The sequence below is a fragment of the Manihot esculenta genome, chromosome 8 (genome assembly GCF_001659605.2).
Source record: "Manihot esculenta cultivar AM560-2 chromosome 8, M.esculenta_v8, whole genome shotgun sequence".
Classification (NCBI taxonomy): Eukaryota; Viridiplantae; Streptophyta; class Magnoliopsida; order Malpighiales; family Euphorbiaceae; genus Manihot; species Manihot esculenta.
Window position 1 is genome coordinate 2,750,065 of NC_035168.2, and position 71,679 is coordinate 2,821,743.

Below are 71,679 nucleotides of genomic sequence, written 5' to 3' on the forward strand. Positions count from 1 at the left end.
CCGTAATCTCATCAAAACCTGCTATACAGATCCACCCATTAGCCCGCAACCCTGACCTCATGCGAATAGGCTGGACCGAACAGGGCTCGGGCCCATCGTAGGGAGATCTAGCTCAACTGATTTAATGAATTGGCGGGACAATAAACCCCATATATCCGGAATTGTGTCCACAAGACGACAGAGGAAATTAAATGGCTATCTGGCGATGGGAGGACACAATACATTCATACATATGATTTCACATGATAATAACGAAATGTGCCAATGCGAGACGGCCATTATACACCATTAGAGGACAAAAAAGAAAAAAATAAAAAAAGAAAAGTATAAATCAACCGGACCAAGTTCACAAATACATCGTGAACTTATCCGCTATTAGTTATCAGGACATCACGTATGATTATATAATTCTATAATATATATATTTTTATATAATCCATAAGTAATTTAAATTAAAAAATAATTATTTTAAAGTAAATAAGTTTTTGAAATAATTTCTTTGAAGCGTAGCCACTCAAAAAGCAATGAATAAATAAAAATTACTATATCAATGAAGAGTTCACATAAGTGAGGAGATAGGATAGGTTTAAGCAAGAGAGATTAAAACGTTTAAATTATTATATAAACTTAAAATAATTTATTCATTCATAAATAAATATAACTAATATCGACAATTCTAACAAAAAACAACTATGCAATAGCACATAAAAAACAATTAAAACAAAGCAAATAATAGTATTAATAATTTGTATAATTAGATATCAAAACAAAATCACATAATTTTACAATTGTGAGATGATGAAAATTTTTTAAGTATTTTTATAGGATATTCATAAAAATGTTTTAGGATATTGCTAATATTAATGAACATATTTCTATATTTTTTAAAAGTTATATTAAAATATCCTAAATTTTAATTTTATTAAATACTTTACTTTTTCTTCCTATTTTCTAAGTATATTTAACACAGTTAAATTTCAATTAAATAAACCATTGACTCCTTGATTTACCATTTTAATACTTTCTTCCTTCTATTTCGGAAAAATAATTAATATTCTCATTTTTACAGACGTATTTCAATCTTTTATTTTAAATATTAATAGTTAGCTAGTTGAAAAAGGTATAATATTTAATGAAATTAAAATTTAAAAATATTTTAATAAATTTTCAAATGGGAGAATAAGTTTATTAACAATAGCATTATTTAGGACATTTTTGTAAATTAAATCATTGTTTTTCATATAAAAGCTATTAAAATTAAATCCATCTCTCCGTATATGTACTTTTAAATTTATCATATTTTTATTTTATTTAAAATATAATTTAAAAAAAATATTTATGAACCAGTGTTTGAATAAGTAATTCGACATTTTTTTGAGTTGCTATATTTTCTTAAATGCAGCAAATATATAATAAGTAAAATATATTATTCACTTTATTGATTCATGAATCACTATTATACATTCTCTTTTATTTTCACTTTCATTTATTTCAAATTATATGTTATTTTATTTTTATAAATATTAATTTATTTATTAATTTATTAATATGTTTATATATAATGTGTATTAACAATAAAATTTATTAACTTTAAAAATACTTTAATATTATTAATTTTTAATAAAATAAATGAGCACAGAATACTAAAATGAGTTATTTTGATAATTATATTTCTATGTGAAAAATAAAAATTGCAAAAACCATCAAAGTTCATAAGCATCACATTTATTATTATACTTATGTTCCATCACATTTTGATAATTAATTTTCTTAATTTTATATATTATTATATTTATGTTCCATCACTGCTAAAGTTTATTAATTAAAATCCGTATCAAAATTGTTGTAAAATTGCATAAATGAAAAATTAAAGTATAACTAAAATCAACATAAATAATATGCAGCACATGTTAAAAAATAATTATAATTTATTTATTTCATAAAGATAATTTTTTTTTCATTTATTTTAAATTATTTCTTTTCTAAAATAATTATTTATTATTAAGTTATTAATTGCCATAATATAAACTATTATAAATATATTTTCTATTTGATTTTAAACATACCATTAGTTACATAGTGAAAAATATTTTTCAAAAAAAAGAGGCAAAAAACTTATTTAAAATTATTTTAATCATAAATAAAATTAAAAAATTTAAATTTATATAAACTTTGTCCCGCTGACATTTTGAGCATTGTTGCAGCTGATTATTCTATGCTTTAATGAAAAGTTTTCTTATTTTTATAAATAAAAAATCTCTTTCCAATTTTTTATATATATGGTATAAATAAATTATTTAATATTTTCAAATAATGTATTTATTACCTTATTAATAAGCTCCTAAATAACGTCACTAAAAAAAAAAAATAAAACTCAATAGTTTTAAGAATATATTTTTTAATATCAATTATATATATTATGAAACAAATAAAATTTTGTAATATTTTATAAAAAAATAAAATTAGAAATCATGCATGATTTTAATTATTTATAAATTAATAATGTATTTTGTAAGAAAAATTACAATGATAATTATAAAACTATATATGATTTTAATTTCATGTAATGATATTTTAAATTAAAAAAATAAATTTTTACATTTTAAATCAAATAATTGATAAAAAATTAATTAAATTAAATTAAATTATTAATTTCAGGAGAAATCTTTTTCAGACTTCGCTTAGAAGCAGCTTGGTTCATACTCTTTACTCGATCTGATCCTTTGGCCTAAAAACCACTTTAAGCAATAAAGCAGCAAACCAGCTGAACGAGGAAGTAAATAACCACGCTGTAGAAGGCCATTTTCGTCTTTTCGTAAATAAGTTGCCTGCTCTACTCCACCCTCCTCACTACACCGGAACATTTTTCCTTCACGCTCATAAAAGTCACCTAGCTCCTCTCTAACAATTTTCCCGGGAAAAGCAGTTGGGAAAATTCTCAGTCAGGTAGGGCTTGGGGCTTCCGTTACGAATCATAAAAATGTCTCAGACGGGAAAATTGATGCCGAATCTGGATCAGCAGAGCACTAAGATGCTCAATCTGACAGTTCTTCAGAGAATCGATCCCTTCATTGAAGAGATTCTGATCACGGCCGCCCATGTCACTTTCTATGAGTTTAATATTGAGAGCAACCAGTGGGTAGGTTCTATGATTCTTTGCTTTCTCGCTCCGTTTTGCTAATGAACTCATTCTAGATTTCAGTTTACGTTTTATTATTCTGATTTGTCTCTTTCTTTTTTGAATAATTATTTTGCGGTTATCAGAGTAGGAAGGACGTTGAGGGATCTCTGTTTGTTGTTAAGAGGTACTCGCTGTTTGACTCTGATTCTTTGTGTGTGTGGGATATTTATGTATATATATGTATAAGCTTTTTAGAAATTAATGAATACGATTCGATGTTGCTTGAACTAGGCTGATCTTGTGTCGTATTCTTTTTTTAATTGTTGTTGAAGGAATACTCAACCCCGGTTTCAGTTCATTGTAATGAATCGGCGAAATACAGGTGTGGATAAATATTAATTTTGAAGACGATGCTTTTTAAATTTTGATATTAGAGCTCTTCAATGCGGACTTAGTTCATACTGCTTTATGCCCATTGTGAAGCATATGTGTAGCCATTTTATACAAGATATCATTTCAATGGTTTTCCTTTGTTTATTCTGTAAGAGTTGAATACTTCTCTATATGTGAACTAAAATTTTGGTGCATGGAATGTGTGCTTTCGTATGTGGTTACTTGTATGTATCATCAAATTGTTGAAATATTTTATCTCTCTTTTGTACGCACAGAAAACTTAGTAGAGAATCTATTGGGAGATTTTGAGTATGAAGTTCAAGTGCCATACTTATTGTATCGAAATGCAGCCCAAGAAGTTAATGGTATTTGGTTTTACAATTCTCGTGAATGTGAGGAAGTTGCGAATCTCTTTAGTAGGTATGTTACTTTGTTATTTAACATATTTAGATTTAACTTTTAATTTGAACATGCTAAACGTGTAATAGTATTGGGTGGGTGAGGAACTATGTGTATGAACCTGAAGACTTTGGTAACTAGTTAAGGTTATAAATTTTCCATGTTAGAATTTAGAGAATTTTGTAGGCAAGAGAGGAGTGTATGTAGATATTTTTCAATTATGTTAGCAGATGTGATTACTTTTGAAAAATTAATTTGTAGATATACATTCCTTACTAAAATAAAAGAAGACTGATCATTTCACTTTTCTTAATTAGAATATTGATGATGATGTGAATTCATTAGTGGAATACATTATTTGGTTTTCAGCCTCTCATGTTATACGATCAGTCAATAGTGGTGGCGTGTTGGAGTGTGATTTGTGTATTAAAAGGTTATTTTTTTGGCCTTATTTGTGTCCTATTTTTCTACTTTTTTTTTGAGAAAAAAATAGTGTTGTAACAGTAGAAGTTGTGGATGGTTCTTTTCCATTGAGACTGGAGATTCACTTTTTTTTTTAAAAATTTTTTTTTTTGTGTTTTCGTTCAGAAGTTGTTCGAGTTGGCTGTTTATGAATATATTATAGATGTTAAAACTAAGTGTCCTTTCAATTGCTTTTAATTGTTTGGTTGTGTTGGTTTTGCACTCTTTTGCCTAATGAAGTTATCTTATTCTTATCTATGATAGTTATGTGCTGTTTTGATTTCACAAGTGGTATGGCTGTTGAGATTTTTGGGTTTCCCACTCCTTGAATAAATGCAATTTTTGCATTCTTCTTTTATATCTCATTGTGTATTATAGTTTTTCACAATGCCTTGGGTTAATATTCTCTGTTAAAGTTGCATTACATGATAGTTTTTTTATTTTTATTGTTGATTGAGCAGTATTGATGATATGATGTTGTATTAGTTTTGAATTTATCTTATGTTAGATGTATTTCTACCTTATACTAGAACAAAAGATTAAAATTAGCTAGCATCTATTACTTTGTTAATTTTCACAATACATGCAATATCAAAGCTAATACAGCCTAAATGCTATTTAATCAAATAAAAAAGGGCAAAATATCAAAATAAAATGCTGTTACTATGTGGCTTGGTTGCAAGTTTACATTAATATTGGTGATTGGATTTAAATGTTACCATTTAATGCTTTCTTTTTACAGGATACTTAATGCCTATGCAAAGGTTCCTCCAAAGCCAAAGGTGTCTTCAAGCAATGGGTAATAATTTTTTAGAATATATTCAAAGCAAGATTATATACATCACGAAGGTTGATTATTATGGTATATGAAACACGCATGCTGATGCATATGCCTATATGCTTGTGCTCACTTGCTGTTTTACTTTTCTGCCTTTACAGTATGATTTTAAGGATACTTAATGGATGGTAAATGTAAAGTTATGGAATATAAATCAAACTCTACAGTTGAGAAGCACTGTAGGATTGTCAATTGGAAACTGTTTTTTTTTTTTTTTTTAATTTATTTTACCTTGCCAGCTCATATTTACTCTCTTTTTTCTGTTTTACTTTTAATTTTTTTTTGGAAAGTTAGTTTTAATGTTTATTTTTATTTTTACTGGATTCCAAACTTCCTTTCCCTTTTTTTTTTCAAGACTTTTTTTTTTTTCAATTATTACAGATTCACAAATCATCAAATGGAATGACTGTAATTGTCGATATCCTTCTTGTAATCTTTATTTTACCAATTGAGCAAACTTGCATAAATGGGGTTTGACCTTTTCTGCCTGTTACTCAAACCATATATTGTAGTGAATTTGAGGAGCTTGAAGCAGTTCCAAGCATGTCAGTAATTGAAGGTCCATTGGAGCCTTCATCAACTGTCTCTGCTGCCACTGATGGTCCAGAAGATTCTTCATTTGAGAATTTCTTTAGTGTATGTGCCTCTAGCCCACTATGTTTCCAAGATTCTTCATTGACAATCTAGTTTTTTCTCAATTCACTATTTTGGTTGTAAACTGATTGCATAATTTAATGTTTTCTACTGGAAACTTTCAATCTCATGCCTAATTATGTTGTTATTATTTAATTTTTAATATAACTATTACTATTATATATTGGCAATTTAGGAAGGATTGTAATTAATATTCAGAACCAAGAATCATGTTTTTACTTGGTAACACGTGAATGTAATCTTTAGTTATTCTGGTGATCCTTGGTGCTTGCTCTGAGTTGGAAAGTTCACCCTGGATTAGTGTCATATGACGTGGTATAAAATATGCCCTCTACTAGAATTGATATGATTGTAGTAGGTAAATATTAATCCTGACTTCATGAGATTGATAGACAGCTCCTTTTATCTAATAAAGGAAGAGGGTTACAAAAGCAGTAGCATGAACTTTAAATCATCAGCTATCAGCTTATATAATTAAAAAGTGGAGCTGCAGTGGAATTGCTTAAGTTGTCAAAAAGTACTTTATGATTTGCATTATGTTGTGTGGCATGTAATTGTTTAGGATTTGTATGCTTTCGGCATGAAAAGAGTTATATAAAACAGTTGAACACATACTTATGGTGCTGTTAGTCTTATTTTTGTATCTTTTCTCTACATGGCTGTTGCTGTGTCCATCATGTTTCTAGCTTAAGAAGTTTCATTGCTATTGTTGCAGGTGGCTATGAACATTGGAAGCAGTGCCCCTAATTTAGGAAATTCAAGACAGTCTTATCATTCTTCAGCCACTGTCCCATTGTCCTCCCAGACACCTAATATTGTGTCCCTTCCTTCACAAACTCCACAAGTACCATCTCTTCCTCTTTCATCTATGCCTACTTCAGTCACCATCCACAACACTCCTGATTCAGTCAGCAATAGCAATCGAGTTACTAATCTTGTAAAGCCTTCTTCATTTTTTACTCCGCCTTCTTCTGCATTGATGGTTCCGGCTCCACTTATCTCTTCACCTCTGCCTACTGCTCCTGCACTTCATTCTCCCCTAAATCTGCAACGCCCATATGGCATCCCAGTGCTTCAACCCTTTCCACCTCCCAATCCACCGCCATCTTTGACTCCTAGTTCTCCTACCACTGTACCTGTTATTCACAGAGACAAAGTCCGTGATGCACTTTTGATGCTTGTTCAGGTATTCCCCCCCTCTCTCTCTTGTTTCTCTATTCTGAGATTTCCTATCTTAATAGACCAACCCATTTTTCTTTTGCATCCATCTTTTCTTCAAGTGGTGAAAACAGAAAATCAGGGATCTTATTATGCTTTCTTGCTCAGATTATGCTATTGATGCTTGTCAACAGGAAATGCATTTAATTATCTTATGCATATATAATTGGCGGTTAGTTGAATAATTTTAAAGTCAATATTTTCTTTATCAGGATTCAGGAAGGTAGATGTCATGCAGGCTAAATAGAAGATTGTTTCTATCAGATCAAATTGTGTGAATATCTCTATTGATGGCTTGATGCACTCTTTTGCTTATCAGAAATTTGTGATGATGAGCTTGCTATTAGCCCAGTGGTTATCCACATCATAGATAAATGGGACAAGTCTGATATGGTAATTCTTTGACATACATGAAAAAGTTTCCTAGACTTGTTGAGTGGATCTGGACAGTGATGAATTGATCTTTGCTACTTTTTCATCCATGAAAAGGTCGCTGAGAATTGCTTCTAGGATGCAGTCATTGAATTTTATAAGCCTTTGACATCAACTAGTTCCAGTTCAGGCAATCAACTTAGATTTTATTCTTTCTCTGGAGCAATTAACTTGGGAAGGAAGTGTGAGACTTTGGACTTGGGAGCAGTCATGGTCCCTTCAATCCCAACCTTTGGTTGAAATTTGAGAAAGAGGAGAGAAATAGGATGCGTGAACTAATGAATTAAAACAGTACTTCTAGAGTGTTACCCTGAGTATTAAAATTGTTTGGATGCTTACTGTAAAGTGGTCTGATCCTCTTGATTGTGGATTTTTAATAGTTGAATATGCATTAACCTCGACTTTCTTTTGTAGGATGATCGATTCATTGACATGTTTTATCAAGCAATGCTGAAGGTGCATCATTCTTAAGGTACTGGAGGGATGCAGCAGCCATTCCGTCGGCAGATCTGACTGAGTACAAAATGCATGCTTGTAACTTGAGTTTGGTGTACAGCTCTACTTCATAGAAAAAAATGGTGGCATACCTCCCTGTAATGATCTTGTTCATATTTGCTGTAAAGTTGCAAAGGTGGATTTAGAGTCTGGGTTGGTTCAGTATTCTAGCGTCTCCCATGCAGTGGAATGTTGTAGCAGTAGAAATAGAAGTTTCAGAGTCTCAACTCAAGAAAGTCATTGGAAGTTTTCAGGTTCTGTAGGATTGTACCAGTTGGGTCCAAACCAGTTAAGGAATTAGGGACAATGTGTAAGAAATGTCAATCTCGGCTCTCTCTCTCTCTCCCTCCCCACACATCCCCCCCACCCCCCACCCCCTCCCCCCCCCACACACCCCACACCCTCCCCCCCCCCCCCCCCAAAAAAAAAAAAAAAAAAAACTTATTGTTATTTGTTTTTACATAATATATAAACTCCGGAAGGTCCCTTGATTTGGAAGGAGGTCTTTGAAAAAGAAGGATGGAATTTTATTTAGGTCACTGATGGTCATAGCATTGGAATTTGAATGATTTTCAAAGTTTGTGAAATCAATTTGTGACTTGATGCGATCTCAGCATTTTAAGCTTTAGCTTATTACTTAAAGATGGCTAATATTGTTAAATGTGATTTGGAAGGATACTGTTTTGTTGTGAGATTGCCTTTATTCTGGCAGTTCTTGAGTCTGGATAGTTTATTCTTTGTTGTTGCCCGCGAGTTCAACATAGAAATTACTTGTTTAGTTGATGGAAGGGAACATGTTATTGGACCAGCTGATCATATGGATCTTACAGGTGGTTTCAGGTTCTGACCAAGAGAGTTCTGGAATGCTCAATTAAATGGATTTCGAACTATTCATAATAATGCAATTACTTTTCCTCTCTCACAATACCATAGGAGAAACAAACAAGAAGTTACCAATACTGTGAGAATTGAGAGATTTTGATTTGAAAAAATAAGAGAGGATTGCTAACGTCCTTAGTACTGTTATTACTAGGACCGAGCAATATTCGGTTTAAATCGAAAAAACTGATCGAATTGAATTAATTTTAAAATTCAGTTCGGTTTTTTATTCATTTTAGTTCGATTTGATTTTTAATTTTAAAAATTTCGGTTATTTCGGTTCGGTTTGATTTTGATCAGAAAAAAATTAAAAAAATCGAATCGAACCGATTTAGTGATAATAATATGTTATTTTCAATAATATAGAAAAATTAAATCATATTAGCATTAAAATATTTTAATTAAATTTTAAAATATTACAAATCAAGTGTAAAAAATAAAAAAAGTATTAAAAATCGAAACCGATCAATCCGAATCGAATCGAACCGAATCAGATCGGTTCGGTTCGATTCGGTTTCTGACCAAAATCTATTCGGTTCGGTTTTTATAAATACTAACATTTCGATTTTTGATTTATTCAGTTCGATTTGATTTTAAATCGAACTGACCGAATGCTCACCCTAGTTATTACATCTTAAATCTGAGGAGAATCGATGAAATTTACTCCGCGGTTTTGGGTCAGAAAATCGACTATGGGCTTATTGACCGAGACAATAATCGCCCGACCCAGATAACATTTTACAGTTTTACATTTACACGGTGGAATGGAATGTCGTTTTGAGACGGGGTAGTCTAGTCTGGTGGCTACCACTCATCCGCCATCACCATTCACCAGTTTCCAATTCACCACGTCTGTTATGTGATTGCTTCTGTCTCCACGTAAACGGATAAACCCTCACCGCCACGTCACCTTCTGCTGCAACCCACAGATACCAAAAAAAAAAGGAAAACAAATGAGAGAGAGAAACAAACGCAGCAGTGTCTTCCTCCATTAGCTTCACTCTTATTTTTCTGCTATTTCACTTGATTTTCCTGCGGCCAATCGCTAGATTTTCCCTTTCAATTCCTCACCATTTTTACATGTTTACGGCAGTTAAGTTGCAGCATCACAACTTCATATCTTCAAGGTCCTCTATTCTATATCCTCTATTATATTTATGGTTGCAGGATTGTTAGGGTTCCTGGAGTCAATTGCTATTTCTTTTTTCTTCCTCTTCTTCTTTGGATGCTATGAAACGGGAGGGTATGAGAAGGAAAATTAATACTTCAAGGATTTTTTTTTCTATCGCCGATATTTTGCTTTCGGTTCTCGGTGCATGTCAACTGCTAAACAAAATAACATTTCATGAATACGTTTACTAGTTGTAGCTATCTTGCTTGGAATATATTAACCAACGAGAATCAACACTAAGTTGCTGGAATTGTTAATTTCTTCTGCGATTGTCGCGATGATTTTTCTTGTGTGTGTGTTGTTTTGTACCATTTGGAAATTCTGAAATTTGGTTTCGTTATCTTCATGTGGAATTTTGAAATTCTAAAATCATACATTTTTTTCCCTTTTTTAAGTTTCTGTTTTATCTAATATGTTTTGTTTGGAGGGTAATTTGTTAATTTCTATGAGAGCATGTCTAAATTTGAGCACTTGGGATCAGGCAACTGCCCATCTTTCACGATTAGTGATTACAAATATACTATTCCATCCTCATTGCTTTTGCATTGAGGTTTTAGTGTGTTTGCTGCTGGTTCTTCTTTACATATGAGGATTTGCTTGTTAGCTTCTGGGGTAAAAATTGGAAGTAAGAAAATCAATTAGGAAATGTAAAAGGAACAAATGAATGGTGCTGCAATTTATCATCTGGAAATTGGGGTTTGTTACCCTTGTTAGACTTTGCTGCAGCATTGTGTGACAGCTCTTTGGCTCACAACTTCTGTGGAATGTCATGATTTTTCCAATTCAGTTTTTAGAGTTTATATTTGATTTTGTATTTGCAAATTGCAGATCTTTGAATCCATGCCTTTCTCAAAATTCAATTGGACCACACGTTTCCTGCAAAAGAATGGGACACTTGGATTACATATTGAGCACTTGGGGTAATTCACAGAAAAGATGCCTTATGAGGCTTGCTTTTCTGGGGAATGACTACCACAGATTTGATCATCGATTTTCTGTATATAGGAATACAAATGTGACCTATTGTAAATCTAGAAGGGCAGGGCACCTTTTTCGCTTCGCAACCGCAGATGATGGTGTAACTGTTAATGGAAGTCCCTCAGCAAGTACCAGTTCTAATGTAGAGGAACTGAGAGTCAAACTCAATCAGTCACTGCAAAGTGAAGATTATGGTGATAGACTTGTTCAATCTTTACATGATGCAGCTAGGGTTTTTGAGCTGGCGATTAAAGGACAGGGTTTACTTTCAAAATTATCCTGGTTTTCAACAGGTTGGCTTGGTGTAGACAGGAATGCATGGGTGAAAACACTGTCTTACCAGGTTGATTATCATTCTTAAAAGGAAAACAATAAATTGTTGGATATTTTTTAGCAGACATGCTATTTTATCTTTCCTAGTCCCTGTATTGAAAAGCAACGCATACACAAAGTCAGCATAATGAAGTATTATGTTATCATGTTTTTAATGTACATGGATTCAAAATCATCTTCAATTGTCATGAACACAAAAATCTAATTTATTTGTGTGATGCTAATCCTGTAATGTTATTTGGCTTTGTATGGAATTTTACAGTCAAAGCATATAGGTGACCCTTATTTCATTATTTTAACAAACAGAACAGTGGTGATAAACATTTATTTTTAACATAATGTGATGTTCTCACAAGCAGAATTGCTAGCTTTACCAATTGCACATTACTACTGGTACTGTTACTGTTGCTGGTCTTGGCTGTACCATTGCCTTATTTGTCCTGCTGCATTTTCCCAGTGCAATTATGTGCGAGGCCATAGTCAGTATTATCAGCCATATCCTCACAATGAATGTGACTGTAGTTACAATGAGAACAACTCTTGTAAATCTTCTTCTACTGTGGTTTTTACCACTTCGACCTTTATGATTGTAATAATTTAGTTAGTCATCATTAATGGATCTTAACATAATTAATCTAATATTTAAAGTTCTTGCCATTTTCATCTAACCTTAATGGTTTCTTTTTGTGTATTTTATTCTATTCAGTTCCTTAAAAATTTATTTGAAGCCTTTTTTGAGGCTTGCCTTGTGGCGATGACTCTGTAGATGATAAGGGTTCATTTTTCATTTTCACTGCTAATTACTGCACCGTTTACCAAAATTTCTTCAATGTGTGTGCATTTTTGTATATGTGCTTGTATTTATATAGCAAGTGAACTTTTGGAGAAAAATATTTTGATTCTGAGTTAAGTATTTTAGCACAAATGTCATTTCGGCCATCTCATATTTCATGAATTTCTCAGGCTTCTGTGTATTCTCTACTGCAAGCGGCGTGTGAGATTTCAACCCGGGGTGAAGGAAGAGATAGGGACGTAAACATGTTTGTCAAAAAGAGGTATTAGATAACATACATTTTCATTCAAAATCACTTCTGTTGCTTATTTGTATTGAAGCTTCTAAAATCTTGTCAACTCCACTGCTCTGTTTTCTATTCAAGATATTATCTTATATAGTCGATAACATTAATTTATGTGTATGTACACCAAGTAACTTTTGTGAGTTTGAAGAATCACCCACCCCCTCTTGGTTTCTCTATAATATTTTCTTGCAAAATCATTTTGTAACTAATATGAATTTCGAGATAAGTTTCGTGATTCATGGTGGATGGAGACTGTTTGATTGAACTCAAATTTTCATATATGTAGTTCTGCGCTGTTTAAATGTAGGTTCTATATGTCATTTTACATATATGCTTCCAAAAAATCTTTGGTGGCATAGTTGTCTCTTCCGAATGATGGTTTTTAATTTATACTGATATATCGGTGTCACTTTTCTGCCTGTTTAACAATTTTTAATGCAGTTTATTGCGACAATCTGCTCCCTTGGAGAGCTTGATGAGGGAAAAGCTTTCTTTGAAGCATCCTGAGGCTTATGAATGGTTTTGGTCTGAGCAAGTCCCATCAGTGGTGGCATCATTTGTTAATTATTTTGAAGGAGACCCACGCTTTACTTCTGCTACTGCTGTGTATGCTTCTATTCTCTGTTATTGCACCTTGACACTGTCCCTTAAATGTTTCGTAACAAATTTCAGAACCGCATGGAAGTAAATTTACTCTGATTTTCTTTCAGGTTGAGTAAAGGCATGTCCTTGGATTCGGGCAGTGGAAGTGATGTTGCACTCCTCTTGCTTGCACTGAGTTGTATTGCTGCAATCACAAAACTTGGTGCCACAAAGGTTTCTTGCCCACAATTCTTTTCAATGATCTCAGATATAACTGGCAAATTGATGGACATGCTTGTTGATCTCGTTCCCATACGCCAAGCTTATCATTATATAAGGGATATTGGCCTACACAGAGAATTTCTTGTCCATTTTGGTCCCCGAGCTGCTGCATGCAGAGTGAAGAATGATTGTAGTTCAGAAGAGGTCATTTTCTGGGTTAATCTTATAGAGAAGCAGCTGCAACAAGCTATAGATAGGGAGAGAATATGGTCAAGACTAACAACATCTGAAAGCATTGAGGTTAGTGCTAAAGCAACTGATGGCCATTGCCTGAACATGGTCCTACTGAAATGAGGTCCTGGGAACGATATTTTTCAAACTTTATCAGTTTTGCATGAAGTTGCTGCCTCTATTGGTCAGATTTGCATTACTATGTTTACGTTCACCTTATTTCTGTTTTCAGCAAATACTCTTTAATAAGGGTTTCTGGATATGTGCATTTAAAGATGAAGTGTGAGCTTTAAAGTGTACAGCATCAGTCTCATAACTCTTAGTAACACATATTATGTTGTGATGGGAAGAGTTGCAGAAAGGGGGAAAAAAGGAAAAAGAAAAACTAAACACAGTTACATGTTTTATTGGTTTGGTAGAACATTAGGATAGAATACGACAAGGGAAAAAGGATAAAGATGAATTAAAAAATTGTTTACCAGTTTCTGAGAAAAGAAAAATGCATTATATTTGACACACAACACAGTACGTTCACCTGCCACTCTAATGTGTGTTTAATTAACCCCATAAGCTATGTTACATGGACCCACATATGGGCACTCAGAAATGAGTGCATATCTCTATGTTTGACTTGTCAACTTTATAAATATGAAATATGGGGATGTGGATCTAAGTTTTGACACTGTGCTTGGATATGTTATGTTATATAAAATAAACTAGAATTAAAAATATAAAGTTATATAGTAATAATTATATAATCTAAATAGATGATCAAATTAGAACCAAATACATCATTCAAAATACAACCAGGTAACTATTTTTTTATCGAAATATGTGCTCTTTATCTTGAGAGAAAAGAATGCTTTATTAACTATTGCATAAATATGTCACTCAAGTGTCTGAATGCACGAAAATGTGTCAGACACATAATGTCGTATTCCATGAAGTGTCGTGTGGACATGGTTATGGTATGGCAAAATGAAGAGTCAGAGTATTAGAGACCATAAGTAGCTAGCCTTTTGTTGTTCTATTAATTTTGAATTGTTGCAATATTATTTATTCTTGTTATTTGGGCTCTCTAAGAAAGAAAAGTTTGCTTAGTAATTTAGTATGCAATGGAAACAACTTAGCTTCAAAATGACCACTTGCTGAAGTTTAAGTACAGGCAGTATAAGCATATTAGTTGAGGCCTGTTCAATGTACATATTAGAAATTGATCTGTAACTACATTTCAGTAAATATGCATATCAATTTTTAAACCTAGAAAACTATTTATTGTGGCTATTAGAACTTCAATTGATAAATAAAATCTCAATAATGCTGAGGTTGTACTAAGGGATTCTTCTAACTGCAGGTTTTGGAGAAGGATTTGGCTATTTTTGGATTCTTTATTGCATTAGGAAGAACTTCACGGTCCTTTCTTTCTGCAAATGGATTTGATGTCATAGATGACCCTATTGAAGGCTTCATTAGGTAGTTGACTCATTTTTCCCCCTAAAAATATTTTGCCCATTAGCAACTCATTTGATTGGACTTATTTGCAGGTACCTTATTGGGGGTAGTGTGCTGTACTATCCTCAGCTTTCATCTATAAGTTCATACCAATTGTATGTAGAGGTCAGCATGTATATTTATTACCTTCAAACAAATCTGTTGTGGTTAATTTGAAATAGTCACAACATGCTTTTCTACAGGTAGTTTGTGAAGAGCTGGACTGGCTTCCTTTCTATCCAGGAAATTTTAGCAATCCAAAACCGGTGCATGGCCATGGAAAAAAGCGACAAGGTCCTCCGAATGCTGAAGCTATCCCTCATGTATTAGATGTCTGCTCTTATTGGATGCAGAGCTTTATTAAATACAGCAAATGGCTGGAGAACCCTTCCCATGTTAAGGCAGCGCGGTTCTTGTCCAGGGGGTAATTTAACTAACTTCCGTTGCATATCTGTATAAATTTTAGGGGTGGGGGATTGGACAAATGAAAAAAAAAATTAATAGAATGCCACTTGTCACTCTTTGGTGAACTTGTTTAAGAGGCCAACTTTATACATCATTAAAAATCTCCACTATCAAATCTTAAACGTTATAACAATTAAATATTTATAAAAAATATTTAAGGATAATGACCAAGAGTTTTCATAAATATTGCAAGAGATGTTCTTAATATTTAGACTTTTTACTTTTTTTTTTCTAAATTTATATATTGTATTATATTATTCATTTACTAATAATTTTTTAAATAAAAATATCAGCGCAACCCGTAGGTAAGTGTCTAGTTGTGCAAATATGAGGTGAGTCATTAAGTTGAATGATTGGTTTTTTCAACATTGTCTAGGCACAACAAATTAATGGAGTGCGTGGAAGAAATGGGGATAGCACGGTAAGCTACTGAAGAAAAAATCTTAATGCTTTCTCTCTCATGCTTGCTCATGCACGCTCATGCACATAGGAGTAAACTTGTCTTATGGATGTGGTGCACATGTTTTTAGTGGCAAAAGTTTGATATATCAAGATAACATGAGAAAGCTAAAATTTTCTAGATGTTACTAACTTACTATTGATTCCATGGGTACCTGAAAGTAATCAACAGTGGGATTTGCTCAAATTTCATTTTAAGCTACATTTTGTAGTGACATTTTCAGACATTTAATTCACATTTGTATGCAACTGTACATCATTTCCCCCTTCAAACATTCATTCCATCTTTTTTTTTTTTAATAAGAAAATAATGATGGTGTAGAATCTTAGTGAAGAAATGTTAGATGTCACTTTTAATTTGCGTGGTATGTGCTTATTTTCTATAATAATTTGCTTGAACCTATTAGCCATAGCAAATTACGATTAAAGAAAGTATGTTGCAGGAAAATGACAGAAAGCAATAACAATGTTGCTGATAGAACAGGATCTGGAATTTTTTCACCAATAGCCAAAGAGATGGATTCTTTTGACAAGGTTTGCCCCTCCCCTTTAAACTGAAGTTCACTCCAAATCCAAACTGTACAAATTTTCTTGTTGATGTTGGAACGCTAAACATGTGGCTTTGCCTTATCACTTTTTGGGTAAATAGTGAACATGTTTACCATGATGGCTGTACTTTTACTGTTTGCTTGCTTTGTGTGGTTCTCAATGTTAACCTAACATTTTTATCCTCGTTAGTTACAAATTGATGATAAAAATTTAAGATAACTTGGGAGTGAAATACTTTGCAATTATAAAGGAAAAAAATATATGTATACTCTTCACAATTGGATGAACATTTTCTTTTTTCTTTTCTTTTTTTTTTTTAAAACCAACAGTAGTGTATTGAAGATATTTCTTTTGGGGTAGGGAGGGGAAGATTAACTGGGGAAGTTGATAAACTATACATATTAAAACTGGGGGAATCGTAGAAGAAAACTACTAGTACCCCCTTTGTCTAGGCAATTATACCTGAAATTGTATATCTAAAGCAGGAAGTCATCACATCCTAAAGGACTTGAAAGTGTGAAGTTTTAAGAAAGAAAGTAACGAGGAGAAAAGGAAGAGATCATTTCTATTAATTTCTGTTGTTTTCATATTACGTTGAACTTCATATTTATAATAGAAGATGCATGATATATATGGAATGCTATCAATAAATCATCTAAGATTTTGCTAATCAATCTCACGATTTTCTCATAATCATAAGATTATTCAATGAGACATATCTCATCAATTAAGGAAAATCTTAATTTGACACTCTTCCTTATGAGGTTTTTGCTGAAGTCATGAAATTATTATCAAACACTCTTTTATTTCTCGCATTTCCTTTTCTTTTTAATACCATGTGAAAATTAAGAAAGGTAGAGATTTCAAGAAAAATATCTTGGAGTCCAACCCATAACTTTGAGACTCAATCTACAAGGAGAAAGTAAGCTTTAGGACTCAAACCCTCCGCTGCAAAGAAGGAAGAGTAAAGAAAGAATCATCAAAATGCTTAATTACTAGAAAAAGAATAATTAATGCACAATACAATGAAAATTCCCAACAAAACAATACAAGAAGAGGAAAAGTAAGCTAGGACTTCAAACCCAACTTTGAAACTATGAAGAAGGAAACAGGAATTTTTATGTGGGATGAAAGGAAAAAGGAGGCCCATAATTTTAAAGCTCTGATACCATGTGAAGTTCGAAGAAAGATAGTAAGGAGGAGAAGAGGAAGGAAGAGAGGATAGAGAAAGGCAAAACACAAAAGAGTATTTCTCGAAAGGCGAAACACTTGTGTTATTTTCATACCTTAATACTCAGATTCGTGATATTTCCTTGCCATACTCGTGTCGAGACGATACAAGATACGATATGAATTATGAATCTGATTTACCTTCATGAATTTGGACTCGCCTAGTAGAGAGACCATATGAAGAGGGTGCTTATCAAAATGCTTGGGCATGCATTTTGATCCACTGAAATAGTGGATTCGAATATCTATTTCATTTTTTTAATATTTCCTTTCCGTGGAAACAAGTAAGTCTAGAAATATGAAAGCAAAAGCTTAATAATAAAAAAATAATCAAAGAATAAGCAATGCAAGGAGCAGTGATGCAAAAGGAGGAGAAGGAGAGGCATATGTGTAAATGATGCCCTGGGAAATCAAATTGTCTTTTCCTTTTTGCAGGCTTAAATGAATCCTTGGAAATTGGACAACCTTTTCATTCTCTACTTTATACGGTTTAGGTGGCAGGCATGCCAGGATTCACGTGTGAACAAATTTTTTACTTTTGTTTCTCTATCTTAATTTTTGTAGTGACCTATGAAGAAACTGTGTCAACGGACTGCGAAATCTTAATTTTAGGATAACTATTAGGAAATGTTAAATATTATTAATTTTTAACTATTAGCATTATATTATTATTAAATCTTGAAATGTGTATTATGTTAAAAAAATAATCATATTGATTAATTTTAATGAAAATATTAATCCATGCAGACAATAATTATGATGGCAATTTTATTTATTCTATTTTATTTTTATTTATATAATGTATGCAAGCATTCGTGTCTAGAATTTGATCCATATTTCCATAATTCTATTTCACAAATTTACAAATCTGACACATGGATTTGTATCCATTTCCGACATCTATACTTGAGCCTAAGTAACATAGTTTTCGTATTACATAGAAGTGGAACTCCATATTTATAATGGAAGGTACATGATATATATGAATTCTATCAATGAATCATAAATCACTTCTAAGGTTTTGCTAATTAATCTCATAATTTTCTCATAAGCATGAGATTTTTCAATGAGACATATCCCATTAATTAAGGAAAAATCTGATTAATTCCAACAGAAAGAAAAGGGAAGCTTCAGAATCTACTCTGTCTTTCTATATGCATGTATATGTATAGAATTACAACTGTATTGAGTATGTAACTGCTGCTTCAATTTAAGTTATTTCAAAATTCTAGGGTGGTTAATGCTTTTCCGCAGGACTGGTAATGCAATTCCTTGACCAATTTATCCTGCCAAATACTGTACCATTGGATCAGAGATAGATAAGATGCTCACAAGCAGACCTGCATACTATGTCTCGACAATCCCATGTGGGAACCTCTCATAACCAATAACAACATTTATCGACTGAGGAAATCTGTAGGCGCAAATGCACAGAATTTCTTGGACAAGAATAATTGTGCAAGTTGAACGTTATGTGGTCATTTCCAAAGTTCTCTTCTTATCCTCAATGGATATCCCACTTTGTTGATGCAAGTATTGATAATTGATACTATTGAAGTGGCATCCCTACAGATAACCTGGATGGAATTTTTTCCCTAAACGGAGGAAAAATGAGCATTAGGGTATAAACCTGATATAGTGAATAGTACAATGACTTTGGCTGGTAATCAGATCTGGATGTTTTAATTGTTGATATACATTTCTTGGAGGCAAACTCACATGGGGAGTGACGGATAAAAGTTAGCCAAAAAGTTAAAGACACAAGGGAGATTAAGCCCTACCAATGCAATAAGATTGATGAGGCTATTTTTCATATTTGTTTAGCTGTAGAAATAGCTTTATCCTCCCCATTTGTCTGCTTTGAATTTTGGAATTTGTTGAATGGCTGCTTACTGTGCCATACCTTTTGGTGTTAGGCATTGGAGAGTGTTGAAGAATCTATGATAAGACTAGAAAAGTTACTTCAGGAGCTGCATGTATCAAGCGCTAATTCTGGAAAAGAGCAATTAAAAGCTGCTTGTTCTGATCTTGAGAAAATAAGGAAACTTAAGAAAGAGGCTGAATTTCTGGAGGCATCTTTCAGAGCAAAAGCTGCTTCCCTTCAGGTGACTTCCCCTCCCCCCTCCCTCTTTTCATTCCAGCATTTTATGGAACATGTAATCGCATATTGATTACCGTTGTGCGCACTTCCTTTGACTCATGGTTGTGTGTACTTGTAGTTGTGTCTCCATATACACATGTATGCATATAGGTAGGCATGTGCCCCTCAAGTTAGCATATTTTACGTTTCTAAATTATGGTTTTATCATTTTGTAAACATGGTTTTGTGGTTTTGATTGAAGCTTGCTTAATGACTGTGTTAGGTTATTACTAACAGTTTGGTTGTATTGTTTCTGTTAGTAATATGGAGGCACTACACATTTCCTCTTATTTCAATTCCTCAGCTTTATTGTTTCTGTTAGTAATATGGAGGCACTACACATTTCCTCTTATTTCAATTCCTCAGCTTTGGAAAAATCCAAATAGGGAAGTAAACTTTCCTGCATGTTTTAGGGTGGTGCTGGTTTCTTTCTTTCTTCCTCCTTTTTTTCGAATCAGCTAATATAATATGTTATATTGTTTAATTTGAAAGAGTGTAAACCAATTCATTTTGCTTCTTTTTTTCTTTCAGTATCTTTGCAATTCAGTGCCCATAATACAATGGTTCTGATCTTTGTTAAAGTTTGTTAATGGTCTTGGTACTTACTGACACTTTGGTACTAATCTTCAAGGGTGATGATGAAAGTAATTCGCCGTCTTCTGTTAGTGAGCAGCAAGCATACTTAAAAGGGAAAAGAAGGAATATTGCCAAGATGAGATTGGATAGGACTAACAGGTATGTGATTTGCTGTCAGTGTGAGCTGTTTTTGCCAATAGTTTGATTTGTTTTATGCTAACATATCCACCTTCTCTATCTCTCTCTCTCTCTCTTTCATTTTGTTTTGCCAGTAAATCTAGAGGAGTGTGGAACTTCTTTGTGCGCTTTCAAACCAAGAAGTCTGATCCTGACCTCACAGTGACAGATGGATCTGTATGCACTTCCTTCATAATGTGCTTATTAATTATTTAAGCATCTAATCTTCTAACTTACCTTAATAATTCTCATTTCTCCATCAAATACATTTAACAAATCCTTAACATCAAAACATTATGATATGCAATTCCTTGAGCATAAGCAACAGATTGACACCAATTGAAGTAATTACTACATATGCCTACATGAGGGCATAAGTCTATATCACCCTTGTCTGTTCTAGAAATTCATTAGAAATACGATGGACTAGGCTATGTTGCTCAATCAGTAGTTGAATTCCTTCATGCAGCCAGTTTCTAAAATGTGCTCTTCCTATAATAACACTATGTTTCATAATGTAATCGGAATGGTAGGTCTCGTCAGTCTCTTGTTTGCCCATTATGTTCAATCAATAGGTTAAGCTTTACTCTGTGCAGCGCTTTGGAAAACTGTTGAGTTAAAACAGATGTCAATAATGTTGTGTCAAGGCTATGCAATTTGTTCCTCAAGTTCAAGTGTGAGCTTGATGGCAATATTATTCCTCCTGTGGCACATACAACTATTAGAAATTTTTTACAGTCCTACAAATTCACCTGGGTTGATATCCTACTTGTTTATGCAGAACTGCTGATTATTTCTGTTTTGCTTATTGTTAAGTAATAAGTTTTAATTTGTTGTTATGATGTTCTGATATAAGTAAATTATATGCTGTTGTTTGGTGTTCCGCATGTGCATAATCAAATACTGAAGTCTGGCTTCTATGCTGATGGAATTGAGCAGTATAATTAGTTGTTTTATACAAGCGATAGAACTCACTGAACTAAAAATACAATAACTTCAATTGATATGTGGTTGTATTCTGTTAGCTCTGGCTTTTAGTTCTGGCTTTTAGTTCTCTGTCCTGTGGAATGGATTAACTTTGCTTATATAATTGAACGATTTGCCTGTTTTGATTGCATGGAATGAATTCCAGGAGTTGAAGTAGATATTTTGCTGTTGGAAATTAGTATACTTCATTGTAATGGAAGATCATGTACTATAAGTTTGGTGAATGCAGGGGGATGAACACATTGGGCAGAATACTTCGAATGCAGGTGTTACAGAGTCAGAATCAAATGACATCCTCCGTTTCGAACTTCTAAGGAATGAGCTAATTGAACTAGAAAAAAGGGTCCAAAGAAGCACTGATCAATCTGAAAATGAAGAGGTGCAGCTCATGCTTTTGACCACTATCTATATGATACTGTGATATTGGTTATCTCTTGCATACAAGAAGTTCCGTGACACTTTGAATAATTTTGATAACCAAGATTATTCTTTTGCACAATATTGGTAACAAATTTGGAACATTGTTAACTGGCCTTGTGTTTGTGATGTTCCAGTTAAGGCTACTGGAAAAGTGATGACCTTTTTATCCATCTTATTTTCTCGCTAGTGATATAAATTCTTTTTTTGTCCCCCTTAACTAAATTCTTTTCTTGACCAAAAAAGGTAATAAATAAATAAAAGAACTGTTGCTTTCTGTACTTCTATACAAACAATTATCGAGATCATTTACTTGTCACCAGACTTGATCATAATCTGGACCTTGCGCCTAATTGCTTAAGAAGTTTTGCCAGACTTCAGATGGATCCCCTTAAAAGGATATCAATTATTTAATTCAAGCTAGTACATGATCAGGTTTATTTACACATGCGGTTGCTCGTGGCAACATTTCTAATTAGTTAGATGTGCTTCTTTTTCAGGACTCTAAAGAGACTGATGACACTGCTAATTACCATGATGATGCTGGAAGTGCTCAATTGGTCCAAGTTCAAAAGAAAGAAAATGTCATTGCAAAATCATTGGACAAGTTGAAGGAAACTAGCACGGTATGAGGAGGACTTCCATTTATAAATAGTTAGTATAGTATTGTGAGTTTGTGACCGTGGCTTCAAGCCTATGCTATTGCTGGGTTAAATATTAGGTTCAGTTCATCTGTTCTTTTTACATTGTATCTCTTCCTGAATTGCTAGAATCTGGTGGCTGGTTAATTTGAAGGCTGGATGAATAAAAAATTCATAATTTCAAGTTCAATTGCATGACCTCTCTTCTGAGAGTAAAATTTACAAAAACTTTTATACCTATCCCTTTAATTCTGATATGTCTGTTATTATCTTTTTAAGCTCCAATGAAAAATCATTTTTAGATTTAATTTATTCATGCTTCATGTTGCGTCAGCTTGAAATTTGAATGCCTTGCAGTTTGTTAATATAATGAGAATCAATTGACTTGAATAAGGTGATAGCATAAAATGAAATTTCGTATAAAAAAAGAAAATTAAATGCATGAACGATGAGGCCCAACTCCAGCTATCAACTCTCTCTCTCTCTCTCTCACACGCGCGCTGTTGCAGTTTTTGGACTTGAAGATGCTATACTGTTATGGTCTGTTCTCAATAGTCTATTCTGGTAGGTCCTTTTTGGGGAAAGGTTCAATAGTCAATACACTTGTAGCCAAATTATGGCAACTACCTAACAATCTTTATCTCATTTATAACTTTGTATTTATGGCTCTTCTTGTTGACCTCTTGTTCATGCGACTTCTCTTCCTTAAAAGAAAAAACTAAAAGGATGAAAAAGAAGGCCATTTATCTTTATCTCTTGTTTATTCATATAAGTACATGTAGGGACAATAGGCACTTGTTCAACAAATTACTCTTAATTTCTTTTGAGTTATTGTTAGAAATATCACTACAACTTAATTTTCTTTCTGCCAATTGATGTTTCAAATGTCTTTTTTTTTTTTTTTGGGGGGGGGGGGGGGGGGTGGGGTGGAGGAATTCTTGTCCACCTTACTACAATAAGGTATATAATGTATTATTCAGGTTTCCAACAATATTCTTTTTGTTGAGTTCTCAGTCAGAATATCTGGTAAAAATGAGCAGGATGTCTTGCAAGGAACTCAGCTTCTAGCTATTGATGTTGCTGCTGCAATGGGGTTGCTGAGGAGAGTCTTGATTGGAGATGAGATAACAGAAAAAGAAAAAAAGGTTCTCCAGAGAACACTGACAGATTTGGCTTCAGTTGTTCCTATTGGTATTCTAATGCTTCTTCCAGTAAGTGCAAGCATAGACATTTAATCGTCAATGTATCACTGTATTTCACAATTCTCATACCCATGTTTTTATTAAATACATGCTGACTCATTTGCTTCTAAACTTCACATCCCAACGTTGACATGGTTTATCACTTCCGTTTAAAATCAAAAGGACTGATTTTTTTCCCCAAATTTCTGGATTATATTTAGTAAATCAGTTGGCAGTCGGAACAAGTGCATCATGAAGAAATTATGCTTTTTTATGCTCTTGAATTTGTAGTCTATTCACTCTTGAAGGACAGGAAAATAAAAGCAGGGGATATCAAAATGCTAATTTTCTCAAGTTCTCTTATCTCTTCTTATATATGCCTATGCTATCTCCTGTGTTCACGCATGATGAAACACTCATGCACTTCTAAGAAGGGTTATGCATCATTCAATGAACGCATGCCTAACACCCCTTTGCACATGTCAGACAGTCAGGCACCTATGCCTGGACAATTTCTTTTGTGTATCAGATGCAAAAGAAGACACGAAGTGTCACTCTTAAGTATGTATTAGGTGCATTTTAATATCATAAAAAGAAATTTTCTTCACTAAAATTAAGAGACTGAACTTTTTATTGTGAACTATTAGGGCAATAAGCTTGTTGATGGATAGTTTTAGTTTTGTCATTATAATTACGTAATTAAATGTTTCCTTAGGTCCCATGTTAGAACTAACTTTGTTTCTTTTTGGCTAGAATAGACTTTTTTTGCAGGTAGACTTATCTTTTCTTTTTCTTGTTGGCTAGAATTTTTTTAGGGTAAATTACAGTTTAATTCCTGAGTTATAGCATAATTAACGGATCGGTCCCTCTACTTTTAAAACCGAGCACTTAAATCCTTAAATTTTCAGTCCGTTCAAATCAAAAGTCTTTTCATCCATAAAATCTATTAGTCAACTAATTTAATATGGTAAAAAGAGAGATATTACCCTTCCACACTTAATTTCTCTCTTTTTCATCTTTCTCAACCAAAAACTCCAGATGCGCAAATGTAGCTATTTCTTTTCTATTTTACACTATTTCAATTTTCTTTTTCCTTTGCACAATTCCAATATTTGATCTATTCACAGATCTCCCTCATCCCTCCTTCTCTTAGCTCACGTCTTCCTTCTCTTTGCAATCATACTCCACAGTCAACCGTGCTCCAGTCGACCTCTACAACTGCCATTACCTAGGTTTAATCATCCTCTAATACCTTGCAAGGTGAATTCTCATGAGTTGCAAATTAGAGTTCTTGAGGTTTTGATCGATAAATCAATCTTTTTATGGGTGTGTCCATATGGGTTTGATGAATATGGGTGTAATGGACTTAAATTTTATAAATCTATCTTTGAATCATTTGCTCCTCATAATCACTTATTTTATTGTTGAATCTAGACATAATGAGTTGGGCTCTCTTAATCTCTGATAGAATCATATAAATTTGGACTTTATGAATCTGTAATAAATTTGTTGAGTGTGATTTAAACACTTGAGAAATTTTTTAATTTTCATTTGTATTTGTAAGAATGAAATTTTATCTATATTCATGTTTTTCCTTCTAATTTTTCTTGTTAATATGTGATATTAATTAATGAGTTTAAACAAATAGTTTTGGCAAAGTTAGGAACAATGAAAGCTCATTGGTAAGTGTTTAAAATTTGTTGAATATTCAGTTTTAAATTGTCACAATTATAAAAGCAAAATAGACATTTTAATCTTGCATAATGGTAACCTTTTAAAGAAAATGGATGGAAGGACGACTTGTTGGATGGATTGAAAACTGAGGGATTTAAGTGTTCGATTTTAAAAATAGAATGATCGATCTGTTAATTATACTATAATTCAGAGACTAAAGTATAATTTATTTTTTTTTTATCATGTTAATTTCATCATGATAAAACGTTGTTATTGTTTATAATGCAACTTACGATTCTGAAGGGAAAGTGAGTGGATTAGATAAAAATCTTCCAAATGATTTCACATATACATTCTTAAAATCTTCAATGTATTTCAGTGCTACATTCTATAATTATGATTTATTTCTTCTACTTGATTGAAGGAACATTTTATCTCCTGCAGGTTACTGCTGTTGGACATGCAGCTATGTTGGCAGCTATCCAGCGCTATGTGCCAGCTTTGGTCTGTGTTTCTAACCATAATACTCTCATTTAAATTATCATAAGAGTGTCAAGTCTCTTACTATCGAGTCAAATCTTATGCTCGCAGATCCCTTCCACTTATGGACCAGAAAGGTTGGAGCTCTTGAGGCAGCTTGAGAAAGTGAGAGAAATGGAAACCAGTGAAGCTGATGCCAATGAGAATGAAAAGGAATTAGCCTAGTTAGAGGCAGCCAAACAATATTACAGAACTTGCAATGCAAGCAACCAAGAAATTGTCCATTTTGCTTTTCTGTCCAGGTAATATCACTTGGTTTTGAATCCCATTGACAGTAAATGAGCATATAGAATTTCATTCCATACATCTGGTATACCCGGCAAGCACCAGTGGCTGCAGTCTTGGGGAGCAGGAACTGGAGTGCCTAGCTCGCGGTGGACTGAAGGGTGACCATCAAACCTGAACTGTGTCAGATGTGTGATGTTTAAATACTTTGCTATTTCTGTATTCCAATTCCATTTGTTTAAATATATCAGAAATAAATTGATTATTCACTGGCTCAGGTTCCAGATTCGTATAGTTTGTTTCCGGTTTCATATCCACGTCACATCGACCCACTCCCAGTATTTCATGTCCCATTCCTGCAGTTTCACTCATTAAAACTTGGAAAGACAATCTATGCTTAGGCTTTGAATAGCTAAGATACCCTAACTCTCTCTTCCCTTTTCCTGAAAGTTGAGAATACTGACCTGTAATGTACAGGAGAGAAGCTACGAAAGAAATTGCGACTTATAGAGGATCTAAATTCTGTATTGCCCAGGGCTTCCATGTTTGCAGAGATCTCTGAAATGCCTCCATCGCAGTCGTCGACGTATTTACTTTTCCTCCATCCTCAAAATAGCAGCCCCTGACCACACACAAAAAAATGTACAATTAGTTAATTCAACATTCGTATATTATATATAAATCCCAGGTAGGAGGAAGGAACAGAAGCTCATAATTGATTGTTTTATCTTCATTCCACCAATGGCCTCCACTGAAAACCAGAATATCTGCTCCCACCCACTTTCTGGAGAACCAATGCAATGGGTTTACTTTAAGAGTCATTTTAACTTGAGTAGAATTGAGTGGGGGGCGACCAATGACTGCTAGGAAGGGGACCCTGTAGTATTCGACAGTGAGATTGTATTCACTGAAAAGCATAGAGAGGAAGCCCTTGTGTTGAGTTATGGGTTTTCCATGTTGTTCATATATTGTTGACTTGTTAGGAACTGCTTGGCCTAACATGCATAGCAAGGACTCCCATTGGTTTCTTCCAATAGTCTCCAGCAAACACTATCCTCCCATTCCTGCTCCTCTCCAGAAGCTCGCTCACATTAAATCTGTGTTTAAAGGTACAAGGAAACTTAAACTGGATGTCCTAATATTGATTTTACTTATTTATCTTCTCAATCAACCTATGAAACATGATATTACTTTACATTAACACATAATATTTAGACAAAATTATAGTACAATATTTACATGCTAATTATTGATTGTAGTGTGACCTAAATGGGACATTATTAGGATAGAATGATACGTTTCCAATGCCTGTTGGGTGGTTAATTTATAAAGGATAGAGTAGGAAGGATATTAATTACGGTTCATTTAAAATTCTGACCCTTTCGTGATGAACAATATGTATGTGATCATAATCCACTTCTCTATTTACACTGCAATTCTCCTCAAACCTCATACCCTAATTAATAACCCAACCATGCAAAAGCATGCATGCAACATTAATAGCTATCCAACCCAAACCAAATCTGCGCGAGGAGAGAAGCTTCCCTCTATACATACCTCGGTATTTCACATCCTTCAGACTGCCATCGCCAGTTGAGATGCTCTACGTCTTTCCTTCCACACTGACGGCACCGGAAGCCGGGATCGAGAAATGGGCAGGTTTCATCCTATGATTGAAATTTGTAACAACTGTCATCCGAACCCATCGTCCATGAGAGTAGTCACAGGATGATGTTTTATTGTTCGGTAGGATTTGAGATAGGAAACCAGAAGAGTAGTCACAGGTTGATGTTTTATTGTTCAGTAGGATTTGAGATAGGAAACCAAAACGATAAAGTTGGTGAGGCTCAAAAGGATCTAGAAGATAGAAGACGAAGAATGGTGAGATTAAGATGACAATAAAAGATACTGCATACACGAGTTCATTCTTTATTATAATGGGGAGAGAAAAAAGGTGGTGCTTTTGGGCTGTAGGTTGATGATGACCCATAAGAAGGGAAGGAAGGAGGGGTTTGAGTTTGACGGAGTCTTAGAGGAGAGAGATACAAAGGGAGAAGGAAAGGGAGAGAGAAGAAGAAGGAGAAGGAGCTGGGTTTTGGCTGAAATTTGCTCTGATTCATGAGGCTGAAAGTAGAAGGATGAATTGGGTTTGCTAAATATAGGCTGTTGCCGCTTGCTCACTGATGATTTTTGTGGGAAATGATATCATAAAAATTTAAATTTCTTGAATAAAGGATGGTGGAGGCCACACCTAGTGAGTGAGGAGCACATATATTGGACACAACTAATAATTTGTGACTTTTTTTAAAATAAGAAATCTGAGTGATTTTCATGAAATAAAATTAAGTTTTTATATTATTATTATAAATTATAATGTGTTTTATATGAGTTTCATCATGATTAAGAATCAGCATATACCCGTTATGGGATGAATTTTGATCCCCAAATTGGCTTTAAGAGTTTTGAGTCCTATACTGAATACTCCTTTTGGATAAATTATAACCTGCTACAGATGCACAATATGGCAAACAAATGATAAGATCACATCTCAAACGAAAGTAGTTATTTTTTATTGTAAAAAATTGTTTTAATTACACAGATAAAAGTTTTCAAAAAATAAAAAATAAAACTGAGTTGAGTAGCCACACATATATGCATGTGTGTCATTTTTATTGGTTTTTTATAGCATATTATCCTATTATTGAAGTATTATATAATTTCTCTTCATTTTTTGTTACGTTGCATTTCTTTTTCCAGAAAATGAAACTGATATTCTTAATTAGCAAGGATTTGCACTTTTTGATTATAATCGATAAATCAAATCATTTCAATTCAGTCATTTTCAATTTTTAATTCAAACAATTTAGAATTTAGCGACTGGATTATTTACTTCTTTCTAATTCTGATCTAAAGATAGACTTTTCTTGTTTTATTTTTTGCTTTTTTACCTGAAATCAGATTTAATTGCTGCCGAATAGGTTAGTTTCTTTGCCCCAAAAAGGGGCAGAGGATGCTTTTAGTCCCCAACCAAATGATGTTTTTTTATGAAAGATGGTGTATTCATTTAATAATCAAGAAGGCAAAAAGCCTGATATATAACTGACTTGCATCCAAAGATTGCAAGTAAAAGAAATATCAAGCAAAGATTTAGAGGCCAAATTATGGGCAGCCTCGTTTCTGGATCTCTTAACAAACAAGAAATGAACATTAACAAAAAAATTAGCTAACAAAAGCCTCATTATCGGATCTCTTAACAAACAAGAAGCAAACGTTAATAAAAAAAATTAGCTGACAAAAGGATATCTTCAACTAAAGTGTAAATATCAAGGGAAGGATTCCTATTGTTAATAGCCTAAATGACAGCTAAAGCATCACCTTCAAACTAGACACGAAAAAACCTCTATTCTTAGCCAGCAAAATCGCATCTCTACAAGCTCAAGCTTTTGCAACCAAGGCGCTAGAAACAGCAGGCAGCATATGTACCGACCAGCAAATAGACAAACCATGATGGTCCCAAACAATAGCAGCAACAGCCCCTTTCTATTGATGACTGAAGAAAGCAGCATCAAAATTAATTTTAAGAACACTGCATTGAAAAAGAAGGTATGGATTCTACGGCTACAGAAGACTGGTTCAACTCATACTCCTCCAATAAATGTAAGGCACAATCAATCACATGTTGGAAACTGTCCTCTCACCTCTGAAAATGCAACCATTCCTTGATTTCCAAATATACCATAAAAGGAACCCAACCAAGAAACAAAACTCTTTCGTACTATTTTAATTAAAGAGAGTCATAAAGTTTTAATTCCAACAGTAAAGCATAGATTGGTTTACCATAAGCGATCTGAACCGAAGAGAGGAGTATAACCAAATGGGCAAGACTCTCGGGCAGTGGAAGAACAGATGCTGAAAAAGTTCAATCTCCCCACAAAAAGAGCAATCAAGTGGAAAAAGGGAAATCCAGTGATGCAAAGCTTCATTAACAGGAAGACCTTCTCTTAAAAAGCTCTAAATAAAAGCCACGATTTTGGAAGGAAGTCTAATTTCTCAAAAATTCTTCCAAAACACAGAATTGGCCTATAGCGTGTTAGGACCTGGATCTCCATTAGGATTATACCGAACAAGGAGAAATTTTCGAGCCATAAAGCATCTAGATTTGATAGTAAATGCACCCTTTTTATTGTAATGCCAAACCAACCAAACATCACGGGGAAAAATAGATAACGGAATAGCTCTAATTTTGTTAACTTCCTCAAGCTAAAAATACTGATGGAGTGTATGAAGATTCCAAGACTGAGAGGAGAGATTGATAAGTTGAGAGACCCAATTCACCGAGGGATAATGATCATCTTTAATCAAAGGTAAATGAGGGAATGACTGAGGAATCCACTTTTCATTCTTACAATTAATAGAGTCACCAGTGCCTACTGGCCATCGACAGCCCTCTTCAAGCACACACTTTCCCCAAAAGATACTCTGTCATCTCTAGGAAGAGTAATTCCCTTATCTTTCTTGAAAGAAGAATCTAAAAGAGTAATACTTCCCTTTCAAATTGAAAGAAGGATCTAAAAGGGTAATACTTCCCTTTCAAAATCCTGGTGAGAAGAGCATTAGGCCTGGAGATGAGCCTCCACCCTTGCTTAGCAAGAAGAGAACAATTAAAGCATTCAAGATCTCGAAAACCAAACCCACCACAACGGTTGGGTTCACAGAGATTATTCCAACCAATCCAATGAATTTTTCTTTGATCACTTTTTGACCCCACCAGAAGTTAGAGAGGAGAGCATTGATCTCTTTACAAAAGGTAGAGGAAAATTTGAAACAAGACATAGCATAGCTAGGGATAGCAGTGGCAATGGACTTAATAAGAATTTCCTTGCCACTCTTTGACAAGCATTGTTCTTTCCAGCAAGAGACTTTCTTACGAATTCTTTCTTTAAAGTGTGCAAAAGCTTGCTTTTTTGATCTACCTATTGAGGATGGGAGACCCAAGAATATATCTTTACCTTCAGTGTTAGCTATATTTAGAATCCATGCAATACAAGTTCTGATATCTCTTGGAGTATTTGGACTCAAGGCTATAGAAGATTTTCCATAATTAATTGTCTGGCCGCTTGCAATTGCATAACCCATCAAACAGTTATGAATTTTAATAGCCTCGGACATGGTAGCATGTGAATATAAGACCGAATCATCCACAAAAAGGAGGTGAGATATACTAAGTCCATGCCTTGAAACCTTAATACCTTAAAGAACATATTTTTGCAAGTTGAAGGAAAGCCCCTCTACACGTAGCAGGAAAAGATAGGATGAAATGGAATCTCCCTGTCGGATACCGCGAGAAGGGAAGATGGTTTCTATTCTATGACCATTGACATTGATGGAATAAGACACGGTAGTAAGGCACTCCATAACCTAAGAGATCCATTGTTTGTGGAAGCCGAAAACCCATAACATATGCTCAAGATAGTTCCATTCAACACACTTGTAGGCTTTGCTAATGTCTTGTTTGCTTGTTGTAGAAATATAATATTTGTTATTTTCTCACAATAGAGATTACAATCTATTTATACATGAGAGACAGTATCTAAATAGAAAGAAAAATCAAGCGTACAATCCCTAAGATTAAGCAACTGATCCATCTATCAATATTTACTTCCTATATTAACATATTTACTTTCTATAGCTTATAACACTCCCCCTCAAGTTGGATCATAAATGTTAATCATGTCCAACTTGTTACATATATAATCAACTCGAGTCTCATTAAGAGCTTTAGTGAAAATATCTCCTAATTGTTCTCCAGTTCGGATATGTCCTGTTGATATTATCTTTTGTTGGACCTTTTCACGAATAAAATGACAATCAATCTCGATGTGTTTAGTCCTCTCGTGAAATACTGGGTTGGAGGCAATGTGGATAGTTGCTTGATTATCACACCACAACTTAGCAGGCATCGAATTTGTGAACCCAACTTCTTCCAACAGTTGACGTACCCACAAGATTTCACAAACGGCTTATGCCATGGCTTGATATTCAGATTCAGGACTAGAACGGGAGACCACATTTTGCTTTTTACTTTTCCATGAGACCAAGTTACCTTCCACAAAAACACAATACCCATTAGTTGACCTCCTATCAACTTTCAAGCCTGCCCAATCAGCATCAGAAAAGCATTCAATATCTGAGTGCCCATGGTTACCATAGAATAGGCCTCGCCCTGGGCCCCTTTAAGGTAACAAAAAATCTGTCCCAGAGCATCCCACTGGGCAACAGTAGGAGAAGACATAAACTGACTTACCACACTCACTGAATATGCAATATCAGGACGAGTCACCGTCAAATAATTCAGCTTGCCAACTAATTTTCTATACCTTCCAGGATCTGCAAATGGCTCACTGTCTTCTGTGATAAGTTGAAAGTTAGGGGTCATTGGGGCACTACAAGGCTTAGCACCCAATTTTCCTATTTCTGCCAACAAATCAAGAACATATTTTCTTTGAGATAAGAAGATGTCTTTCTTACACCGCATAACTTCGATTCCCAAGAAATATTTCAAGGAACCCAATTCCTTTGTATGAAACTGTGTTTTAAGAAATTCTTTTAGGGATGTGATGCCAGCAATGTCACTTCCTGTAATAATGATATCATCCACATATACTACAAGCAGAATTACTCCATTATCAGAATTTCTATAAAACACTGAGTGATCACACTTACTCATCTTCATTCCAAACTGTTGGACCACCTCACTAAACCTGCCAAACCATACCCGAGGACTCTGTTTCAAGCCATAAAGGGATTTTTGAAGTTTACAAACCTTACCTGACTCCCCCTGAGCAACAAAACCAGGTGGTTGCTCAATATAAACCTCATCCTGAAGATCACCATGAAGAAAAGCATTTTTAATATCCAATTGATGCAAAGGCCAATCATGAGTAGCCGCCAAGGAAATAAACAATCGGACAGATGCGAGCTTGGCAACTGGGGAGAATGTATCAGAATAGTCAACTTCATAAGTTTGTGCATAACCTTTGGTCACTAAACGGGCCTTGAGGCGAGCAATAAATCCATCAGGGTTTACTTTCACTACAAACACCCATTTAAACCCAATAGCCCGCTTTCCTGGGGGCAAGGACATCAACTCCCAAGTACCATTAGTGTCAAGGGCCATCATTTTCTCTTCCATTGCAGCACGCCAACCAGGATGGGACAAAGCCTCAATAACAGTTTTGGAAATTGAAATAGAATCTAAAGCAGTGACAAAACAACGAGAAGAGGAGGATAATTGATCATAAGAGACACAAGATGAAATAGGATAAGTGCAAGTACGTTTACCTTTGCGAAGAGCAATGGGCAAATCCAAATCAGACAGTGAAGGATCAGTGGGAGCAGGATCGGTCGACGAAGAAGCGGACAGCGGAACGGAGTCAGAGTCCTCTAAGCGTCTGGAATACACATGAAAGATAGGAGGGCGACCTGGCACATGAGCGAAAGGTGTAGGAGTAGTCTGAGGAGACAGAGAGCGAACAGTGTATAATAAAAAGTCATCTTTCTCCTCTTGGGTGTTATAAACAAATGATAGTAGAAAAAATAGAGTGGACTCAAAGAATGTTACATTCGCGGACACAAGATACTGATTCAGATTAGGAGAAAAACAACGATACCCTTTCTGACGTCGAGAGTAGCCAAGGAAGACACATTTGAGTGATTTGGAATCCGATTTAATAACTTATGGACGAACATCACGAACAAAACAAGTACAACCAAAGATACGTGGCTCAATAGGAAACAAAGATTTAGTGGGAAACAAAATGTTATAAGGGATATCACCATGAAGGATGGAGGAAGGCATGCGATTGATCAAAAAACAAGCAGTGGATACAGCATCAGCCCAAAAATATTTAGGTACCTTCATTTGGAATAAGAGGGCTCTGGCTACTTCAAGAAGATGTCGATTTTTTCTTTCAACAACTCCATTTTGTGAAGGAGTGGCAACATAAGAGGACTGATGAAGAATCCCTTTTTGTAACAAATAAGATTGAAATTCCCTAGAGAGATACTCTTTAGCATTATCACTTTGCAATATACGGATGGAAGTATTGAATTGAGTTTGAATTTCAGCATAAAATGCACAAAAAATACAAAATAATTCTGAACGACTCTTCATTAAAAATAACTAAGTAGTACGAGAGAAATCATCAATAAAAGTAACAAAATACTTAAAGCCAGACTTAGACACAACAGGACAAGGACCCCAAACATTTGAATGGACTAACTCAAAGAGGGACGAAGCCTGTTTATTGACTCGAGACAATGTAGGTAAACGATGATGTTTGGCAAATTGACAAGACTCACAATCTAGAATAGACAAAGAATGAAACTGTGGGCATAACTTCTTCAAAGCCGAGAGAGAAGGATGCCCCAAACGACAATGAACATCAAAAGGTGTTAAACGCATGGAGCATACCAGAGATCGAGGAGATCGAGATAGTTGCTAATCCAAGACGTAAAGACCCTTTGACTCACTCCCTCTACCAATAATCTGCTTCGTCGAAAGATCCTGAAAAACATAGTGATCAGGAAAGAATGAGACACAACAATTCAATGCACGAGTGAGTTTACTCACGGAAAGCAAATTAAATGCGAACTTAGGGAGACACAACACAGAGGATACAGAAAGAGAAGGAGTTAAGTTGATATGACCAGAACCCATGACTGAAGATTTAGTGCCATCAGCAAGAGTAACATAAGAAGGCGATGTATGAGACTCAAGATTGGATAAAATGGTAGAATTACCTGACATATGATCGGTAGCACCAGAATCAATAACCCATTTGGAGGATGAAGACACAAGACATGCAGTAGAGTTACCTGACTCGGCAATTGCAGTGATAGAGGAGGAATTAGATGATTTTAGAGATGTCTGGTATTGGATGAATTGTGCATACTCATCTGCAGATATCAAAATTTCCTGATTGGAAGATCCATTCAATTTGTGTTCCGTGATTTTAGTCATCATAGGAATCACATCAGTTACGGTGGTGGTTTTAACTTCAACCATAAGGACAACCAACCCAAAACGATAGCAACAAAAGAAACACAGAATCAGAAAACAGTACCCGGCATGAACAGTACCACGTGAACAGTACCGTTAACAGTGCCGATGAACAGTACCCGAATATGAATAGTACCTAAAACACCTCCACCCAACACCCGAACGGCAAACAAACTTCAGATCTGACAAGGGGACGATGTGGCGACTCTAACGACGGTGAGATCCAAATGTTACTCTTTATGGGTAACCCAAATGAATAAAGCCCTAAGTCTCAAAAAAAAAATTTAAAACTTGACGAGAGAGAAAAAAAAATTAAATCTCTACGATAAAGGCTCTGATACCATGTAAAAATATAATATTTGTTATTTTCTCACAATAGAGATTACAATCTATTTATACATGAGAGACAGTATCTAAACAGGAAGGGAAATCAAGCCTATGATTATACAATTCCTAAGATTAAGCAACTGACGCATCTATCAATATTTACTTTTTATATTAACATATTTACTTTCTATAACTTATAATACTTGTCATTCCCCAATTTCGACCTTTTTTCCCTCTGCTTCAAAATATGCATTATTTCATGATTTATGAGGATATTGTTTGAGACAAATCGACCTTTTAGGAAAGCACTTTGTTCTTCTCTAATAATATCATCCATTATTTGTTGAAGCCTAGAGGTTAAGATCTTAGAGATGATCTTATATATAACATTACATAGCCCAATTGGATGCAAATCCCTCATAGAAAGGACAGATTTCACTTTAGGGATTAAGGTTACCAAGATATGGTCGGCATTCTGAGGCATTCTTCCTTCTTTAAAAAAAAATTTAGAACTGCAGAGCACACATCATCCCCAACAATTCTCCAATACTTCTGGAAAAAAGGCTAGTATGACCATCAATACTCGAGGCTTTCTTAAGATTGATGGAAAAAACAGCATGGTGGATCTCCTCCCTAGATACCGGAGAGACAAGCATAGCATTCATATTAGCTGTTACACGACTTTGAAAACCAGCAGTAAGCAGATTAATGTTGGTAGGATCCCTTAAAGAATAAATATCTTGAAAGTAATCAAAAGCAATCCTTTTGAGGACAGGAAAAGAATGCTGCTAGAATCCATTTATATCATACAACCCAGAGATATGATTTCGCCGCCTCCTGCCTATAACTTTGGCGTGGAAGAAGGAGGAAATCTTATCCCCATAGTGAAGCCAGTCTTGACGAGATTTTTGTGCCCAATAGATTTCTTCCTATTTAATTTTCACAATTAGCTCTTTTTCAATACCTCGCACAAGAATGGGATCCCAAGGAGAAGTAGCTTTTGCCAAGGATAAATATTATTATAGACATTGGATTTTGACTCTGGAATTGTCAGGTTTTGATTTATTCCGATTAACAAGAGCAAGGCGATAAGCTTTGAGATTTGCACAGATATTAGATAAGCTTGAATTCCTCTGTGAAAACCACGAGTCAGCAATAGTCCTTTCTATCTTTGGATAACTCATCCATCTAGCATCGAATCTAAATAAGCATTTAGCTCTTGGTTGATCATGAAACAAATTAAGAAGCAAAGGCCTATGATCAGAACCAGCATCATCCAAGTCATAGATGTTCACATCTGGGAAGGAGAAAAGAAAGTAAGATGAGGCAAGACAACGATCAATCCGCTCCTCAATATGAAATCTTCCTTCTCATCGATTATTCCAAGTCATAGGAGGCCCACAAAAACTCAGGTCTTTGAGCCCCATCGTAGAAACAAAGTCCCTAAAGAGGGTCATTTGGAAATAAGGAATCTTTACACCACCCTGCTTTTCGTTATCATTCAAAATTATATTGAAATCTCCCATGAAGATAGCAGCTAGATTGATATTGTTTTTGTAACCAGATGAAAAAAAGGAATTGATCCTTTCTCAAATGATCATCAAAAACTCATATACTCAAAAATCAAGTCATAATTCATATCATGAACAACCGAACAAGTAAATGAATAAAAAAAGGGGCAGCCTTAAAAATAGACAAAATACAATCCGCTTTCCAAGTTAGACAAAGGCCTCCAGCAGTCCCTATGTGATTAACAAAAAACATATCAACAAAATTACCCCACAATGGTTTCTTCCTAACAACTTCAGCTTTATTTTTGGTTTCCATGAGGAAAACCAAGGAAGGGGAATAAGATCTAGAGATTCCTTTCAGATATTGTCAAAGGATTCCCCAACCCTTGACAATTCCAACACAAAGTCTTCATTGGGCAGGGCAAGGTGCTCGGGGCTGGCTTCCTCCACCTTGTCGTTAGAGTTTGTGTTGGGACAGAATTTCTTTGCTTAATCATGTTCTGTATCATTGTTATCCTCATATCTTCCTCTTTTATCACCAACATTAAGCTGATCATTTGCAAGCACTACCAACCTTTCAAAGTGGGATATCTCCTGAGAATCATGTGCTATCATTGCCAAGTGCTTTAAGTTACGATGGCCTTTAGTAACAACCAGTTGAGCTTTTTCCTCTCCTAAGGGCATGATAGGGCTTTTTTTAAGTGTTGGTAAGAGCTCATTTATAATATAGATAAGATCTTCAGATGGAATTAATGCTTCAGGCCCAAGAGTAGAGGAAGGGATGATTAAAGGAGCACATTTGGCCCTTAGGCCCTTTTTTCCTTAAATTCTAGACTCTTTTGGTGTTTGAGCCTAATTCAGGGTCGAGAAAGTAGGACCAGCAGCCTTGAATTTGAAAATAGGGCAAGATATTTTAAAAGGGTGAGCACCCAATGGATCTTTCAAGGATTATGCTCCCTTTTTTGTATTCAAAAAGATGGACCGGCCCTTTTGAGCTTCTGTGATATGAAAAACCACATCCTTCGAGAACGGCTTCTCCATCAAATCAGAGGCAGCTAAAACATTAATTGCCACCATTTCGAAAGAGTCGTCAAGGTAAGGAAATTTCTGAAATAATTTATCAGTATTGACCTATGTGATCCCTTTTGTTGCAAAATATTCCTTAAAAAGAGATGGTATCTCGTTTATCGAGAAAAAGTCAGTAAAAGGGGCTTTAGAAAAATCACTAATAGGCTTAAAGATCGATGTCAAACCTTGCGACGGGATGAAACTCACCGGACCAAGATTCACCGGTGCTTTGCCCTTCGGGTGATTGAGGTTAGCAACAGGTTCACAAATCAAGACAGGAGAAGCATATTGAATTTAGTTAATCTGAGGTTGAGGTGAGGATGTGGAGAAAGGAGAGGAACCAATATCTAAAAGTAAGGGGATGAATTGTTTGGGAAGAGATGGGTTAAAATTAGAGGGTTTAGTACTTGAAGGAGGCATCAAAGATAAAAAGGAATCAGAAGAATGGGCATTAGGGTGGTGATTTTGATAGTGAGAAAGGAGACGTGCTTTCAACCATGAACCAAAACCCAAATAAGAGCCTGAAGGAGTATCTTATTAGAATAGTTTCTTCTCAGATGACCCATAATACCACAGAGATAGCATAAATCAGGGAGCTTTTCGATTCTGAATTTGATTCGTTGTATAAAACCATCATTCTTTTGATTTGTGAACCCCGTAGGCAATAGATTGTCTAAAGTAAGAGCAACTCTAATTCTCATTGTATTCAAGAAATCCAGATTCCCATCATGACTCAGATCCACTTTCAAAAACTTACTAATTTGATCACCAATAATTTGGCATTACGACACTTAAAAAAAATGAAAACATTAAAGAAAATACCTAATTTCAATAAAGGATCTTAATAATGTTTAGTTTATAATTTTTTTAAGATACAACTTAATTCTCTTTAGAGTTTAAATTTAGGAACTCTGGAGTCATGAATCTAAAAACGACTACGGTACTAAAACACATTTATATAATTAGTTTAGAAAAATAGAAGTATGGTGAAGGATAAATCACAAGGAGCTTAATTTAGTTTATTTTTAATTTTATATTTAAATTAATTTAATTTTTTAAAAAAATTTAGTTTGACTTAAATGTTCAAAATTTTAGCTAAATTTCTTTATTTAACTAAAAAGGAGAAAAATTAATTTCTTTTTTACTTTTATTTTTTAATAATTTTTTTATTTAGTCTCAAATTCTAAAAAGTTTAATTTTTTTCAAGTTTTATTAAAATTTTTACACTAATAAAAAATTAAAGAAATATCAAATTGAATTACCCCTCTCTTCTCAACTTTCTTCGTCCTAAGCAGGCAGTGCAATAATTGGTTTAATTCAAATAATCTAATGGAGTTCATCTGATTTGATTTTTCAAATCGATTATTTTATCTAAACATTTTAGTTTGGTTAATTTTTTTAAAATTTTAATTTTAATTTATTCAATTTTTTAATTGAAAAATAAAAGATAATCGTACCAATTAAAATGTTTTGACTATATAATAATTCTACCAAACTTTGGTTTTTTAATACTTTTATATAAATTTATTTGTTATAACTGATATAATATAGTAGTGATTATTAGCCGTTTTAGTAATAAATATTTATTTAAATAAATTAAATAATATAATAATTTATTTTTTATAATTTATTTTTTCAGAATATACTCTGAAAAGAGAAAGAAAGTTAAAATGTCAAAGTGATATTTATTATTAAATTTATCAGATTTGAGAGTACGCATTTTATTTTAGAAATACTTAGCGTTAAAGTCACTGTAGCCAAACTTAAAATGGACTAAACAATATAATAATTAATTTGTAATTTATTTTTTTCAAAATTAAATATTAATATTTTTTATAATTTATTTTTTTAAATATTAAATATTAATATTTTGATTAATTAAAATATTATTTTTAAAAATATTACCGAAAGTAAATCAAATGCACTAAACAAGCTTGTCCAATCAGTAGCAATATTAGATTTAAATAGAATAAATTAATTAAATTAAATTAATTTAAAATTTTAATTTAATTTTTTATTAATTTTAATTTAATTTTTAATTTTAATATTTTTAATTATTTCAATTAAATTTAATTTTGATAAAAATTAAATTATTTTAAAATTAAAATATTTTGATTAAATTTTAAAATATTAAAAATAAAATATAAAAAATAAAAAAATTATTAAAAATTTAAATTAATTAAATTAAATCATATCAATTTAATTTTTAATTAAAATTAATTTAATTTAATTTTTATAAATATTAAAATTTTATTTTTTAATTTATTTAATTCGGTTAATCAAACCCCTCAAATACTCGCTCTTAACCGACACAAATCAATTTCATCATCTAAAATTCAGTTGAATTGAAAAAAATAATAATAATAATTCAGCGCCATCAAAGTCCAATTCGATTCGGAACTAAGCCAACCGATTGCACGGCTCGAACCAGTGACCAGTGTCTACTACTAAGCCCTAACCAGTGCTCGGTGTCTCCTCCTTCCTCTTCTCTTTCTGCCTTCCACTTGTGCGAGACTCTCTCTCTCTCTCTGCTGTTTTAGCATTTGATTGGATCGATTTTGTATTAACCTGTTCAAATTTGTAGTGTATTGATTTGTATTTAAACATATAGCATTGGAAATTTACCAGGTTGATCACTACTGCTGCTCTTCCTCGCCTGTGCCGCTGCCATATGCCGTCTCTAATTAGGTAGCGTAAATAAATCAATTGCTGGTGGCTTCTCCGTCCATCAGTAGCGGCTAGAAGGCCCAACTATTCGTGATTAGAAACTCGCGCTCTCGGTTTTGATCTTTTTCTTATCAGAATGAAGCTAAGAGTGGCGTGCAGAAAGATCCGCGATTACATTCGTTACGATCTGAAAGAAATAGCATTTCCTTCATCTCTGCCAGACCCCCCTCATATAAAAAAGCGACGCAAATTGACTTGGCACGAGCGCTTTCTAGTATAATGACTTCTTTCTTTTCTTTTCCTTAAACTATCTTTTAATTTATTTGCAGAAGCTTTAGTAGCTGTGGATTAAGTTATAAATTTGATGTCTTTTTAGTGTTTTATTTGTGGGATATTGATGGGCATTTGAGATTTTTAGCTTTGTCAAATAATTTTCTTAGGATTTTGCTTCACAGTGGTGGTGGTTAGTTAGGTGAAGCTTTTTGAATTGAGCACATTTCATATATTTGTTGCATGAAGTTATTTGTTATTGAAGCTGTAAAAGTTTCCCAACTAGAGTAAAATGGAGAAACTAAGATGATAAGGTTTTTGTTTAATGATACAAGTAGTAAGTGCGTTTTCTGTTTGTGCTTCAGGTGTTGAAGAAAGCCTCAAGACTTTATGCTGCTAGCTGGGTACGGGATATTGGTCCTGATCTTCGGCCAAACGACTATAAGAAGGAGGAAGGAAGTGAGGACAGAGCCAATGGGAGAAAGAGCGCTTCAGCACAAGAGAAAGAGCCCTCAGTATTTGAAGATCTTGGTAAGAAGCCTCAATCTTTGATCTTTACCAATGTGATAGAAGCATGATGAGGATAGCAATAGAAGTTGAGAGAGGAAAGAAGCACTCTAACTAAAAGCTAGAACATTCCTAAGCCTCAAATCCTGGAATCAACATGGAAAATAAGTTCTAGAGTCCACCAAAAAGTGAAAGAACTGAGATTGTAGAGATATTGATTAAGACATCCTCAACTTCACATATGTACATTCGGGATTAAAAAGAACGTCTGAGGTAATTTGAACACATAATTCAAATGCACAGTCTTATATAGTCAAATATTTCCGCAACTTAATAAGTTTTTAAATTTGGAAACTTAATTAATGATGCAAGACTGTTAGAACAATAGACAAGAATCTGGCATGCTCCTCAAAAAGAATTGGATTTTGATAAGCGATTCATATGCAGCCTTTCTCATTTTCATTCACAATGAAACTTTGTTTAGCAATTAAACATAAGGTTTACATAACTAAGGCATCATAGGTCATTTTTATCTTCCCTTCTTTTCTCTTGGTCCTTGAAATTGGTAATTTGGAATCAGATGCTTTAGCTATGGTAGGAGCCACTTTTAAAAATCTCTAGTTGGTATCTTTCTAGATTTCAAAATTTTACAGGACAACTATTTTGGGGGTTGAATTGGGGAATTTGTTTGTGGATATCTCTGTGTGATTGTAAATTAGATGTTGTAAACCATGCTTAACTGTTCCCTGTATATAAACATTCTTTCATGGTGAATTGTGAGATAAACATATCTGAGGATTTTATTTTGGAAAAGGATCTATTTATACACCAAAAGCGCCCAAAGAGCATATTATATGCCATTTTCTTAAAAAACATTATGTTTTTAGGAAATTCATCTAGTAGAAGACTAAGAATTATATAAAAATTTACTGCTAAACTCCTCCTTATCCTACTACAGATATAAGGAGAAAACTCTCTAATCTTTTGATCTTTCATTGCTTTCTGTTAATCGTGGTTTCTTGCATTAAACTGTAACATCTAATGTACTCTTCTGCTGGAAATTAAATTAATAGCGGTGGCTGCAAGAGGAGGTATGGAGACATTAAGGCCTGCTTTGCAGCGGGTGTACATGACAAGAGCTTCAGCATATAGAGATGCTCTTAAAAGTTTTATACAAGGATATCAAGAAGGTGTCCAGCAGGTCAGGGAGAAGAAAGAAGAATCTAATGCTCAACAAGGGGATGATAGAGCCAAGAAATAGACTTCAGTGCTCATTACTGAGGTCATGCAAATGTGTACTGTCATGCAAGTAACTGTCGTTTTTAATTTAATAAGTTACTATTCTAGCAAAAAGAGAGTAAGAAGTTACAAGGTTGCTTTTTTCTGTTATGAGGATTCCATTTACATCAAGCCAAGTCTGACAACTACGGAATCCTTTTGTATATAATTAATTACCTTGTGTGGATTAAGAATCCATAGACATTATTAATGGTTTTGCGTCCTGTTAATTTGAGTTTGTCTCATAATATTTTAGCACTTATCTATGCTTTTTTCTTCTAAATTTAACTTTTGTTTACTTGTATGAGAAAATGGTATTTATTAACGTGGCTGAGGCATTCTCATATGAGGTCTGCTGCCATTGAATTGAGTTTATCTGTGTGAAGTGAAAATTAGTTGTTGCCTGATAATTGCTAGGTGGTACTCCATCACAGTAGGTTGTATACAAAATTATCTTTTCTTTATGTGAACGTATTAAGGGAAGACAAATTTCTCATCATTTTCAAACTAGTTGAGAAGCTTTCGGAAGTCTCTCAACTCTGTTGATTTGCTTTTTGTTTTCTCAATTATTACTTTCGATTTGCTTTTTGTTATCTCAATTTTGGTTCCATTTTTACATCCCTTTGCTGTTACTTTCTCTGCTTAACTGTCTGAATCTCTAATCCAAAGCAGAAGCAGTGAGTTTTTTTTTTTGGTTAAAAAAAAATAAGTGGAAGAATATTTGGATTACTCTTATTTGAGAGTGCGCTGAGCATGCATGCTTATATGATAATATTCAGATTTATGTTTTCAGATGCCTCATCTTCTTATCAGTTTGCTTTGAGGTGATATTGCTGCTGCAGGGATGATGCCTAAGCACGCAATAGAAAGAATTCATTGCTGTTAGCAAACTTTGAAGCAAATAAATCTACTTAAGATTACAGTTAGATTATGGAGATATGCTAGCTGACTGTACAAGCAGACACATTGGCTCATAATACTGGTGGGAAAATGAACTAAGTGCTATGAGAGAGAGATAGATATATACGGAGAGAGAGAGATAGAGGATTGATTATGACTTGCACAATTTGGAAAAAAAAAAAACTGGATGGACCATATAGCTAGAAACTGTCTCTCATGATATGAACTGCATAGTAATAACCTAATCTTTTAATAAAAGTTGCTTTAATGATCACAAGAAAAAACAATTTGAGTTATCATATCATTCTCCCCTACTGTTTTATAGCAGAGTTTACTATTAGTGAGAAACTACTTGTGGGCTTATTTTTTGAAGTGATATCTTCAGTGGGGTTTCCAGTTTCCACATCCCACCAGCTGCTTGATGGTTGGTTTAGCTCAGGTCTTTTCAAGCACATGGCCTTTTTCTCTTCAAGTCTTCTCAAGGGTATGATATTGTAATTAGCTCTCTATGACTAGTACCTAAATATTTGTATGCCAACCAGTGGTTGTGCCTTGGTAACAAGATATTGATATGTTTCTATCTGCTGATAGCCTGATAATACATATCTGTTCCTGTAGTGAGATGAAATGTTATTTTCAAGAACTAAGGTGATATTTCTGGTGATTATTTGATACAGACATGCTCAGCTTTCTGTGATCCTTAAGTTTAAATAAATATATAGTTTTATGCTTTTGAAGCATTGGTAAGAGGAAAGCTAATTTTCTATATGTTTACTGTACTTAGTCATGCATGGTTGAAATTATTCTTACAGGACAATTCCCTTTATTCAATTGATTGGCCACTGCCTTTGTGATAATGATAAGAAGACACTTGTAGAGCACTAGAGATTCTACCTTTCACAAGCAGAGGTCAATGTGTCTGAATCTTTTTGAACCCTGACAATCACTTGACACTGTTTCTGATCATTTGCTCAGGTAATGCATACATATAAATCTCTGCTATTCTTTTGTTAATCTATTGATCAATGACATCAATCTTTTTGCAAGTAGTGATGAACATGTGGTCACAATTTATTCAGGCTGTGGTCCATGATATGCTGTACAAAGTGATCTGTTGTCTAAGCTTTGCTTTTAACACTTGAAAAAGCTAATTTCTAATTGGTGGCCTGCTATTTTTCATACTTAGAAGTTGGATTTTTTTTCGCTTCTTTTATAAAAGCTATATATTTTTGTGAATTGACAATTTGCACTTGCTGTCTACTTCTTTATATATATATATATATATTTATATGTATATGCCATTTTGGTGTTTGGTGTTGTTAACATCTACTCAGTTCTGTTACACTGTAATAATTGGATTTGTTGCTGATTTGGATGTTTGAAAAGACCTAGGAAATGGATCCTTAATCATTTTTCAGATAGTGCTCTGCTTGTCTTCACATTAGTTTTCTTTTCTGAGAAACACAAAAGATCATGCCTTGTCTCGTCTCAATTCCCATGAAGCCTATGATTTTTTTTTTTCTTTTTACTGACTTGTACTAAAAATAAGTTTACATACAGACTCTACTCAACGGTAACTTCTAAGACTGATCACTACTATAATAGTTTTCACTACACTACAAAAACAGCTAACTGATATAAATTACAAGACAGACTTATAAATAAGAGGAAGAGATGGTGAGGGTGGTGGCAGCCACCCACCCAGGCATCCACCACCACCACCTCCTTTCATTATGATTATGATACCTTATGGAAAAATCTTGAGGCAGAATCTCAACAGTGCCCAAGTAGATTCCTCTCTCAATTTCAATTCCCAAACCACTACAAAATTTTCCCATTTGGCTATTTCCTTATGTCACCATTAGTCCCCACTGCTCATTTTTGTCTTCATTGGGGCCCATTTCCCATCCCTTTTAATTTTCCCCCATCTCAAATTTCCCCCATTTTCCTTTTTCACTCTCCTCCTGGCTTGAAGTTTCACCTGAAATTCTGGGATTTTTTTTATCTTTTTTTTTTTTAATTTTTATAGAAAGAAAATATTTTCAAGAAAAATCTTTTTCACCTTCCAAGTGGAGAAGAGGAAGGGGTAGAGGAGTGTTCAATTAAGTCAAATCCAAGAACGTCACATCCACAGATCTTATCCTCGGTGATTTCTCATCTGGTTGATATCTCGTGAGAAAGTGATATCCTGTTAAAATCACACTAATTTTTATGAATATCAAAAAATAAAAATAAAAGAATTCATAATTATCACACTGTTCAAATTAACATTATGTGTCAATATATCTTGTTGGCCATCTATTTTTATTTTTGTCTCCTTAATAATTGACGGCTTGCAGTTTTCACATTACTTTTCATTGATTTAAACTCGAGAATGATTAATTCATCACCATAAATAAATTCATATTTTTTAATGCAAGAAAAGAAATAATTTAAATTTCAATTAAGTGAATTAATGTAAATTTTTTATAATATCAAACAAATAATAATTTTTTAAAATTATTTTTTAACAAATTATTACTTTTCATTGAGAATATTGCAGAGAGAAGAAGATTGATAAAAGGAGAATAACAAAAAAAAAATTAAATTTAGTGGCAGAGATCAATTTAACACTAAAAACTTATTTTTATAATTTTTAATATGTATAGTTTGGTCGGTTTACTTTACGTGTTTTCATTCAACGCTGTTTTGAATTTTGGCCAATAATTTTTTTTTTTTTTGATATTATGCATATATCTAAAGCCTCCACTAATCAAAACCCATTATTCCTCTAAACATATAAATTATTATTATTTTTAATTAGTCAAGAATTATAATAAAATATTGCTGTCCTTATATTATTTTTAATATTGAATATTCTAATTTCAGTTAAAATATTCAATAATTTATTTAAATAATAAACCTAATCAGGCTTAATGCAATTTGAACATGTGCTAGGGTTGGCCTACTTTGGCCTAACTAATATCAAATTAATCCTTTAATTAATAATAATTATTATAATAATCTTGCCTCTCTATAAGAAACAGCTAAAATCAAAACTTTTCTTTTAAACAACTTCATAAATATTATATTAAAAACGACATGTAGCTTACCATGTGACTATGGCTGCTATTTGAAGAAGAAGAATGAGCTGAGTGGAAGCCATAGGGTTGTTGTTGGGTTGGACCCTGGCTCGACAAAGACGAACCATCTGGCGTCGATGGCTCTGGTTCATCAAGTTGACATTCCAAGTTCACTCCAAATAGCCTCAGTCTCTTTGTGTTCTGCACACCAGACCCTGAGAAAATTTTTATCACGACAGATAATTAATTAAGATTTTAATTAACTTTTGATTTAGCAAACTTCCATACTTTGAAACGAGACATGCTTTGCTTCAAAACGACAATGCAATTCATTAATGAGTTTCAGAGAATTATGAGATTTGTAATGAATAGAAAAGAAGAGCTGATGGTGTATCACGCGCTAAACAGTATGGTCATGGAGATTAAATAATAAACAGTGAAGACAAGCTTCTGAAAATAAGCAGAATCCAACCACATTCTTCCAAACTAATTGGAAGGTGTTTCTCACGCACTTTAATGCTCGTATCCAATGATCAAAATCCCATTTAAAAATTATTATAAAAAAAATAAAATTATACCTGCATGAAGACACTCAGGTTGATATGGGACACCAGCAGTAACATTAGCCCCATGGCCCTGTTGATAAGGTTGGTATCCAGATGAAGAAGAAGAAGAATACAGACTCCTATTCCACAAACCACCGCTGCTGGTATTGCCTCTCCTCCGCCACCCTATAAACAGCCGCTCGCTGTCCAGACGGTGGCGTTCGAACAAAACGATATCGCCTGCATCGAGTCGTTTCTCCTTCACATACCTGCTCCATCCTTTTGTCAATACATAGCTCTGGCTACTGCTCCAATAAGAATACCTGAACCTCCACCATTTGCCTAACTCATCCTCGAAACTCAGTAACAGCACTTTGTCAACCGTGTTACCGCTGAGCGGAAAATACTTCTCCGCATGCTGTTTAGGTATCACCAAACGGTTAAGCTTTCCGACGTCACTTGGGGTTAAGGGTTTCTCGAACATGACTTCTTTATCTAGTCGAGAGTAGCGTTGTCGGTTACTTGAGTCTTGTTCAGGGTATTGTTGTTCATCGTCGACGTGGTTGAGACTGAAATTGAGAGTGGCGTTATGGGGAGGAAGCATAGTGTGAGGGAAGAGATGGGAAGGCCATGAAGTGGAAGTTGGGTTGGAGATGGGGGATTCTTCGTGTGGTTGAGAGGAAGGAGAGTTTGGGTTTGGTTCCATGGTGGATTGTCTGTGGTCTTTCTGAGGCCACCAGAGAGATTTTGGAACGTTTGAAGAGAAGTTTATGGACATTGCAGAGAGAGAGAGAGAGAGAGAGAGAGAGAGAGAGGAATGTGGGAGTGGGGAAGGAGAAGAGAGGCGTGATGATTATGGGTTTTGATGTGGAAACTGTGGAACTATTTGATATAAGGCTATAGCAGGAGATGACAATGAGAGAGAGAGAGAGAGAGAGAGAGAGAGAGAGGCGTGGGATTGTACATAAGTACAAAAGTACTTTTAAGGTTTGGGTTATGAAAAATAAAAATTCAATCATTATTTTTACCTTGTAATTTTTATTTGTAACTTTTTCGAAAATTTACTTTTTAGTTTGAATGTTATGGAAAGCTCTTAGTTGATTTTTTAATTTTAAAAAATATTTTTAAAATTTTAAAAACCTATTAATTTATTTTTTATTTATTTTATTATTTAATTTTTATAGTTTAAAAAATTTATTAATTATTGATCTTTTATTTTTTAAATATTTATTAATTAATCTTTCTATACTAAATTATTTTAAATTTTTTTATTATTTAATAAATAAAAATTAAAAAAATTAATTAAAAATATTTTTTAAAATTAATATATTAATTAATAAATTTTCTTATACCATATCAATTAAATACTAATTTTTCCTAACTTCTTTACTTTTCCCTTTCTTTTTGTTTTATTTATTAATTTATTTTTGGCGAAAATCTGCTTGGATTGAATTCTATATTACTCATAAAATCTTAATTTTTTCACTTTAAACTCATATATGATATATAAGTGGTTAATTTGTTTGAAGAAAAATATTTTTAAAGATAATATTTTTTTTATATTTTTTATGTTTAGGCGATGTCAGAAAATTAGTTAATTAAAATAATATTTAAAGAAAATTATTCACAGTCATTTTTTAGATTTTAAAAATTTTATTATCGTAACTATATATAAATATTGTAATATTTTTATTTTTAATATTATAATTAAATAATAAAAAATTAAAATTTTCTTAAAAAATATTTTACATGAAAAATTCGTTGTACAAGAAGCCTAAAAGGAAGATCCATTATTACTCAATTTTATATGGAAATTTATATACCAAACTTTATTACTCAATTTTATACGGAAATTTATATATTAAACCGAGAGAGTATGATTTTTTTATTATTTATATTTTAATTCGTGAATAAAAATTATTGAGGGTTGATAGTTATTTTTTTTAATTGAATTATTTAATGTATTTCAATAATAAAATAATATTTTTTATTTTTTTATTTTTTTTAAATGAGAATAATAAAATTTAAAATTTTTCAGATTTATTTTAAATAGTTAAATATTTCATTCCTCCGTAATTTTTTTTTCATCTTTCTATGTTTAGATATGTTAAAATATTATTTACTTTTTTATATTATGATTTTATTATTTTAACAAAATTTACACATTTGTATAATTAGAAAGTTAGTAGAAAAAACATTTTCTTTTAACTGTAATAACTATTATTTTTTAAAGTATATAAAAAAATAAAATAAACAAAAATATTATTATTATTATTTTTATATAAAATACTTTTTCTATCCTATAAAATTATTTTTACTTTCATTTTGATATAAATTAAAAAATAGTTAATATGATATATTCAAGATTATTAAAACTGGTGTTGGTTTGTAAAATTATTTTTATATGGAAAATAATTTTATTAAAAAAACAGATAATTTATTTTTTATGGTTTGATTGCAATATTAGGAAACAAAAAGCAAGAGAAAATTTACTGGTATTAATAAGATTTTTAAAACTTAAAACATGTTTTTTAATTAAAAAAATATTTTTATAAGTTAATTTTCTAAAAAATATAAAAATCTTTTTAAAAAATAACCCTAATTTGCATTCGGCGAAATTAAATTTTTAATTAATAAAAAATATAAAAATGTTATTTATATGAATAAAATTAAGATATAGAGTTAGTGATGACGCATATAAAAAGCTGAAAATCAGGGGTGAATTATAATAAAAAAGAATTTAGGTGTGAGTAAGAAACGAACATCCCATGTTACTAACATTGGCAAACAAATCAAAAATATTCAAATGGTGGGTCCAACCCCTTGAGTTGCTATATATAACCTGCGTTCCCATCCAACGGCCGGCATAGCACTTTGATTGTGCAGATCATCACATGGAAATCAAACTCTCTCATTCCAGGAACTTCTACCGCACCTATATGAACCGACCCAATTCTTAGATTAATTTCATATAAATAAAAGAAAAATAAATAAATATATATATATATATATCTTGGTTGATTTTCATATCGGTATTAAAATAATATATATATATAATTATTTAAAAAAAAATTGTACTTTAAAATATATATATATATATATATAAATACTTATTTAGGGTAAAAAAATAGAAAAAATAATAAATAAGGAGTGGTCCTAGAGGGGGTGATTTGGGGGGAGAGATGAGAATAATATTTATAAGTCACGTGCACGACAGCATTATTGATGAGTAGCCATTCCTAGTTTTAAACTGAGAGAGAAATAAAAAGGGAAAACAAATATGGGTCTAAGATAAAAAAGAAAAAGAAAATCTACAGATCCCTTCCCTTTCCAATGAGAGCAGCAGAAAGATGAGATAAGATTTGTCCAATTGGGAATTCTTTTTTTTAGGGTTTGAGACAGTCGTGTTTGAATCTTCACCTCACAAATAAATCTTAATAATAATCTGAAATGGACCAAAATTAGGAGAGTTGGAGACGTAGTTAGAGACAAAACGCACCTCAATTTCCAGGTAGATTCAGACACCCAATTGATCCCTACAAATCAGAGTTGCTAAGGCTTTTTTTTTTCTTTTCTTTTCTTTTTTTTTTTTTGAAGTGGTGTTTTGGAGACATGTATAATAGAGGTTGTCTAATACAAACAAGATGCTTCTGTCATCTGATTCATTGGCTTCACATATTCCTATTTTTCTATTTTTATATAACTTTTGTACTTATCAACTAGGCACATCACATCTTTATCTCCTTAAAATAAATAATTTTACAATAATTCAATTTATTCAATAATTTTATTTAAAAGATAATATTTCAATTATCTTTTAACTTGAAAAAAGTCATTATTAAAAGAAATCAATTTTATAAATTATTTTATAAAAATTTAATTGAATTTTTTTATAATTAGTAATTCGTATATTAAATTATAATATGCTAATATTATTGTTAAAACTGTGCTTGGAAAATTACTAAAAAATAATTTAAAATTATTTTAAACATAATTTATCATTCAAATATTAAAATAATGAATCAATATTTTTAAATTATTTTTTTAATATCATTTAAATAATGTGAAAAGTGTTTTTCGGTCATTATCGTTAACGTTAAATAAATTCGACTTTATATATTTATTATCGTTACGAAAAAATATTAATTAATATTTTTAAAATTTAAAAGGTGATATTTTATCTATTTAATGTTAATTTAGATTAATTAGATGAATAAATTTAAGATTGATGATAATTTAGAAAAAAACAAATGAAATTGGAAAAGCCGAAAATAGTGTGTATTTTAGTAAAAGGAGGCGTTTGGGACGAGGACGAGGAGAGGAGTAGGAGGAGGAATCCTTGACCGAAGGGAGGGAAAGAATCTGCCATGAAATCCGTGGAGGGTTTGTGCAATAATTAAGAAAAATCTGAAAATAGTTTAATAGAAAGAGTGGGAGAAAAAGACAGAGAGCCATCAGATATTTAAGGAAAGTGATGACTGATGATAAGGTGCTTTTGTAATAACAACAAAATTTTAAAAAATTTCCATATCTAGGACTCCCACTTCCTCTTTTTCCAACCATAACCCACCTGGTATTGTTTATCCCTTCTAATCTCCCTTTTTTAATCTAACTATAATCTAATAACTAATTTACTACTAATTATTAATTTAGGCTTGATGACCGCTGGATTCCTTCACCCCAGATCAGGGGCTTGACCACAGCCCGAGGCCCATGACATAGAGGCCCACACACCTGTATACATAACAAGCATGGCTCATCCAACCTTCAAGATCGGGCTCGACCCATCTTCCTCACTCAAGCCGGCTCGGCCCGCACGAAGCAGGCTCTCTCCACTCAGGCTTAGCATCCGGCCCAACTCTCAACCCAGCCCAGGATCCAGAATAATATTCACCAGACAGCCTGGCAGATCCGCTCGAACGTACGCACGAGGAGAATCAGAGGCCGTTACGCATGGAGCAGGCGGCTGATACCCTAGTACCTCTGAATCCGCATGGCAAAGACGCGTGGCCCAATCCTGGAGAGACCTTTACACGTCACCGGCAAGCAAGACAATGTATAAAAGAGGAGTCCCCTCCTCAGGAAACTCAAGCCTTACTCAGTAATACAAAACCCTTGTAAAACCCTATTCAATTGGATCTCAGATCATCAATTGGCGCCGTCTGTGGGAAACGAAGGAGATCTTTTCATCACCGGAGTTTTCACTTTCAAAACCCACTGAGATCCACGATGGCAAACCACCAAGACAGTAACCTTAATATTCCAAATGACTTGAGCTCTGCCCAAGATGGGCAGCAGTTCTCCTTTTCTAGCCCTACAACGTTGAATAACCAAACACCTATTTCTCTTAATCCCTCGCCAAGCCTGGCAGGGAATACTCCCACCATGACCCTGTCTAACCAAGACATTCAAACCATGGCTCTCCAGCTACAAACCACTGCTCACTGGTTGGGGCAGATAATGCAACAAAGGGGACTTAGCACCCCAGTAAACGCACTCCCAGTAGTGGAGGAACCCAGAACCGATGAACCCCAACCTACCTCTGCCCGCCTCCGAACTAACAACCACAATGCCAGAGAAGAGGAAGAACCGGAGGCCCGAATTCATGGGAGAAGGGCAAGAGAGTTGATAGAAAATGAAGAGGTGAACGACTATTCTGCCGAAACAACCAGAGAAACGGGAACTGAAACAGAGGAGGAAGAATGTAGTTTGGGCAAAAGATCCAGCCCGGCAGACGAGGAAATGAACCAAAAGCTGAAAAGGTTGAAGGAGCAGCTCCTAGCCGAGCTAGGTAAGAAAGATCAGAGTCAAACCCCCTTGCCTACTTCTTCTCCCTTCTCAAAGTTAATGCAGCAGGAGACCGTTCCCAAAAAGTTTATGATGCCGCCGATGGCGGCCTATAATGGGGCTGGCAACCCGAGAGAACATGTCATGAACTATAAGACCTTCATGGAGTTACAAACTCTGTCGGATGCTCTGATGTGCAAGGTGTTCCCAACAACGCTCTCGGGACCAGCGAGGGCATGGTTCAACAGCCTGGAGGCCGGAAGCATTAAAAGTTTCGGAGATCTGGCCACCCGTTTCATTAGCCGGTTCGTAGTCGGGGTGCCTGCAGATAGGAAGACGAGCTATCTGGAAACAGTGAGACAAAAAACTGGTGAATCCCTCAGAGAGTATGTCGCTCGTTTCAATACGGAGGCCCTGCAGATTCCCGAGCTTGACGAAGGAAGGGCGGTAGAGGCCATGCAAAAGGGAACAACCTCTGCCGAGTTCTTTGGTTCTCTGAGCAGGAAACCTCTGACCTCACTGGCCGAGTTGATGAGGAGGGCGGAAAAGTATATAAGGCAGGATGACGCCTTAGTAACGAGTAGATTTGCCAAAGGGGTGGAAGGAAAAGAAAAAGCCCAGGAGGAGGGAAGGTCGGAGAAACACGAGAAGAAGCGTGGAAAGAGGCCTGAGCCGTACAAGCAGGCCTGGGAAAGAAGGGATCAAAGGCCTCCTCCTCCTCGGGTTCTCGAACCAAGAGTGCTCCCTCCTTGGGTCCCGGAGAAACCGACTCCATTAAATGCGTCTAGAGCCGAGGTGCTCATGGCTGTCCAAAATAAAGAGTTTCTCCAGTGGCCCCAACCTTTGAAGTCGGAAGCAGATCAGAGGAATCCTGACAAGTATTGTCAGTACCACCGGACGCATGGCCACGATACAAATAACTGTTTTCAGTTAATCGCGGAGATTGAAAGATTGATAAAAAGGGGGCATCTCAAAAATTTTGTGAAGAAACCAGAGGGGCAGAGGCCTCAACCCGGTCTGGCAGCCCAGATGCCCAGGAGAACTGGAGCTGGACCAGTGAATGATGGGTCCAGTGGGACTATTAATATGATTGTTGGAGGAACTGGAGGACGGATGAACCGTCGAGGAAAGAAGAGAAACCGGGAAGGGGACACCAGTAATGGCGAGGTTATGCAGATCGTTGAACACTCTCCCATGACCATCGCTTTCTCTTCGGAGGATGCACAGGGCATTCAGATGCCCCATGATGACGCGCTTGTCATTGAAGCAGTCATTCATAATTTTCGGGTGAAGAAGGTTCTGGTGGATGATGGGAGTAAGGTCAACTTATTGCCATATCGGGTGTTCCAGCAGATGGGAATCCCAGAGGAATAGCTGGTTCGGGACCAGTCACCCATCAAAGGGATCGGAGGAGCACCGGTACTTGTAGAAGGGAAGGTGAAGCTGGCCCTTACCTTGGGAGAAGCACCCAAAGCTCGCACCCATCATGAGGTGTTTTTGGTGGTCAAACTCCCACTGAGCTACAATGCGATTTTGGGGAGGCCGGCGTTGTTCAGCTTCGAAGTTGTCACTAGCATCAGGTATCTGGCACTCAAGTTCCCAACAGAAGGAGGAGTGGAAATGGTCCGGGGAAGCCAGGAGGAAGCAAGGGCAGTATACTTGGCCACAGTGACGGAACCGAACTCAGCCGGAGAAGCGCTTGATTCGGAAGTTTTGGAGGTCAGGGATGAGACAAAGGAAGCCCGGACAGAGCCCGTTGGAGAGCTGGAGACCTTCTCCCTATCAGAAGAAGAAACGAGTAAGATCTTCAGTCTCAATGCCGGCCTCACCAAAGAATAAAAAGGTGAAGCCATGGCCCTGATCCGAAGTCACTCGCCGAGCTTTGCATGGAAGCCCTCAGACATGCCGGGAATTGACCCCAAAGTAATGACACACCAATTGAATGTCCTCCCCGAGGCCAGACCAGTAAAGCAAAAGAAGAGAGTAGTGGGAAGAGAAAAGCAGCAGGCTACCCAAGAAGAAGTGCAAAAGCTAGAAGAGGCAGGCTTTATTAGGGAGGTTATGTACCCACAGTGGTTGGCAAATCCTGTGTTAGTCAAAAAAGCCAATGGCAAATACAGGATGTGTATAGATTTTACCGACCTGAATAAGGCCTGCCCTAAAGATTGTTACCCCCTCCCCGATATTAATAAGATGGTCGACTCAACGGCCGGTTTTGATTATATGTCTTCTTTGGATGCTATGTCTGGTTACCACCAAATCCCAATGGAAAAGACGGACGAGGAGAAGACCTCATTTATAACTGAAGACGGGACTTACTGCTACAGAGCTATGCCCTTTGGATTAAGAAACGCCGGGGCAACTTACCAACGATTAATGAATAAAATCTTTAAGAACCAGATTGGTAGGAATGTAGAAGTATATGTGGATGACATGGTGGTTAAAAGTTCAACTTTTCAACAACACATAACGGATTTAAGGGAGATATTTGGGGTGTTAGATCAATACAGGATGAAGCTGAATCCAGCAAAGTGTGCTTTCTTCATCAGGGGAGGAAAGTTCTTGGGGTACATGGTGAGTGGAAAAGGCATTGAGCCCAATCCGGAGAAAGTGGAAGCCATATTGAATATGCCAGAGCCGACCTGTATAAGGGACGTCCAGAGATTAACCGGGAGAGTAGTGGCACTTCATCGATTTATGTCAAGGTCAGCAGAAAAGTGTTTGCCATTCTTCAAAAAATTGAGGAAGGTCCCGAATTTTGAATGGACAGAAGACTGCCAAAAAGCCTTCACAGAGCTTAAGGAATACCTCAGCTCGCCTCACGTGCTCAGCAGCCCCATAAAAGGGGAAGAACTCTTGATATACTTGGCAGCCTCAGAGCAAGCAGTCAGCGCAGTACTAGTAAGAGTGGAAGAAGGGGAGCAGAAACCTGTTTTCTACGTCAGCAAGGTACTCAGAGACACTGAGGTCAGATACTCGAACATTGAAAAATTGGCATATGCCTTGTTGTTAGCAGTCCGGAAATTCAAAATTTATCTGGAAGGCCACCAAGGAGTTGTGATGACGGACCAACCGTTAAAGAAGATCCTACGTAGGCCGGAAACTTCAGGACGGATGTTAGCATGGTCCGTGGAAATCAGCCCTTACTGTCTGGAGTACCGACCTCGGACAGCTATAAAATCTCAAGCGCTGGCTGACTTCATAGCAGAATGCTCATTCAACAAGGAGAAGGAAGGATCATCCTCGGAGATACCAAGCAAAGAAGGAGAGGGAGAGCTTTCCCAAGAGTCCAGCTGGAAGCTATATGTAGACGGAGCATCAGGCTCTGAGGGCAGTGGCGCTGGGATAATACTTAAGGGGCAGGAGGGCTTCAAAGTATGTTATGCCTTACGGCTAGAATTCAAAGCTTCTAATAATGTGGCCGAATATGAAGCCTTGGTGAACGGAATGTTGGTAGCTTTGGAAATAGGGGTAACCGACCTCGAAGTAAATAGTGACTCTCAGCTGGTGATCAACCAGGTGACGGGAATATATCAGGCCAGAGATCCCATCATGCAGAGTTATCTTGATAAAGTAAAAGCTGTGGAAGCCGACCTCACGCGCCGAGGAGTATTTACGAGATTTCAGAGGATACCTCGAGATGAAAATGAGGAGGCAGACCTGCTTAGTCGGCTGACCAAAGAAGAGTTAGAGCAGCTCCCTGATGAAGTCTACATACAGCATGTCAGCACACCTGCTTTCAAGAAAATATATACAGTACTGCAGGTGGAGCAGAGCCCAACTTGGATGACTCCATACTTGAGATACTTGGAAAAGGGCGAACTCCCCGAAGATAAAGTTGAAGCCAAAAAGATAGCAGCTCGAGCTGCCAATTACCAAGTAATAAGGGGAACTTTATACAGAAAAGGGAAATCCAGCCCATGGCTCCGGTGTGTGAGTCCAGAAGAAGCTGCAAAGGTAATGGAGGAAATACATAGAGGCATATGTGGAGCTCACGAGGGAGCAGGGACATTAGCTAACAAAATATTCAGGCAAGGATACTACTGGCCCACTGTTAAAAAAGAAGCAGAAGAGTTTGTCCGGAGGTGTGACGTATGTCAGAGATTTGCTAATGCCATCAGGACCCCTGCCACTCCTCAAGCAAGCATATCCAGTCCATGGCCTTTCTCACAATGGGGAATTGACATCCTGGGACCTTTCCCCAAGACTACGGGGCAAAGGAAATTCGTAGTGGTGGCTGTGGAATATTTTTCGAAATGGCCAGAGGTAGAAGCAATAGCCACAATCACAGCTCGCAAGATGATAGATTTCGTATGGGGACATATCATCTGCAGATTTGGCATACCAAGAGTACTTATCTCAGACAACGGCAGACAATTTGACTGCAGCACTTTCAGAGCCTTCACGACGAACATGGGCATATGGCATAAGTTCTCCTCTGTGGCTCATTCTCAGACTAATGGCCAAACGGAAGTCACTAATAGAGCTATCCTTCAAGGATTAAAGAAACGGCTGAATGGCGCAAAGGAGAATTGGGCAGAAGAGCTCAATAGCACTCTATGGGCACTCCGAACCACTCCCAGAGCGCCCACTCAAGAAACCCCGTTTGCACTTGCTTACGGCACAGAGGCTGTAGTCCCAGTTGAATTGCAGATCCCCACTCATCAAGTTCAATTCGTTAGTGAGAACGCTAATGGGGACAAATTAAGGAGCAACCTAGATGCTCTTGAAGAAGTTAGGGAAGAAGCCCAAGTCCGAACTGCTGCTTATCAACAACGAGTAGCAAGATATTACAATCAAAAGGTCAGAGAAAGAAGCTTGAAGGTGGGAGACCTGACTTTAAGAAACCTAGAAGCTACTGGAAAAAGAGCAGTTGCAGGCAAACTAGCACCGACCTGGGAAGGTCCATTCAAGGTGACAAAAGTGGTTAAGCCCGGGGTATACCGAATTGAAGATATGCAAGGAAACCCCGAGCCCCATGCTTGGAACATCCAGCACTTAAAAAGGTATTTTCCTTGAAATATTTGTAAAGAAAAAACATCGTATTTTGACAAATGTGAATAAATGAAAATTGTTTATACAATATGATTATCTGTGTGAAAAAACATTTTTCATGATAAAGAAAAGAACAGGGCTCAGAAAGATCCCTCGCAAACAAGACCTCAGTTAGGCACAAAAACCAGCTGAGATGACGAAGCGACAGTAAGGCCAATGAGCCTGAATTTTGTAAAAACAACCGGCGAGACCCCGAGGTCATCCCGGAAATTCAAAGAAAAAACAGGATCCCGTAAGATCTCCTGGAAACAAAAACTACCGGCGAGGTCCCGAGGTCGTCCCGGAAATTCAAAGAAAAACAGGATCCCGTAAGATCTCCTGGAAACAAAAACTACCGGCGAGGCCCCGAGGTCGTCCCGGAAATTCAAAGAAAAACAGGATCCCGTAGGATCTCCTAGAAACAAAAACTACCGGCGAGGCCCCGAGGTCGTCCCGGAAATTCAAAGAAAAAACAGGATCCCGTAAGATCTCCTGGAAACAAAAACAACCGGCGAGGCCCCGAGGTCGTCCCGGAAATTCAAAGAAAAAACAGGATCCCGTAAGATCTCCTGGAAACAAAAACTACCGGCGAGGCCCCGAGGTCATCCCAGAAATTCAAAGAAAAACAGGATCCCGTAAGATCTCCTGGAAACAAAAACTACCGGCGAGGCCCCGAGGTCGTCCCGGAAATTCAAAGAAAAAATAGGATCCCGTAAGATCTCCTGGAAACAAAAACAACCGGCGAGGCCCCGAGGTCGTCCCGGAAATTCAAAGAAAAAACAGGATCCCGTAAGATCTCCTGGAAACAAAAACAACCGGCGAGGCACCGAGGTCGTCCCGGAAATTCAAAGAAAAACAGGATCCCGTAAGATCTCCTGGAGACAAAAAACTACCGGCGAGGCCCCGAGGTCGTCCCGGAAAGAAAACCAGGATCCCGTAAGATCTCCTAGAATCGAAAATAGGTCGGTAAAGGACTTAAGAGCCTCCCCAAAAAAAAAAAAAAAAAAAAAAAAAAAAAAAAAGAGGCCGAGCTCCCAGCTCGAACGGACTTATATCCTTACAATACTCAAGGTCGAGCTCCCAGCCCGGACCGATGTCCACAAAGGCCCAAGACCGAGCTCTCAGCTCGGGTTGGCTCATATCCTTAAGGGATCAAGATACGAAGGCCAAAGAGAAAGGTCGAGTTCTCTCCATAGCAGGACTCATAAATGACGACATCCTTAGGAGGATAAAAAGGCTATAATCAAAGCCTATATTACAGCCTAAATCAGTTTATCTGAAACAAATATGCGAAATTACAACAAAGAAAGCAGGACTAAAAGCCAAAAACTGACATGATAGTTGTCATTAAAAATGTACGAGACTTGATCTCCCAAATCATCAGCTAAGAGCTGAGCTCGCAACTTAAGCTTAATTCAGAGCTTCTGAATGAAAATATATAGTTTACATCACAAATACGAAGAATAGAGATAAATGTCAAGAAATATGAAAAACAAGAAAGAAACTAATATTGCATTACTGACTATTACAATTTATTTCTCCGGCGAGGAAGGAGGATAAATAGTCCTTAAAGGACTTACATCAGTAAGTACACCCTCGCCTGCATTATCTCTATTTACAGCCATCCCCGAAGGAAGCTCGGTGTCCCTGGGGCCAGAGCTCTCAACATTAATAGTAGGGGCCACTTCTGACCTAGGGTGGAGGCCGTCTTTCTCAGAATCAAGATCATCTTCCTCCGACCCTACCTCAGATTCCTCTGACGAAGACTCAGATGGCTGGTCTATGTTCCTCCGAGAATCTCCTCGGGGCAAAGGGCAATCATCCTCCCCGTATAGCACTGACTCGCCATCTGAGTCCACTTCGCGCCTCCGAAGCTCGGCCAAAGGAACATCAGGAGCCTGTCTAGCTTCTCTTAAACCGCGATTGTAGCCAGTTACATACATGCGGTAGGCCTTATCAAGGATAGCCTTTTTCATCTCACCAGAAGCTTTATACTCATCAAGGTGTTCTTCACAAGCCTCAGCCACAAATTCCTTAAACTCAGAAGAGTCTTTGTAGTCCTGAAGATGAGCTTCACAGGCCTGATCAATTTTAACCTTCAGCTCATCAGACTCCTGATACTCCGCTATATACTGTTCACGCTTCAGCTGAGTCTTCCCTTCCGCATACTTTACCACCTCAAGCAGGGCTAAACATTTACGTTCCAAAGCCCTGACTTCATTCTTCAGCTGTTGTTGGCGAAGGTTGAACTCTTCAGCCGATGAAGACAGATCTTTGATACGTTCAGAACTTGTGCCCAATTCCTGCTCAAGGACCTCCACCCGGGCTAGGGCACTTTCCTTCTGAGCCTTCACCTCACTCAGGTGAGCTTGAAGCCCCTCAAAATCAGCCTTTAAGGCCTCATGTTGGCGCTGGACCTCAGCCCTTTGGCTTACAGCCTCATCCCTCTCCTGAAGGGCCGTCGTCATAGAGGACAGCTGTTTTACAACCTCTACACAACGAATTTCCACTTCAGCTGCCCTCTCATCAGACTCCTGGAGAACTCTGCGAGTACGAGATAGCTCTGACTCCAGGGATTTGCTATGCTCTGCCGCCTCAACTGCTTTGTCCTCAGCTCTTTTAGAGGCCTCCAGGGCAGAATGCAACTCCACTCGGAGAGACTGGATCTGCTCCCGGACGGCTGCCAGGTGGCCCCTCGCGTCGCTGGTGGCAGTCAGGTTCTCATCACGACGCGCTTCCTCGATCCGGCGGTCCACGGACTCCCGGAGAGAGAGATCACGGGCATCCACCTCCATAACCAGGCCTAACACCTAGTACGGAAGAACAATTGTCAAGAAAAGAAACAAAGCAAACTCAAAGAAAGGTGAAAAAATAACTTACCATCAGCAGCATTTCTCCAATCGTGGATCTGAGCTCCTCACGAGAGCGAGATTGGAAGGACACCTGCTCCTTGGTAGAACTGGCCAAGTGACCAGTCAGGGCCAGAAGACGAGGATCCGAAGCCTCTGTTATCCCGCCGAACATCCGTTCCCGGAGAAGTGCGGCAACAGCGGAGGTCGGAGACTCCGAGGAAATGCTTGACAGGTCCAGAATGTTGTCAGTAGGGGACGACGAAGGAACAGCAGAAACACCCTTCCCTTTCCCAATGGGAGGAAGAGGTGGGGAAGGACCCACAGCAGTCCGGGATTTTTTCCGAGCAGGAGATGGGACAGGCGTTCCAGAAGGGGTCGGACGCTTGCCCCCAGTCTTTGAGGGGACACCCTCAGATCCCTCAGGCTCAGTCCTCACAGGGGCAGGGGCACCTTCACCAGAAACCTCCGGGCTTTGATCCTCCAGGAGGACGATCTCCATCCCTGTCCTAGAGATCTCCTTATCTTCAACAGGGGACTTAAATTTCCCCCCTAACGCCTCCTCAGTAGAACGAACGGCACCCTGCCCCACTTGTTCAGTAGCTTGGGTCTGCTCCACAACAACTAGGGAAGTTTCCCTCACGACCTCTGAGGAGGCTAGAACGGATCTAAACTCTTCAGCAGGCATCGAGGTCGAGCTCGACCCACCATGGCTAGATGACCGAGCTGATTTGGTGCTGCGAGAGCTCGGCTTGGAAGTTCGAGAAGAGGCTTTGACGGGAGGTCGGCTGATCTTCTTGGAGGAAGCGGCCTGAGCCAGCTCTGCAGCAATCTCAGTTACAGAACGCCCATCCCCAAAGGCGTCAAAAATTGCATGCATGTTCTCCCGAGACAGGTCAAAATTCTTGGGGAATTTGATGCCATCCATTCTAACCTTAGACACTGCAAGAAACAAGAAGTTATAAAGAGTCAGCATACTTCCTGATATAATGAGCAAAGAAGAAACAGAATAGCCGGACAAAGCACTATACCCGTGTCCCGGATATCCCTAAGGTTGGACGCAAACATACACTTCTCGACATCATACTTCCTCTCAACGAAAGTCAGTCGAAGCAGCCCGACCTGCTCAATAAGACTCAATTCGGGCAGATCGTTGTAGCCCGGAAAGATCTCCCCCCACCTTAGGTCCACCTCCCATGATCGGCAGGACCCTAATTTCAACTCCGCCACAAGGAAATTCTCTACCCATCCCTTTATAGAATCCTTGTAGCCCGTAAGAAGAGACAACCCATTACGGGGGGAAAAGTAATAGAAGTTTTGCTTTGCCCTAACCAGGCGGAAAAAAGTGACAAACAGACAGGCTGTAGGGGCGAAACCCCAACCCAGACAGATAGACTCGAAACAGGACATGAATAAAATGGAATTTGGGGATAACATTCGAGTTACCCCAAAATATTCAAAAACCTCAACAAAGAAAGGGGTAAAAGGAAGCGGTAGACCAAATTCTCTCTGCTTCAGAAAAAACACTATGCTACGAACCTCTTGAGGATCCACTAAACCAGGAGGGCGAGGGTAAGGAAGAACTATCCTCTCATTTGGAAGAGGTGCTCGAATAAGATACAACGGAGTATCTAAAAGCCTCCGGGAAATGTGATTAGTTATGTTGGAAGGGGTAATATGCGACTCAAGGTCAAAAACATCAGGAAGCTTTAAACTTGCCATAGAAGAACAAGGAAGCGTACCTGAGAACACGATGGGATGAAAAAAGAGACGTAGAAGGAATTGCAGGAAGACAGAGAGCAACCAAGAGCTAGTTCTTCAAAGGACAGAAGGAATTCGAAAAGAAAGAAAGAAAGGCTATTATGAGGCAAAGCGTTGATACTGAACAGTTTTGTCTTGGAGCGGTGCGATCATTAATTGTTCTCGAAATTTACCCTCTCGACGGTTAGGAAATAACCGGCGAGACGGTAAAGGGGCAAAAGGATGATCGCTGGGCTTCTCTACATCTATCAAGGGCCAAGTATACGATGACAGTTCATCATTTAAAAGCCCATTCGCCATCCACATAATACAGGCCCAACTCATCAGTCAGAGCAACTTAGCCTACTACTTTACCATCCCTATGGTAAATGCCGTGGAAACAGAGGGGCAAGTCACGAAAAGACTCAACAGTACAAGCAAATAGGAGCATGATAAAGGTCAGACTTGCGCATCACTTAAAAAGTTATAAGATTTGATTTACCGCTACTAAACAAAGGGTGGGAGATCGAAAAGAAGCGCCAAAAGTACCTCGGAGTCATACAAAGCTGAGAGCTTAGAGTTCAACTCATCAGAAGCCGAGCTCAGAGGTCGGATTAGTCCAGCTCAGACAGCATGACTTGAGAGCTCGGCCAGCTAAAGGAAACTCAGAGCTCATTTCACTAAGCAAAGCAGAACTCTCAGGTCGGTCAGTTCAGCTCGGACAACATGACCCGAGAGCCCGGACAGATGAAGGAGACTCAAAGCTCAATTCATCGAAATAAAGACCGAGCTCACAGGTCGGTCAGACAGTCCAGTTCGAAAACTTGAAAGCCCAGTTGACTAAGTGGATCCGGAGTTCAACTCATCAGAGCTCGCAGATAGGTTAGATTAGCTCGGGAAAAAGCAGGACAGAGCTCAGTTGGTTAAAATTATAAGGCGAGCAATCTGAAGTATTTCACACATATTAAAAGAAGAACAGCTTAAGCATGAGAGCAGAACAAGAACTTCATTAAAAGAAAAGCACATTACAGCACGTTACAAAGGCCTACACTACGGGATGAAAGACTATCCTTAAAGAATTTACATATCCAGATACTTCCTCATCTACGACTATCACCTACCCTACTGTTCTAGTCTTCAGCTCGGAGGACTTCTCGTAGCTCGGAATGAGAGTTTTTCAGAAAAGGCCAAGATCTGTCTCGCTATTACAGGGGAACTGAACAAGTTGATTCCCATAAGCATTTCTCACTGTTCCCCTGGGCGAATGTCCGGTTACCCAAATGTGATGCACGGTACATTCGAACAAGCTCAGATATGGTATGCCGGCCGTGCATCACACATGAAAAACATAAGTCTTCGAGGCTATGGCCCCGAAGAGATCGCGAAGTACACATTCGAAAAAATCGCTGGAGACCTGACTGAGTGCAGCAGATCCCAGTCTCACGTAATACTGGTACTTCACACCAAAGGGAATAATAATACTGGTACTTCACACCAAAAAGAACAACAAGCTGAGTGCCGGCGCCATTCCCATTTATATCAAAAGAGGACAACAGGGGCATCGAGGAAATTCCCTGTTTCTCTGCGGAAAAAGGCGAAGTTAGAGCGAACCCCTTAACAGTCCAGAACTTCTCTGGAGCCCAGACAACAAGCAGAGGAGGAGGCCGACCAGACGACCTGGGTAAAGCAGTTTCAGCAGCTTGCTGAATGGTCCCGCCCTTTGCCTGCCATACCCGAAAGATCTTCAATGCACCCTCCAGACGCCTTAGAGGTAACATCAAATTTCCAAGAATTTTGAACTGACCCATATTTATCTCAGGAGCTGCAAAAAGTTTCAAAACAAGGACAAGTCAGAAACAGTTCTCCCTTAAGATGATAAGAGCAAAATCAAAGCAAACCTCTGGGGCACAAGGCAATCTGTTTGAAGAAGGCATCGAATAGACCTGCCACAGATAAAACAAGAATTTCTCGCTTCAACAGAAGGCTCAAGAATGAAGAAAAGCTGGCGCTGATATATACTCGGAGCCTGAGGACTTAGCACGGGGCAGAGCTACACTAGACTCTAAGCTAGTAGTGTCAGATTTCTAAAAGATATCCACAGAAAAGGAAAGAAAGGAGATGTCCAGATAATTATGACAGGAAAGTAAAGGCGACAGAGGACAAGAAGAATAGAGAAAAGACAGAAAGAGGAAAGAGCAGATAGAATTCAGAAACTGCGCAACGACTGAAAGATGAAAGGATGTTATTAAGGCACCTGAATCCGAACAGACGCGACCATAATAGTTCTTGGTATTCACCCCCTCGGCAGTTGGAGCAATAACTGCCGAGAAGGTGAAGGGGCAATTGATGACCGCTGGATTCCTTCACCCCAGACCAGGGGCTTGACCACAGCCCGAGGCCCATGACATAGAGGCCCACACACCTGATATACATAACAAGCCTGGCTCATCCAACCTTCAAGGCCGGGCTCGACCCATCTTCCTCACTCAAGCCGGCCCGGCCCGCACGAAGCAGGCTCTCTCCACTCAGGCTTAGCATCCGGCCCAACTCTCAGCCCAGCCCAGGATCCAGAATAATATTCACCAGACAGCCTGGCAGATCCGCTCGAACGTACGCACGAGGAGAATCAGAGGCCGTTACGCATGGAGCAGGTGGCTGATACCCTAGTACCTCCGAATCCGCATGGCAGAGACGCGTGGCCCAATCCTGGAGAGACCTTTACACGTCACCGGCAAGCAAGACAATGTATAAAAGAGGAGTCCCCTCCTCAGGAAACTCAAGCCTTACTCAGTAATACAAAACCCTTGTAAAACCCTATTCAATTGGATCTCAGATCATCAAGGCTAATTAGTAATCATAAACAATACTTTCTTCTTTATTAAATAGAGTTTTGTTTTATTAACAGCATTTCAAAAATTAATTAAAATAAGAATTAAAATCACTTAAGAATCACTTAGTCTAATTTAATTTAGTAACTAAAGATATATATAATTCATTTAGTAAACTTAAATTTGAGTTTTCATTTTTCTAATCTCTTGAAATTAGAAGTATTTTAAAAATAATAAAGATATATAAAAAAGGATAATAGTATAGGAGAAAAAATAAAGATAAAATGATGTATAATTTAATATATAAAAAGTAATTAATGTTATAGGTTATAGGACGTAAATATGTTAAGATAGAAAATAAATATTAATAGATGGATCAATTGTTTAATTTCAGGATTGTATAATCATAAACTTGATTTTTCTTTCTATTTAGATATCGTCTCTAATATATAAATAGATTTTAATCTCTACTGTGAAATACAACAACAAAATATCATATTTCTACATGGTACCAGAGCCACCTGAATCAGACAAATTGTGCAAAGTTAGTGAGTTTACGTGGAAAGGACTATCCGTGTGGGACGAGGTGAAGCCGCCCAAGGTATTAGTGAACCAACCCGAGGGTCCAGTCTTGGTTTAGCAATTGTATTCGATTCAATTGTCATGAGAATATCGCAAATTTAGCAGGGGAGAGTGTGACGTCCACTTGCTAGCTTGTGGATTCCGTCTAACATTTAGAGACTCAGGACTCTGTTTATTTTGGATTACCCATAAAGAGTAATATTTGGAGATTTAGGGTTCCGTTCATTTTGGGTTATCCATAAAAAGTAACATTTGAAAACTTAGGGCTCTGTTTACCCATAAAGGTAACATTTGAAAATTTAGAATTCTGTTTATCAGGATTATCCATAAAGGGTAACATTTGGAGATTTGGAGTTCTATTCATTTGGATTACCTATAAAGGGTAACATTTGGAGACATCGAGTACTGTTCATAAGGTATTGTTCACGCTGTTCATCATGAGTTACTGTTAACGGGTTCTATTATTTTGATTCTTTATTTATTTTGATTGTTTTCATTGGTTATTTTTATGGCTGAAATTGATTATATATGTAATAAGTTGCACATGATTAACATTTATATTTCAACTTGAATAGGAGTGCTATAGGTTATAGGAAGTAAATATGTTAATATAGGAAGTAAATATTGATAGATAGATTAGTTACTTAATCTCAGGATTATATAATCATAAACTTGATTTTTTTTCTGTTTAGATACCGTATCTTATATATAAATAGTTTGCAATCTCTATTATAAAATAGAACAACAAAATATTATGTTTCTATAATAAAGTTGCGAATTTGAGTGTTTTCATTATTTATTTTTAAACATTCCCATTCATAATAAACCCATAGTAATATTCAGTTTTTTTGGCTTATTCACCTATCTAATCTCTCACTCTTCCTTTTTTTTTTAATCTAAGTATATAATCCAATAACTAATTTCATACTAATTCTTAATTTAGTCTAATCAGTAATCATTAAAAGAAAATTTTCTTCTTTATTAATAGGAGTTGATTTTATTAAGTGCACTTTAAAATTACTCAACTAAATATATTAAGTTTGTAATACCCGGCTAGAATCCGGCCTCGGAATTCCTGTCGTCCGGTGGAATCCGGGGTGTCGGACTTCTAGAGGAGGGTAGGATTTATGTTTTACTATGTGTGATATGTGTTTTACTGCTTTAACTAAGTTTTGAGTTGAAATGACCCAAGGCTGATGAGCCAAGTTCGGCCGCCGAAGGTAAGTTCGGCCGCCGAAAGTGCTCAATGTTCGGCTTCCGAATTCAGGTTCGGCCCCTGAATATTGCATGGTTTTGCATGCGCTTCGGCAGCCGAAGCTGAGTTGCTGAGCCAGCAGTTTTGTATCCCTTAGTCAGCATGTTGGACAGGTGGTATCACCAGATTATGTCCAGAAGTTGGTCACGTCTCCCATGCTTTATTTGCTCAGTTTGAGCAGCTCATGCAGGAGTTGCTTGTGTGCAAAAGATTGTGAGAGTGTTGAAGCAAAAGTGAAGCTTTTGAGAGTTAGTAAGGTTGACGAAGAGTTGATCTGTTTTCCTTGGATTCAGACCGTTCATCTTCCTGTTTATAAAGGTAAAGGAAGATCCGGACCTTGTTATATGTTTTCTGAAGGTTTATGGGGATTAAGGAAAGAGATGCATGCTTAGGTTAGTAAAGGTGATTTTGATGATTTATGCATGTATACATGTTTATGTGTTATGGTTGATTTGTTGTGATCATGTATGAGTTTTACAGGTACACAGAGAGTATAGCAGGCTTGCTACGGGTTCTGGCGGCCTTAAGCCGACCTGAATCCTAGCGCCGGTGACGGTCCATTTTGGGGTCGTTACAAAGTTAATATTAAATAGTTTAACTTTAAGAATTGAAGTTGCTCAAGAATCATTTAATCTATCTTAATTTAGTAGTTAAAGATATATAACCTATTTAGTAGACATAAGTTAGTCTCTACTTCCCTAGTCTCTTTCTCTGTAATGAAGATTATTCAGAATCGACTATTAGATGAGAGATTCTAACTTTTTATTTAAATTTAATCATTATTTTTTTTTTTAGTTTTCACTTTACCAATTTCTTTCTCAATAGAAAAGATTGTTTAGAATCGAGCTATGAAAGATTCCAGTTTCTTGCTTAAATTTAATCATCACTTTTTTATTGAACAATAAATACAGAGTCAACTAATCTATACTTTTTCGATAACATTGATACTTTTCTTGCATATACACATTTAAAACTCCATGGCATTCTGAATTTTAAGAGATTTTAACAATATAATTCAACTTTCTAAAAGTCGGTCTTATTATAGTCTGATCAAATCAATCTATAAAGTCTTTTTATATCGATTTTGTTCTGATAGACACGTATCGTGATTTCAAAAAACCATTTTATTTATGAATATCAAATGTTTTTTTTAAATGGAATATCAATGTTAAAAACTTCAAAAAATATTATAATAATTAATATTATTGGTAACAAGATTTTGTGAATTATTGATATATTTCTTTCAATGATATATTTTAATTTTAATTTTTTTAATTTTTTTAATTTTCTTTTTTTAAATAATTATAAAAAATATATTTATGGTCTGATTTTAAAACATAAATAAATAAATACGTATATAATATAAGTAATGGGAAGTGATTGGAAGAGATGCTGCCTCAGATAGTATCAGTTCAATGAAGCAAAATAAGTAATTTGTTAAGGGCCAAGAACAATGTACCATAATCTACATTCGATACGCATCTTTTTATAATTAATATTCTATCAATTTTTACATAAACAAATCCAAATAATTCCTTTTAAAAAATACAATCAAGTTATCTTGATATTAAATTTATATATTGAAAATAAAAACTTAAAAATTAGTAGTTTAACATTTTTCTAATAAAATTGAACCTTTATTGATAAATGAAATTATGGGACAAATTATTAACAAATTTTAAAAAGAGATAAGTAGGCAATATTAAATTAGTGAGAGGGGGAACAAGTATTGTGTAAGGGCAATTGAAAATGACAGAGCAATTATTTTGTGCTGTTCTAAATATAATTTTATTAAAAAAAAATGAAAGACAGAATGGGACTTGAATGAGAGAATTTGCAGGCCTTTTGCTGTGAATCTGTATCAGATGCTTTCTTTGTGTTTCTTCTTGGAAATGCCTCTCATCATAATTTCTCTTTTTCAATCATATATTTTCTTTCCATTTCCATTTTATTTTTCCCTTTTTTATCTTTTTTTTTTTTTAAATCCTTCCTCCTTAATTTAATATTCATTGTGCAGAACCAAGAATATCCAAGAGGCATCATAACATTGATTTTGTGTTGCTTGAGTTGATTTTGTTGCATTTTATAATCACTCAAATATATATATATATATATATATATATATATATATATATACGCCCCTGATGATAGTCTATTATTTTTTAAAGTCAATGGTTCAGAACCGTCTGAGATTCGAGACAATCTATGGTCATATAAGATGAATTTGCTACAATGGTTTAGAATCGTCTGAGGTTCAATACAATCTACAGTTGTATGAGATGAATTTGGAGTAGTCTGTTAACTTCTCAAAATTCCAATTATTTTTCTATGCTAATATTAATATTAATATTAATGTCTGCATTCGTCAATAGGTTTTTTCTCATCTTAGAGTAGTAACTTTTCTGAATTTGGGCACGTAATTAAGACTACCTTCTTTAATAGATCGGTCCAAAAAGGAAAATTTTTCATTCTTGAAGGATAAAGTCCGACAACGTTTGCAATCTTGGAAGAAGAAATTTTTGTCTCGAGCATATAAGGAAATACTGATTAAGACCGTAGCTCAAGCTCTTCCGAATTATACTATGGGAGTCTTTTTGTTACCACTGGCATTGTGTTCTGACTTGAAGAAGATGATGAATAGCTTCTGGTGGAGGCACTAATCGTGGGATAAATTGGATGTCATGGTCTCATCTTTGTAAAGCTAAAAGTGCAGGTGGTCTATCATTCAAGAGCTTACATCATTTTAACTTGGCCATGTTGAGCAACTAGGAATGACATTTAATCTCTAATCCTGATTCTTTAGTAGCCCAGGTTTTGAAGGCGAGATATTTTCCACAATGTTCTTTTTTGGATGCTCCATTGGGAAGTAATCCTAGCTAAACATGGAGGAGTTTAAGAGTAGTTCAAGAGGTTACTCGACAGGGGAGTCATTGGCGAGTGGGTACTGGTAATGCTATTAATATTTGGCGTGATCTTTGGTTAGGGGATGCAACTAATCCATGTGTTGTAACTCAGCCCATTATGGGAGCAGGTTTGAACCAAGTGGTAGATTTGCATGATCCAACAATTGGGGGATGGGATTTTAGTCTTACTAAGATATTTAGTGTTCGAGATAGAGACTTAATTATGCGTATTCCTTTATCTTTACGGAGGATGGAGTATAAAGTTATATGGATAGGAGAGGAGACAGGTCGTCACTCAATACACAGGGCATATCGGTTGAAAGAAGTTATGGGCACTGGAAAGGTAAGAAAACTTGGTCCAAAATGGTTAACTCAAGTTACTTAGTAGTTTTTGCTAACTATTCATAAACCTATCAATTTTCCTATAAACAATCGATGCGGAGCACTACATTCATGGATAAAGTTGTGGGGGTGAGAGAATGTGGTAGTTGAATCAGATGCGCTAGTGTTGTTTATACGTTCCATTTGCCACTATCTTCTCTACTTTCTTTATTTAGTCTCTTTTTAGCTAATTGTAAATCTCTTGTATAAGAGATTCCTACTGTGTCACTCACTGCAGTTTGTTAGACTATCGGTGAATGGTGTTACTAATGTTCTAGCAAGGGCAACTTATTCTTTATCAGATTCAGGGAATTAAAAGACTATATTTTTCTTTTTTTTTTAAAAAAAATATAGTCTTCTAATTCTTTAGATAAAATAAAAAATAGGGAGAAATTCATTAATGAATAAAATAGTAATATTATGATATAATCGACTTTACATATAGGCGTGAACTTGATAAGAATTGATTTTGATTAAGGCATAGAAATTAAAAGAATAGAAACTATACTTATAAGAAGAAATTTTATGGTAACTTTATTTTTTACAAAGCAAACTTTAATTAGTAAATAGCTACTATTAGATGGATAGCGAAAATATCACTAAATGATGAAATATGAAAAAGGATAAATAAATAAAGTGTGCTAGAATCAAAGTATTGTAGAAGACACAGTCCAAACCTTCGCCGCCGACCGATCATCAACTATGCCAGAAAGGAAGAATAAGCCATCGGGAGCACCCAACAATACCGAAAAAAGCAACAACAAAACTATGCACGTCAAGAAAGAAGCACAACTACGAAAAAACATAAACAGTACATAGTTGCTACCACTTCCAAATCATCATCTATAGAATAATAAAAAACCTCTTACACCGACTATCGTCGTA

General features: G+C 35.8%; 4 protein-coding genes across 6 annotated transcripts; 3 read left to right on the plus strand and 1 right to left on the minus strand.

The window, feature by feature from the left end:
• The first annotated feature begins 2,788 nt into the window (after window positions 1-2,788).
• LOC110619935 (mRNA-decapping enzyme-like protein) lies at window positions 2,789-8,510 on the plus strand. 2 transcript variants are annotated; one of them, XM_021763457.2, is made up of 10 exons: window positions 2,789-3,139; window positions 3,265-3,305; window positions 3,454-3,503; window positions 3,790-3,934; window positions 5,118-5,174; window positions 5,726-5,849; window positions 6,583-7,053; window positions 7,298-7,308; window positions 7,405-7,478; window positions 7,932-8,021. In XM_021763457.2, the coding sequence occupies exons 1-9, from the start codon at window positions 2,981-2,983 to the stop codon at window positions 7,412-7,414; spliced, it is 1,068 nt and encodes a 355-aa protein (XP_021619149.1). In that variant the 5' UTR covers window positions 2,789-2,980; the 3' UTR covers window positions 7,415-7,478; window positions 7,932-8,021. The 2 variants fall into 2 exon arrangements, with proteins under 2 accessions (XP_021619149.1, XP_021619148.1); XM_021763456.2 differs by lacking the exons at window positions 7,298-7,308; window positions 7,405-7,478 and having other exon boundaries at window positions 2,802-3,139; window positions 7,932-8,510.
• A 1,207-nt stretch (window positions 8,511-9,717) lies between these two features.
• LOC110620458 lies at window positions 9,718-26,533 on the plus strand. Of its 2 annotated transcripts, XM_043958724.1 has the most exons (18): window positions 9,721-10,018; window positions 10,891-11,383; window positions 12,337-12,428; window positions 12,894-13,058; window positions 13,163-13,556; window positions 14,842-14,960; window positions 15,032-15,104; window positions 15,182-15,402; window positions 15,820-15,864; window positions 16,346-16,436; window positions 19,598-19,786; window positions 20,453-20,556; window positions 20,670-20,751; window positions 21,791-21,940; window positions 22,479-22,604; window positions 23,660-23,830; window positions 25,919-25,978; window positions 26,066-26,533. In XM_043958724.1, the coding sequence occupies exons 1-18, from the start codon at window positions 9,972-9,974 to the stop codon at window positions 26,177-26,179; spliced, it is 2,736 nt and encodes a 911-aa protein (XP_043814659.1). In that variant the 5' UTR covers window positions 9,721-9,971; the 3' UTR covers window positions 26,180-26,533. The 2 variants fall into 2 exon arrangements, with proteins under 2 accessions (XP_043814660.1, XP_043814659.1); XM_043958725.1 differs by lacking the exons at window positions 20,670-20,751; window positions 21,791-21,940; window positions 22,479-22,604; ... (1 more) ...; window positions 25,919-25,978; window positions 26,066-26,533 and having other exon boundaries at window positions 9,718-10,018; window positions 20,144-20,511.
• A 14,018-nt stretch (window positions 26,534-40,551) lies between these two features.
• Window positions 40,552-43,190, plus strand: LOC110620079. Its single transcript, XM_021763657.2, has 4 exons — window positions 40,552-40,712; window positions 40,835-41,147; window positions 41,509-41,674; window positions 42,724-43,190. The coding sequence occupies exons 2-4, from the start codon at window positions 41,010-41,012 to the stop codon at window positions 42,909-42,911; spliced, it is 492 nt and encodes a 163-aa protein (XP_021619349.1). The 5' UTR covers window positions 40,552-40,712; window positions 40,835-41,009; the 3' UTR covers window positions 42,912-43,190.
• A 2,130-nt stretch (window positions 43,191-45,320) lies between these two features.
• On the minus strand, window positions 45,321-48,303 carry LOC110620509 (B3 domain-containing protein At2g36080). The gene is made up of 3 exons (XM_021764281.2): window positions 47,469-48,303; window positions 46,921-47,105; window positions 45,321-46,016 (listed from the first exon to the last, which is right to left on the minus strand). The coding sequence occupies exons 1-3, from the start codon at window positions 48,211-48,213 to the stop codon at window positions 45,966-45,968; spliced, it is 981 nt and encodes a 326-aa protein (XP_021619973.1). The 5' UTR covers window positions 48,214-48,303; the 3' UTR covers window positions 45,321-45,965.
• Window positions 48,304-71,679: the final 23,376 nt, after the last annotated feature.

What these genes read in the sequence shown, in the direction of transcription:
- LOC110619935 (XM_021763456.2), top strand. Translation starts at nt 2,981, where the DNA reads ATGTCTCAGACGGGAAAATTGATGCCGAATCTGGATCAGCAGAGCACT. An exon ending in AATGAATCGGCGAAATACAG is followed by an intron (nt 3,504 to 3,789) that starts GTGTGGATAAAT and finishes TTGTACGCACAG; the next exon opens with AAAACTTAGTAGAGAATCTA. An exon ending in CACTTTTGATGCTTGTTCAG is followed by an intron (nt 7,054 to 7,931) that starts GTATTCCCCCCC and finishes TTTCTTTTGTAG; the next exon opens with GATGATCGATTCATTGACAT.
- LOC110620458 (XM_043958724.1), top strand. Translation starts at nt 9,972, where the DNA reads ATGTTTACGGCAGTTAAGTTGCAGCATCACAACTTCATATCTTCAAG. An exon ending in CACAACTTCATATCTTCAAG is followed by an intron (nt 10,019 to 10,890) that starts GTCCTCTATTCT and finishes TGCAAATTGCAG; the next exon opens with ATCTTTGAATCCATGCCTTT. An exon ending in AGCGCTATGTGCCAGCTTTG is followed by an intron (nt 25,979 to 26,065) that starts GTCTGTGTTTCT and finishes TTATGCTCGCAG; the next exon opens with ATCCCTTCCACTTATGGACC.
- LOC110620079 (XM_021763657.2), top strand. Translation starts at nt 41,010, where the DNA reads ATGAAGCTAAGAGTGGCGTGCAGAAAGATCCGCGATTACATTCGTTAC. An exon ending in CTTGGCACGAGCGCTTTCTA is followed by an intron (nt 41,148 to 41,508) that starts GTATAATGACTT and finishes TTTGTGCTTCAG; the next exon opens with GTGTTGAAGAAAGCCTCAAG. An exon ending in CTCAGTATTTGAAGATCTTG is followed by an intron (nt 41,675 to 42,723) that starts GTAAGAAGCCTC and finishes TTAAATTAATAG; the next exon opens with CGGTGGCTGCAAGAGGAGGT.
- LOC110620509 (XM_021764281.2), bottom strand. Translation starts at nt 48,213, where the DNA reads ATGTCCATAAACTTCTCTTCAAACGTTCCAAAATCTCTCTGGTGGCCT. An exon ending in ACCTGAGTGTCTTCATGCAG is followed by an intron (nt 47,106 to 47,468) that starts GTATAATTTTAT and finishes AAATTTTCTCAG; the next exon opens with GGTCTGGTGTGCAGAACACA. An exon ending in ATAGCAGCCATAGTCACATG is followed by an intron (nt 46,017 to 46,920) that starts GTAAGCTACATG and finishes TGATTTTAACAG; the next exon opens with GATATCACTTTCTCACGAGA.